The sequence below is a fragment of the Miscanthus floridulus genome, chromosome 10, assembly GCF_019320115.1.
Source record: "Miscanthus floridulus cultivar M001 chromosome 10, ASM1932011v1, whole genome shotgun sequence".
Classification (NCBI taxonomy): Eukaryota; Viridiplantae; Streptophyta; class Magnoliopsida; order Poales; family Poaceae; genus Miscanthus; species Miscanthus floridulus.
Window position 1 is genome coordinate 135,827,007 of NC_089589.1, and position 60,948 is coordinate 135,887,954.

Genomic DNA, 60,948 nt, shown 5'->3' on the forward strand with positions numbered 1-60,948 from the left:
AATAGAATCAACATATGAGCCATTAAGGATGATCGACATGATTAACACTCACTTGAAGTTATAGGGAAAGAGTATATCCTTCTTGTGGCGTTGGTTCACTAAGAAGTTCATGAGGTTACTCTCTGACTCAGACTTCCAATTAGTCTTTGGAGTAATTGGGTCTTTGAATACTATATGGGGATCAACAAAACCAATTTCATTGCAGCCTTCCTTTCTGAGCTCTGTCATTGTAAATCTGCATATATATAGTACTTGTTAGGATAATTTATATGCATATACACACATATGATGATTTTAATAATAGATCGAAAGAATTATTACTTACAGGCAATAGCAGCTAATGATAACTTTGTCCAGAGAGGTCAGGTGGCATAGTTGATGAAATTCTGCAAAGTCAACATACATAACATCATCGCCACGGAACCAATGTTCGTCTCTAATTCTGACACCAACGCAGAAGTCTCCACTGGTAGACGCCTGCATGTACCACTTGTTTAGCAGGTACATTTGCGTCCCCAGATCAGATAAGGCTTGAGGGTTGTATAGACTCTGGCCTAGTACAAATTTTTTCTTCCAAATATCAACCTCCGCCGCACTCTCAATGTTTCCATCACCAAACATCTGGTAAAGGTCGAGACCAGTCTCATCAAGAAATTCACCAAGGTGATCCAAATCGACATCCGGAGGTATGTTTGCCTGATGCATTAATCCTAAATTCGAACCATATTCATTACCAACAACTAGCGGGGGGATTGATTGGTGCGCTTGTTGTCCGAGTTGGGCAACTCCTTTCCCTGCCCGCTTCTTTTTCTGTGCCGCCTCAATTGACTTGGTGAGAGTACGGTCATAGTCCGATAACGTTGATTTGGACGGCTTACGAGATTCCCGCTGTTGTTGCTGGTAAGAAGTCACCTTTTTTCTTAGAATATCTGGAGCTACGAAGAAGTACGGTTTCTCCGGGTTTCTCCTTGCTTCTTGATTCATTTTAAGTTTGTCATAGAATCTAGACATGTCTTTTTTATATGCATCAGTTCCTTCTTCCTTCTCTTCAGATATTATTTTGGGAATAGCCCTTGGTTTCACGGTGGCTTTCTTTGCAGGCGGGGACTGGTTCTTTGTTTGAGGGGCTGGCCTCTTGCTAGGCTTCTTGGTAGGCGGGTGCGGGGGAGGCATTGGAGACCTCCTTGGAGGCGTTGGCAGCTGCGTTGGAGACCTCCTTGGAGGTGGCGGCTGCGGCGTTGGAGACCTCCTTGGAGATGGTGTGGATGCAGCCTCGCCTTCCAACACAATGTCATCGTACAGAGCACTATGATGATCTGGCGATTGAACGATTGGATTTAGGTTGGGGGAGGATCTGCTACAAAAAAGGAATGACATATTAGTATGAGCAGATTGTTAATTATTTAAGTCAATACAAATTAATGATGTAGTGTTTTCATCCGCACGTACCTATGGTGAGGTAGTTCAGGAGGAGGAGGAGCCGACATGCCTGGAATGATGATGTAGCGCTTGCGCCATAGAATGAATGTCTTCTCCGCTTCTCCTAGAGTCTTCTCGCCATCACCTCTAGGAATGTCAAGAGGCAAATCACTAAAACCTTTTTCAGCTTTATCTACCGAGATGGTAGCATATCCTTCTTGGATTATATTCCCATGAATCCTTGGTGTCTTGGTTCGGTCGATAGGATTAACAAGACCGATAGCCACCTTGATTGTGGAATTCTCCTTCGGAATGTGTAGCTCACACGTACAAGGTTCAGTGATGTCATCCACAGGGAAGCGCAGTCCCGTGTCCCCTTGATTTGGTATCTCCGTGGAAGCGCAGCTGCTTTTCAACTGAACAGATTGGCTAATGTTGATTCCTGGCTCTGATGCCTGCTTGCTTGCACTCACTGCTATTTGCACTTGCCTTCTGATTTTCTCCTCCATTCTCGCTTCAAGGTTTTTTTCCCGCTCCTGTGCTTCACGCACCGCTTCCTCCAACCTCTGGAGCCGCTGTGCCTCTTCTTCCTTCTTTCTCTGGCGACTTCTGTAGGAAGGTCTGTCCTGAGGGAATCCATGCTCCCACGAGACACTTCCTTTGCCTCTAGTTCGGCCACCATGTTCAATAGTCCCGATGGCGTATGTCAGCTCATCCTTCTCTCTGTTGGGCCTGAACGCACCACTAGCAGTAGCTCTCTGAGCATAAAACAATCTTTCTGCTGCTTCTTGCAGTCTTGCGCCATAAACGCACTTCCCTGTCTCCTGGTCTAGTGTTCCCCCATGACCGAAAAACCAATTCTTTGCACGTTCTCCCCACTCGAGTGATTCTGCACTGGTAGAGAACCGAGCTTTACTCCCGGTGGGGAACCCCCTCTATTCCCGGTTCCCCACCCGGGAGCAAGCATCCGGGACTAAAGGGGGGGTCCTTTAGTCCCGGGTCAGGAACCGGGACTAAAGGAGGACCTTTACTCCCGGTGGGTAACACCAACCGGGACTAAAGGTGTCTCCTGACATGCCACGATGGCCGGCACCTTTGGTCCCGGTTGGTAATACGAACTGGGACTAAAGGTTTTTTTTCTTTTTTCTTTTCTTTTCATTTTTTTGTTTTCTTTTCAAAATAGGTTTTCGAAGTCGTATTGTACGCTGCTAATTATACATTTATACGCGCATATAGTATGTTTCGGTTCAAGCACAATGAACGTATTAAATCACACAATTCAAGCATAGAAATATATATATATATATATATATATATATATATATATATATATATATATATATATATATATATATATATATATATATATATGCATGCATGCAACATATATATATTTACATGCATGCATGCATATGTGTATTTTACATTATATTATTTCATGTGCATATATTACAAAAGATTGTATTACAGTTGTTGTGACATAACAAGTTTCCTCTCATCCTCTAGCTTGGCTTCAATGGCAGTGTTGGGTCGAAGTAGAACTCGCCCTTGGAATCGATGATCTGCTCATTAAAAAATCCGGCTATAGACTCTTGAATTGCTTTGATTTGGTCTTGCCGTATGACCTTTTCCTCCAACCATCGAGTCTACAGGTTTGAATTAAAGGAAAATAAATTAATATATGTACATATATATATATATAAAGACATAGTAACACAATCAATAATAATAATTAAATGAATATATAGTGTATTTTTAACGTACTTTGAGTCTCTTTGTAGGAGTTTTTTGGGAGAGCACCTTGATAAACTTGCAAACATAGTAACCACAGTAGTTGTTCCCCTGTTCCTGCCTTAGACACCACTTTACGAGAAAAAGATTTGTCATCCAATCTGGTGATCCGGTGAAAGCTATATGTTTAATTAATAAAGATGATACGATTCAGGGGACTTACTTTCAAAGGGATTACATTCAGTGGCGCTTTGCATTTTTCCATGTGTTGCTTCTCAATAAAGGTTTTCCAAACACTGCCCAATAAAAAATTTGCCACGTCATCAGATATAGTTAATCATCACGTTTGTGTGTATATATAGTTGCTAGAGATCCCGAAATTACCTCTGGATAATATCTATCATATCTTGGTAGTCTTGTTGTGGTTTTCTCATCGAGTCATAGATTATCAAGTGACTTTTCACCAGATCGATGTCCATCAATATCCAGTGATTGCTACATGTGTTTATAGGATATAACGCATAATACTCATTAATGAACTAGAATCAACATATGAGCCATTAAGGATATGATCGACATGATTAACACTCACTTAAAGTTATAGGGAAAGAGTATATCCTTCTTGTGGCGTTGGTTCACTAAGAAGTTCATGAGGTTACTCTCTGACTCAGACTTCCAATTAGTCTTTGGAGTAATTGGGTCTTTGAATACTATATGGGGATCAACAAAACCAATTTCATTGCAGCCTTCCTTTCTGAGCTCTGTCATTGTAAATCTGCATATATATAGTACTTGTTAGGATAATTTATATGCATATACACACATATGATGAGTTTAATAATAGATCGAAAGAATTATTACTTACAGGCAATAACAGCTAATGATAACTTTGTCCAGAGAGGTCAGGTGGCATAGTTGATGAAATTCTGCAAAGTCAACATACATAACATCATCGCCACGGAACCAATGTTCGTCTCTAATTCTGACACCAACGCAGAAGTCTCCACTGGTAGACGCCTGCATGTACCACTTGTTTAGCAGGCACATTTGCGTCCCCAGATCAGATAAGGCTTGAGGGTTGTATAGACTCTGGCCTAGTACAAATTTTTTCTTCCAAATATCAACCTCCGCCGCACTCTCAATGTTTCCATCACCAAACATCTCGTAAAGGTCGAGACCAGTCTCATCAAGAAATTCACCAAGGTGATCCAAATCGACATCCGGAGGTATGTTTGCCTGATGCATTAATCCTAAATTAGAACCATATTCATTACCAACAACTAGCGGGGGGATTGATTGGTGCGCTTGTTGTCCGAGTTGGGCAATGCCTTTCCCTGCCCGCTTCTTTTTCTGTGCCACCTCAATTGACTTGGTGAGAGTGCGGTCATAGTCTGATAACGTTGATTTGGACGGCTTACGAGATTCCCGCTGTTGTTGCTGGTAAGAAGTCACCTTTTTTCTTAGAATATCTGGAGCTACGAAGAAGTACAGTTTCTCCGGGTTTCTCCTTGCTTCTTGATTCATTTTAAGTTTGTCATAGAATCTAGACATGTCTTTTTTATATGCATCAGTTCCTTCTTCCTTCTCTTCAGATATTATTTTGGGAATAGCCCTTGGTTTCACGGTGGCTTTCTTTGCAGGCGGGGACTGGTTCTTCGTTTGAGGGGCTGGCCTCTTGCTAGGCTTCTTGGTAGGCGGGGGGCGGGGGCGGGGGAGGCGTTGGAGACCTCCTTGGAGGTGTTGGCAGCGGCGTTGGAGACCTCCTTGGAGGTGTTGGCAGCGGCGTTGGAGACCTCCTTGGAGGTGGCGGCTGCGGCGTTGGAGACCTCCTTGGAGATGGTGTAGATGCAGCCTCGTCTTCCAACATAATGTCATCGTACAGAGCACTATGATGATCTGGCGATTGAACAATTGGATTTAGGTTGGGGGAGGATCTGCTACAAAAAAAGGAATGACATATTATTATGAGCAGATTGTTAATTATTTAAGCCAATACAAATTAATGATGTAGTGTTTTCATCCGCACATACCTATGGTGAGGTAGTTCAGGAGGAGGTGGAGCCGACATCCCTGGAATGATGATGTAGCACTTGCGCCATAGAATGAATGTCTTCTCCGCTTCTCCTAGAGTCTTCTCGCCATCACCTCCAGGAATGTCAAGAGGCAAATCACTAAAACCTTTTTCCGCTTTATCTACCGAGATGGTAGCATATCCTTCTTGGATTATATTCCCATGAATCCTTGGTGTCTTGGTTCGGTCGATAGGATTAACAAGACCGATAGCCACCTTGATTGTAGAATTCTCCTCCAGAATGTGTAGCTCACACGTTGTACAAGGTTCAGTGATGTCATCCACAGGGAAGCGCAGTCCTGTGTCCCCTTGATTTGGTATCTCCGTGGAAGCGCAGCTACTTTTCAACTGAACAGATTGGCTAATATTGATTCCTGGCTCTGATGCCTGCTTACTTGCACTCACTGCTATTTGCACTTGCCTTCTGATTTCCTCCTGCATTCTCGCTTCAAGGTTTTTTTCCCGCTCCTGTGCTTCACGCACCGCTTCCTCTAATCTCTGGAGCCGCTGTGCCTCTTCTTCCTTCTTTCTCTGGCGACTTCTGTAAGAAGGTCTGTCCTGAGGGAATCCATGCTCCCACGAGACACTTCCTTTGCCTCTAGTTCGGCCACCATGTTCAATAGTCCCGATGGCGTATGTCAGCTCATCCTTCTCTCTATTGGGCCTGAACGCACCACTAGCAGTAGCTCTCTGAGCATAAAATAATCTTTCTGCTGCTTCTTGCAGTCTTGCGCCATAAACGCACTTCCCTGTCTCCTGGTCTAGTGTTCCCCCATGACTGAAAAACCAATTCTTTGCACGTTCTCCCCACTCGAGTGATTCTGGTCTGATACCCTTGGCAAGAAGGTCTGCTTCCATTTTGTTCCACTTCTTAATGGCAGTCGGGTAGCCACCTGATCCCAAGGTATGGTGGTATGTCTTCTGTTGGGCATTACGTTGGTTCTTTATCACCCGACTCACACCCTCTTCCGAAGTCTTGTACTGTACAAACTCATCCCAATAGGGCCTCTACTTTGAGATCGGGCCTGGGACAGTAAAATCTGGCGCTATGTTCTTCTTGACATACGTCGTGTATAGGTGTTTCTTCCAAGTCTGAAACTGGGTGGCCATCTTCTTCATTGCCCAATCCCTAACTCGCTCCTTCAATTCATCACCATCTATTATATCATCATAACCATCTGTTTGGAGCGTGAAATGTACCAAGACATCATTCCAAATTAACGCCTTGTCACGATCGGAGACAAAACTGATATGAGGAGCATTGGTCTTCTTCTTCCATTCACGGGTACTAATTGGGAGCCGGTCCCGTACAAGGTAACCACAGTGGTGCACAAATTTCATTTTATTCGGCCCCCCCCAGTTCTCCTGTATCCACATTGAACTCCGAGATGATGAAGCGGCCCTCCAATGGCTTTTTGGGACCTCGAACATTTTTACTCTTCGTTGTAGTTGTTGATGTCGATCCAGAGGGCTACAAAACATAAACATTATTTTTAATGTCATGAGCACACATAAGACATATGATAATATATATAGCTAATAATAAAAATATATACTTGGCCAATCTGTTGTTGCTCATTTTGTTCAAGAGCTAAGTACTGACTCCCGTCATCTGCATCCTCTTGCACGTTATTTTTAGCACCATCATCGCCGGCAACTTGAGTGCCAGTGTTGATCAAATTCATCATCAACTCCTCCTCATCCATGTTTCTCGGGTCGGCCATCTAGCTTCAAAAAACAAAACCAATATATAGTACATCAACAGCGCGGTTCGCCCTGGTGTGATTGTTTAGCATTAACGATAACGATAATACGAATGTTGATCAACTAGGCCACGAGAAAGGGCGGTGTGTGACAAGAGTGGTGGTGCTCCACTCCGCCGTATATATGTCTGTACACATGGGTGAACGAGGGCGGCGGTGCTCCGCGACGTACATATACATGCATATGAATACAAATGACGTATATATATGTGTCGGCGTGGTGGCCGGTGTGCTGACGACGACGACGTGAGGCGGACCGGCGTGCTCACGACGACGACGACGTGAGGCGGGCCGGGGTGGTGTCGGTGCGTGATGTTGTGATCCTATGTACCATGTGAACCATGTAGTCATTCATCATATGAGAAAATTCTATGTTGATAATGTAAGTATAAGTCATTATGAAATGTAAGTATATGTGTCATTCATCATATTACTTTAGCAACATTAATATATTATATCTGTATATTCAAAGTTCACAAATGAAGAAACGTTGAAGTTTTCCTTCATTTGTCTGTAGCCATGCATGCAAGTCCAACCAAAACTGCTTACATCATCACATGTGATATTTTTTATAAACTAAAAAACGCTTAGTTTACAAACTGGGTATCAAAATTGAGTTCCTATTTGACCATTATATATCCTACAACAAATCCTTCAAAAAAAAAGACCCTACATGAATATATTTGGATAAAATTTCGTTAACAAACATTGATCTATGAAGATAGAAAAAATTCTTCTATTGAAACTGCATCTTGGAATAATGGCATATCATATAGTGATGAATATATGGTGGTTGATTGGCTAGATCATTTTCAGCTTTAGTGACAACGACAATGGTTTCCAAATAATATATAGCGTGTTTATTATACAAGCCATGGATTTACATCGATCTAATTAATTTCTAAAGTAATTTCATTGGTGGTCCTTAATTAAACTTGTCATGAGTTCAGGTCCCAGTGATCTTAAAATGTATTTTAGTACCATAAAATGCAGTTTTTGACACTCTAAACTTGCTAATTTATCTATATAATATCCAAATATTCAAAACTTGCGTTAAGATATGGTTTTGAGATGTGAGCTTGACAACTCCATCTTTCACTCTTTGGCCTCGCTCGCTGCATATATAGAGTTCCAAATATTCATTTTCAGTTCCTAGATTTTGTGATTCAAAATTTGGAATTTTCAATCGACCTCGAGCGTTGACATGGCTTCCACCAAAGTTGTAGTTTTTGACGTGATCTATAACTCGGCAGTGGAGGGCTCGGGCGAATGTACAAAGAGATCGACGAACATATCACCTCGAGCTCGGCAGTGGAGGGCCTCGGGCGCGGTGGGGCCACGGGCGCGGTGGAGGGGCCTCGGGCGCGGTGGAGGGCCACGGGTCGCGCGGACGAGGGGCACGGGCGCGCGCAGTGGAGGCCGCACGAGGAAGAAGAGGGCGGCGCCGGTGTCACGGAAGGCGAACGGACGTGGTGGAGGCGGCGCGAGGAAGAAGAGGCCGGCGGTGTTCGACGAGGAAGAAGACGAGCGGATCGATCTGCGCCAGGCGCTGGAGGTTATATATCAGAGAGAATTACTCCCGGTGCCAGCCACCAACCGGGAGTAAAAACCCTTTACTCCCGGTGCGTATTACCAACCGGGAGTAGAGTAAAGGTATACCTTTACTCCCGGTTGGTAACACGCACCGGGAGTAAAGGATATTTTTGGCGGGCCACGAAACTGCAGCCCACCTTTACTCCCGGGTGGGCTTCCCACCCGGGAGTAAAGGTGGCCTGCAGTTTCGTTTCCCGCCAGTTTTAAGCAATTGTCTTGTTAAATACAATAGAAATGCAATAGTTTTTTGTTAAATACATAGTAAATTAAATAAAAGGCATAAAATTATTTTGTTAAAAATATGAATTTTCTTTTTGTTTATTGCACATAGGAAAAATCTATAACCTAACTTTTTTTATTTTTTGTTAGAATTATAAAACATAATGTAACTAATATTTATTATTTCGTTAATGCAAAAATGTAGTGTTTAATTAAAATTATTAAAACTGTTGGTTTTGGACAGGAAATTTGTTTTCACATCATTTTAACGTTAATATTTTAATTTTTCATCACTCAGTATCCTAATTTACCTTTTTGAGAGAGAAATCCCACCAAATCAAACATTGATTTAATTTGAAACATGACATAATAAACATCTGAATTCACAATTATTACATAATATCTCAAACACACACTATATTAAATCACTATATCATCAAGTGGGCACAGCAGTGAACTTCTTCTTTACGTATGTCCCTTGGTTATGATCGCTTCGTAACCATGGAGTGTCCTCATCATTTACCAAGATGCTAGGGTCTTTGTTCACTTTGAAGGGCGGAATTCGGTCATCCTTTTCATATTCTTCTAACATGTCCGACTTGTCCTCAATTCCCACGATGACTCTTTTCCCTGAAAGAACTATGTGGCGCTTTGGCTCTTTGGTTGAGTCATTATCGTTTTTCCCTCTTTTTGGTTTGGTAGACATATCATTGACATAGAACACCTGATTCACATCCTTGGCAAGGACGAATGGTTCGTCTTTGTACCCAATATTACTAAGGTCTACTGTTGTCATTCCATACTCGTTGTCTACTGTTACCCCGCCTCCGGTCACCTTGACCCATTAGCACTTGAACAATGGGATCTTCAAAGTAGGTGCATATTCTAGTTCCCATATTTCATCTATGCGTCCATAATATGTCTGCTTATTCCCATTCGGGTCTGTGGCATCTATGCGGACACCACTGTTTTGGTTGGTACTCCTTTTATCTTGGGCTACTGTGTAGAATATGTTCCCATTTATCTCGTACCCTTTGTATGTGACGATATGCCATGATGGTTGCATAGCCAATAAATACAGTTGCTCATGGATGCTCTCATCACCTTGACATTTTTTTCGCAACCAACCGCCGAAAGTTTCCATGTGCTTACGCGTAATCCAAGCTTCAGTCTTCCCTAGAAACTCGGATCGTAAGAGATCCTTGTGTGTCTCAATATACGGATCTACCAAAGAGGAGTTCTGTAGAACTGTGTAGTGCGCTTTATTGAAATAATCATCATCCGTACCAATATATGTTTTCCTCCCTAGTGTCCCCTTTCCGCTTAGTCTCCCCTCATGTCTCGATTCAGGAACACCAATCGAGTCAAGGTCGGGAATAAAGTCAACACAGAACTCAATGACCTCTTCTGTTCCATAGCCCTTGGCGATGCTTCCTTCTGGGCGAGCACGGTTGTGAACATATTTCTTCAGGACTCCCATGAATCTCTCTAAGGGGAACATGTTGTGTAGGAACATAGGACCGAGAGTGAAAATCTCCTTGACTAGGTGAACTAGGAGGTGTGTCATAATATCAAAGAAGGAAGGAGGGAACACCAACTCAAAGCTGACGAGACATTGAACCACATCATTCTGTAGTTTAGCTAGATCAGTTGGATCAATTGCCTTCTGAGAAATTGCATTGAGGAATGCACATAGCTTCACAGTGGCTAGACGTATATTTGGAGGTAGAATTCCTCTTAATGCAACTGGAAGTAATTGCGTCATGAGAACGTGACAGTCATGGGACTTTAAGTTACAGAATTTCTTCTCTGGCACATTTATAATACCCTTTATATTCGAGGAGAATCCAGATGGTACCTTGATGTTGTTTAAGCATTCAAACATGATTTCCTTCTCCTCTTTGCTTAGAGTGTAGCTAGCAGGACGTAAGTAATGGCGTCCATCATCTGTCTTCTCTGGATGCAGGTTGTCTCTTTCTCTCAAACAACGCAGGTCCTGTCGTGCTTCAAATGTGTCCTTAGGCTTTCCATACAAACCCATAAAGCCTAGTAGGTTCACACAAAGATTCTTCGTCAGGTGCATCACGTCGATCAAGCTACGGACCTCTAGGACTTGCCAATAGGGTAGGTCCCAAAATATGGACTTCTTCTTCCACATGGGTGCGTGACCGTTAGCGTCTTTCGGAACAGGTTGGCTTCCATGTCCTTTTCCAAAGACGACTTTCACATCATTGACCATATCGAGTACATCCTCACCGGTTCGGTTGCAAGGCTTGGTCAGGTGGTCTGCCTTCCCTTTAAAATGCTTGCCTTTCTTTCTTACGGGGTGATTTGCAGGAAGAAATCGACGATGGCCAAGGTACACGACCTTTCGACATTTTTTCAAGAATGCACCTCTAATATCACCGAAGTAGTGTGTGCATGCATTATATCCCTTGTTTGACTGTCCTGAAAGATTACTTAGAGCAGGCCAATCATTGATTGTTACGAACAACAATGCTCACAGATCAAAGTGTTCCTGTTTGTACTCATCCCACACACGTACACCTTCTTTATTCCACAAAATGAGAAGTTCGTCAATAAGTGGTCTCAGGTACACATTGATGTCATTGCCAGGTTGCTTCGGGCCTTGGATGAGCACAGGCATCATAATGAACTTCCGCTTCATGCATAACCAAGGAGGAATGTTGTAGATACTTAGAGTAACAGGCCAAGTGCTATGACTACTGTTCTGCTCTCCAAAAGGATTGATACCATCTGTACTTAAAGCAAACCTTAAGTTTCTTGCGTCATTTGCAAACTCCGAGAATTCTTTGTCGATTGCTCTCCACTGGGACCCATCAGCAGGGTGTCTCAACATATTGTCTACCTTATGGTCTTCTTTGTGCCATCGTAACAATTTTGCATGTTCTTTGTTTCTGAACAGACGTTTCAAGCGTGGTATTATAGGAGCATACCACATAACCTTGGCAGGGATTTTCCTACACGGACGTTCGCCCTCAACATCACTAGGGTCATCTCGCCTGATCTTATACCACGACGCATGGCATACCGGGCATGCATCCAATTTCTTGTACTCTTTGCCACGGTATAGGATGCAGTCATTAGGACATGCATGTATCTTCTCTATTTCTAGCCCCATAGGACAGACAACTTGTTTTGCTTCGTAGGTATTGGCGGGCAATTCATTGTACTTTGGAAGCATCTTCTTTTGGATTTTTAGTAACTCTCCAAATCCCTTGTCAGATACACCATTCTTTGCCTTCCATTGCAGCAATTCTAGTGTGGTTCCCAACTTTTTCTGCCCTGCATCACAAGTTGGGTACAACAATTTCTTGTGATCTTCTAGCATCCGCTCGAACTTGATCTTCTCCTTTTCACTTTCACATTCTCTTTGTGCGTCACAAATGACCTGAGAAAGATCATCAGCCGGCTCATCTTCTGCGGCTACCTCTTCTTCAGCTTCTCCCATTGCAGTATCATTGAAGCACGAACCATCGGGAATAATATCATTGTCGTCCCATTGTTCTTCTTCACCTTCTTCCATTACAACACCGGTTTCTCCGTGCTTTGTCCAACAAATATAGTTTGGCATGAAACCCGACTTGAACAAGTGTGAATGAAGAGTCCTTGAGCAAGGATATTCCACCGTATTCTTACATATGGCACATGGGCAGCACATGAAACCGTCGCGTTTGTTTGCCTCGGCCGCACGTAACAAAGAATGCACGCCGTCAATAAACTCTTGGGAGCGGCGATCAGCATTATACATCCAATGACGGCTCATCTGCATTACATGACATAAATATCATATTAAAACCTAGATCATAATTAATTATTTATACAACATGCGTGCCACCACAAAAGATACAAATTTATGAAAGCATCGCTACAATGTAGACAATCCCAACTACCACTAAAAGAACTAAAGCTAAAATACATTTCAGGAGCACAAGGATTTTGCGACCAATCTCAACTAAAACAGACAGATCCCCCGATTGTGCAACATCTTTGGGCTTCTTCGGCTGGATCACTGCCTCATTAGCCGCCGTATCTGCCTGTTGTGTAAGATATTTTTGCACGAGTTCAACATACTCTTCCTCCCAGTAGAAGCCTGAACATCGTCCACTGCCATCCCACTGAAATTAAAACAAAAAATTAGAACTTTAATCACAACCATCATGAAAATAGGTATAAACTAACCATAATCATTAAATACGACAAAATAACTCACATTGCGATCCGGACACTTGTAGAAGATACGATCCTTGTTGGGACCCTCCTTCTTCACTCGGTACTCCATCACAATCTTAGTCTCATCACGACACTTGCCGCATGGAATGAGAGGGAGGCCCAGCCTAAGTCGCTTTGGAAACCCATGAGAGGCCGAGGACCCGGAAGCAGTTGCCATCTACTCTCTATACTCATTTTTTAATACACTATAAATTTCTCCTTTTATAAACAAATAAAATTAAGAAACTATAAAATTATCTAGATCTCTATACTCATTTTTTAATACATTATAGCTCAAAAACATGTTTTAATAAATAACCATCCGTACTAGTTGACCTTGCTTACGTGATTATCTCGGCGAGCATTTCTCCACCGGACGGCACCGTACTTGGTCAAGGAAGAGCTCCGATTCTACGAGGAAGGGAACACGGTCTTCCACGACCATTGTCGCTCTCCCTCGTAGAATCAAAGCTCCTCCTTGACATCCATTACCGCTCGGCAGAGAACATGATCGCCGAGATGAACACGGTCCGCAAGTTCAACTAGTACGGATTTTCTATAATTTTCTAACTATTTTCTAAGTTTATATTTATATATACTACGTTTAGGTACGGTGATTGATAGACTACTGCGATGATATCGGGACATGTGAATAAATAACCATCCGTACTAGTTGACCTTGCTTACGTGATCATCTCGGCGAGCATTTCTCCATCGGACGGCACCGTACTTGGTCAAGGAAGAGCTCCGATTCTACGAGGAAGGGAACACGGTCTTCCACGACCGTTGTCACTCCCTCGTAGAATCAAAGCTCCTCCTTGACGTCCGTTACCGCTCGGCAGAGAACATGATCGCCGAGATGAACACGGTCCGCAAGTTCAACTAGTACGGATTTTCTATAATTTTCTAACTATTTTCTAAGTTTATATTTATATATACTACGTTTAGGTACGGTGATTGACAGACTACTGCGACGATATCGGGACATGTGAATAAATAACCATCCGTACTAGTTGACCTTGCTTACGTGATCATCTCGGCGAGCATTTCTCCACCGGACGGCACCGTACTTGGTCAAGGAAGAGCTCCGATTCTACGAGGAAGGGAACACGGTCTTCCACGACTGTTGTCGCTCTCCCTCGTAGAATCAAAGCTCCTCCTTGACGTTCGTTACCGCTCGGCAGAGAACATGCTCGCCGAGCTGAACACGGTCCGCAAGTTCAACTAGTACGGATTTGCTATAATTTTCTAACTATTTTCTAAGTTTATATTTATATATACTTTAACCTTCTTTCATGTAAATATGCAAGCTTGAAGTGATTTTGAGCTCAAATTGCTTACAAATGAAAAAACCACAATAAAGAACCATATATATATAGTGAACAAAATGGCATAAGACAATGGTGAAAAATGAGAGTATGAGATTGGTAACCTTTACAGCTGAAGAATCGATGGAGGAATCGAAGAAATCGACGGAGGAATCGAAGAATGGATGGAGGAACAATGGAGGGAGGGAGGAAGCAAGAACACTAGTGCAGTGAGCTTCAAAATGTGCTGAGCTCGGGCTCGGGGAGGAAGAAGGAGACGGCCGATATATAAAGGGAGAACATTTAGTCCCGGTTGGTGGCTCCAACCGGGACTAAAGGTAACTTTCCAACCCCGGGCGCAGCCACGGCCCGGGAGTAGACCTTTACTCCCGGTTGGATCCACCAACCGGGAGTAAAAGTATACCTTTAGTCCCGGTTGGTGGCTCCAACCGAGACTAAAGGTCCCTGCCACCTTTGTCTGGCGCAGTAGCCGTTGGGCAGGGACCTTTAGTCCCGGTTGGAGCCACCAACCGGGACTAAAGGTATTTCTAGTCCCGGGGGAAAAAAAATTCCGGGACTAGAGCCCATTTTGGCCGAGGATCAAAGGTCTGTTCTCTACTAGTGTCCGGAGCTCCTCGACTGGGGATCCATTGAAGACGAGGATGGCGCCTTTGGCCAGCTGTCAACGGGCAAGATCCAAGATCCAGATCTGGCGGGCAAGGTCCAAGATCCAGATCAGGCAGGCTCAGAAGCTATACAGATGGGCGCGCGGCAAATCTTGGTTGCTGGAGAGCTGCGCGGCGATAAAGAAGGGCTGAGAGGAGATGCAGGGGGTTCTGGAGCAGTTACTACCGCCGCCCGCCTCGACATGGCCGGCGTCGGTGGCTCTGCTGCGGCTGACCACCTAGTCCCCATGGGCACTCTTCATGCAGCCCATCCGGCCTCCCTAGAGCTGCTGGAATCACCCATGCGGCAAGGCTACCTCAATAGCCGGCAGGCTAGGGCTGCCGGCGGATTGGGAGGGGGTGGAGAGCGCGCTGAATCTAGCAATATTCATGGCCCTGCCCCGAACTCTGCTGGCGTGGGGTGCAACACTGCGGACCACATCATCAATGGCCCCCAGCCGGCTAGCGCATCGACATCGATGCGTGCCTCAGACCAGGGGGCATAGCTGGCGCACGCGAAGGGAGCATGGTTGGACACCGTGGGCGATGCGGCGCGCTGCGGCGCTGCCAGGCATATTAACCCCTATGCTGCTGCGCCAGCGACAGAGGCACGCATGGATGGACACGGCAAGTGCGAGGTAATCGAGAAACTTTCACAAAATTGTGTTGTTGCGTCTGAGCTTCACTGTCCTGAGGCGCCGAACGATCCAATTCAGGGTGCGCCGAGGGGGAGACGGAGTTACTGCGACGCTGTGCGCTCGCGCCCACCACCCGCTCGGGTTAATGCCCAGCAGAGCCGAATGCATAGCAGAGTGAAGCCCCAATGGAGGCCGTTGCTCATGGCGGGGAAGTCTAGCCCGCCGGCGGGCTATAAAACCTCCTTCGCCGGTAGGTGCTTCCGATGCCTTGGACAAGACCATAAACTTGCAGATTGTCGGGACCCTCTCCGCTGTCGGGCTTGCCACCACAGCGGCCATATTGCCCGTCGCTGCCCTGCAAAGCGGGCGGGTTTCCATCGCCCCCTGATCCAATCCAGACTGAAGCCCCCTAGATCCTCCATCCATTCCCGCCATTTCTTCCCTAAGCATGTAGCGCCTAGCATCCAGAGCCGTTTGGTCTTCCCTCCGCTGACACAGGTGGAGAGCGAGCGGGAGGCAGGGAAGGGGCGCGAACAGGAAACTGTCAAGGAGCTGCCGACCCCGACGAAGGAGGAGCTAATGGCCTGGTACCCGGGAATGCCGGAGAACCGCCCTGCTTTGGGCAGTGCAGCAGTGATTACTTCGCTGGACATGACGGCGGAGGCCACCAGGATCCGCACCAAGGCTGTGCTCCTAGTGGCGCGGGCCAGGCCGCCACATGTCAACATCAACATTGGTGACGCGAGCAGAGTCGTGGCCGGCTGCGTTCACATGCCGCCCAACGAGATGCGCACGACGTGCCACCGCCCGGAGGACTTCATGATCATCTTTGAGGAGCCTCACCAGAGGACCCTGGCACTCCATGTTGGTGCTGTGCGGGTGAAGGGCGTTCTCTTTAGTGTCATTCCGTGGCGTGAGCATGCTCATGGTGGGGAGGTCACCGGGTGGTACCACGTCATGATGGCCATCGAGAGCCTACCTAGGCACGCCTGGAACCTCGCGGCACTCAAGGAGATGCTGGGCGAGGTCTGCCTCTTCGACAAGATTGACCGCGCCATGTTCCGCCAGTAGGATTCGGACACACTCTACTATTGGGCCTGGATGTGGTTCCCAGACCTGCCGCCGCACGCCAAGATGGTGACTTTCTTCGAGCACGATGCAGGCCAGGCGCCGCCGGTGGCCGGGATAGGGGAGCAGCCCAGGGAGGTGGCTCCACCTCCGCGTGGAATGAGCCACAACCTGCTCATCCACCTTGACTTGGTAGAAGACTGGAGCGCCACTAGGACCCGCACCCCCAGCTCGGGGCAGAGTGGGGCTCCCTCCTCTGTCTCTTCTGAGTCGGATGAGTACCCCAGGATCTACAACTTTGACGAATGGACTCCTAGCATGCTGGACGGCCTCCACGCGAGGCCAAGGGCAGATGCTTGCCGTCCACCTCCTACGGGCGCACCTGCCAGAGGACATGATGGCGACAACCAAGATGGTGATGAACAACGGCGCCACTCTCGGGGCTTCCTTGGCCGGGGCAAGCAGGCACTAAACCTACTGTGCCGTGCTGGAGACTCCACCAGCAATGGGGGTGGTAACAGACAGCACACACGCTCCCCACCACCGGCCAGGCAATGGATTGCTGATGTGGGCGATGAGGTATCGGAAGGAGGCGATCGTGGCAGGCAGCTGGTGCGTGACGGACACAACTCCCCGTGCACGCGTGAGCCGCTACGGCGAGAGGATGCCGACTGGGAGCGCCGCAGATCATGCTCCCCTATGGCCAGGTCTCAGCATGGGGAGGTGGCCAGGGTGACTGATGCGGAGATGGACTTTGGCAAGGGGGGCCTCGGCTCTACCCTACTCTTGGGGACACTTCCCATGGCGGTAGGAGCGCCCCCCCACCACCAAGGCACCTGGACCCAATGTTAGACTTCTACAAGGAGACATGCACTAGTGACATCTGGTCTGCCCTCAACCGCCCCCTAGGTGACTTTGACCCGATGATCGGGGAGGCGCTGGCGGTGTGTGAGGCTGCGATGACCAGGCCGCTATCTTTCTCCCCGCCTGGAAGCCCATCGCTGGAGGAGCAGCGATCTCCGGTGTATGTGGCCAACTGTGGAGCCAACTGGGACAAGCTTGTGGGGCTGAACAAGGAGGCGGCTGCCCTGGGATATGGCAATGTGATCCACTTTGGACCTAGGGTGCAGCAAGAAATTGAGGGCCAGGTGATCACCACTTGTATCACCGAGCAAGTTGGGGAGCTCATATTGGAGGGCCGCAGGAATGCCATTGTCGAGAGCATGTTTGTCCCCTGCGAGCAGCCTATCCTATGTCCTAGAGACGCCAGCTGCACCAAAGCAGAAGAGCAAGGCTGCTGACCGGACAAAGGTGCTGAAGGCTACAGTGGGGGCCTAAGGAGGAGCACCAAGCAGCTGGCAAAAAGCTGCTCTATGCCGGTACACAAGCGTGCAACTCACAGACTGATCAAGGCTTTCGAGACAGTGGGGCCAAATGAGCCGATTGGGGATGAGGCGCTGGCGGCCTTTGCCAAGCGCTTTGCCGCAGCACTATCCCCAGAACAGATTGCAGCAGTGCGGAAGCTTACTTCGCTGGACAGCGGGCCGGTGATTATAGCAGCAGCACAGTTGGCTACAGTTGAGGGAGCTGAGGCCATGGAGGATGGTGGAGCCTGAAGGGGTATGCGCTGGAGCCTATGCAAGGCAAGACTGTGTTATGTTAATTAGTAGAGTGTTATGTGTAAGGGGGTACTGTAGAACTGTGTCAGCAGGGATCATGTCCTGCCTTTTATTGGGTCAGTCTGTCAAGGGAGTAGCCCTGTGTGTTGTGTCCTGATTGGAAGAGAGCTATGGTCTGTTTGCAAGTTGCTGGCGCCCTTGAAATGATAGTGGAATGGGGCCAGGGGAGTATGTGTGTGTCGTTGTCTGTCAATTGTGTTTGCCATCAAGAGTTAATCCCAGTAGCCTCCTTGTTTGTTTATGGATAATAGTGACCTTAGTGTATTGATGTGGAATGTAAGAGGCCTAAATGATGCTGCTCACCAAGAGCTTGTCAGAGAAACTGTTAACTGCTCGCGGCCGATGATAGTGTGTTTGCAGGAAACCAAACTCAGCAGTTTCAATATTACCCTTGCCATGGAGACCTTCGGGCGATACCTGGACTCCTACCTAGAGCTAGGGGCCCAGGGGACTAGAGGTGGTATAATCTTGGCATGGAACAAGGATATGATCTCAATGACAAATGCAGTGAACAGAGTTTTCACCATCTCAGCTATGATCAAAGTGGCCTCTTCTGATACCCAGTTTCTAATGACTACATGTTATGGCCGAGCTGATGATGGCAGGAAAGAGGATTTCCTTAATGAACTGAATGCTATCAAGCCAGCTGCTGGGGTACACCAGTACAAAAACAAGTTGTACTCCCGGTTGGGAAACCCCTTCAGTCCCGGTTTCCCAACCGGGAGCACGAATCCGCGACTAAAGGGCCCCTCCTTTAGTCTCGGTTTCTCACCCACCTTTAGTCCCGGTTGGTAAAACCAACCGGGGCTAAAGAGGTCTCCCGGCCTGGTCACGTGGGCCGGCCCTTTAGTCCCAGTTAGTATTACCAACCAGGACTAAGGGTTTTCTTTTTTTTTCTTTTTTTTGTTTCTATTTTCAATTGATGATTCATTTTGGTTTTCCAATACGCATTCTACGCTGCTAATAATATATGTATTCTACACGCTTATAATGTTCGAACATTTTGTACAAACAAAAGTATGAAACTAACGTATATATTACATGTATATACATATATTGTACGTTATTTTATGTACATATAATATGTATATATATATTACAAATAAAGCTTGCATTGTATATTCTATCATATCCTTGGGATAACAAATTCACTCCATCGGGTTTGGCTTCCATGTTTTGTTCATGTCATTATAGAACTCGCCGACGGGGTTTAAGACCTGGTCATTAAGAAATCCTGCTATGGTCTCTTGAATTGCTTTCAGTTGGTCACGTCGTATGAATTTTTCCTTCAACCATAGAGTCTTCAATAAAAGTTAAAGGAAAAGTTTTAATATATATATATGTGTGTTGGTCACATGATTACTTATATATATGAGCAATAAAAGAAATTGTGAATATATGAATATATTTGTATAACGTACTTTGAGGATCTCTTCAGGAGTTCTTTTTGAGTACGTCATGATGAACTCGCAAACATAGTATCCGCAGTAGTTGGTCTCCTGTTCTTCCCTCAGAACCCACTTTAACGAGGAAAAAGATCCGGTGAATTAAAAGCATGCATGGTGTTAATTGAATTATATATTTATAAATGTAGCTAGTACTTACTTTGTGTGCGATTACATCCAGTAGCGCTTTGCAATGTTTCATGTGGTGTTCCTCAATGAAACTTTTTGAAACACTGTGCCCAATAAAATAAAAAATTAATTTGGCCTTTAATAATTGTTGCAGTTAAGATATCGGGGTATATATAGTTGCTAGAGAGACCAAATTACCCTTGGATAATATCTATCATGTCTTAGTACTCTGTTTGCTCTTTTCTTAACGAGTCTAAGATGCTCAACCGACTATTGGCCATATCGATGACCATCAATATCCGGTGATTGTTGCATATGTTTTTATACACAAATATGATCGATATTAACTCGAGTCAACATATATATATGGGAGATAGCTTAGCTAGTAAGCAAATAATTGAATAAATATCCATATGATCGACATTAATTATTTAACACTCACTTGAAGTTGTAGGGGAAGAGTATGTCCTTGTTTTGTTGGTTCACTAAGAACCTCATGAGATTTTTCTCGAGTTCAGCTTTCCATTCAGGCGGGGGATTAGGGTGTTTGAATAAGACATTTGGATCAACGAAACCAACATCATTATCCTTTCTCTTTCTGAGTTCTGTCATCAGATATCTGCATATATAAAAATATAGTGTGAGGATATATAATTTATATATATACATGTAGCTTTATATATATACACTTTAATAGTAGAAAATAATCACACTTACAGACAATAGCAGCTAATGAGACTTTTGTCGAGAGAGTCCAGGTGGCATAGTTGGTGTAATTATAAAACTCGACATATATAACGTCATCGCCACGGAAGTAATGTTGGTTTCTAACTCTAACAGAAACAAAGGTCTCTCCCCATTCACACGCCGCCATGTACCACTTGTTTAGCAGGTACATTTGCGTACCTAGTTCACCTAAGGCCTCAGGGTTGTATAGACTCTTTCCATGCTCAAATTTCTTCCAATGATCCACTTTCAGAGCAGATGGTCCTTCAGCGAGCACTTGGGCAAGGTCCAAACTAGTATCCTCGTAAAACTGAACCAGGTCCTTAAAATCGACGTCCAGTAAGTCTAAGTTTGAACCATATTCATTACGAATGACAAGAGGGGGGACTGATTGTTGCGATTGTTATCCGAGTTGTGCAACACCTTTCCCTGCTCTAGTCTTTTTCTACACCGCCTCAAATGACTTGGTGAGAGAGCGGTCGTAGTTTGATTTTGGCAGGGTCTTTTGAGATTCCCGCTTTTTCTGGTCCACCTTCTTTCTTAGAAGATATGGAGGTAGGTAGAAGTACGGTTTCTCCGGGCTCTCCCTCGTTTCTCGTTGCTTTCTTACTTTTTCGAAGAAAATGTTCACATCTTTTTGTACTGTAGCATTTAATTCATTTTCACTTTTCTTGTAAGATAGTTTTTGGAGAATAACTGGATTAGAGGAGGCTTTCTTCTTTGCCGGCTGGTGGGCCAACGGCTTTGTTTGCGGGGCGGACCTATTAGGAGCTGGCTGCTTCTTGGTCATCAAGGGAGGCGGGGTAGCCATTGGAGACCTCCTTGGAGGTGGCGGCGGTGGCGGCATTGCATAATCATTGCCCGGAGCACTATGATGATCTGGAGATTGAATAATTGGACTTAGGTTGATGGAGGCCCTGCTGTGTGATTACAAAAAAGAATAATTAGGTATAAGAAATTGTTATTATTAATCATGCATGTCAATAGAAAATTAGTGAAAAAATTGTTTCGTTCACTTTTGTCCGCACCTATTGTCTAGCAGTTGAGGAAGCGGCGGTGGACTAGAGAGCTCGAGAATAATGATGTAGCGCTTGCGCCATAGTATGAATGTCTTCTCTGCTTCTCCTAGAGTCTTCTCCCCATCACCTCCTGGAATGTCAAGAGCCAGATCACTAAAACCTTTGTTAACTCTATCCACTGAGATGCTAACATATCTAGGTGGTATTATTGTCCCATGGATTCTTGGTGTCTTAGTAGGATCTGGAGGAGAAAAAACACCGAGAGCCACCATGATTGTGGCATTCCCTTTTGGAATATGTAGCTCACATGATGTAAACGGTGCAGTGATGTCATCCACGGGGAAACGTGGCATTGCGTCATCTTGATTTGGCAACTCCGTGGAAGCGCAGCTGTTTTTCAACTGATCAGGGGGGCTAATATTAATGTTGATTCCTGGATCTGACGCCTGCCTTTGGGCACTCATTGCTATTTGCACTTACTTTTATGATTTCCTCCTGCATTCTAGCTTGCATGTCTTTTTCGCGCTCCTGTGCTTGAAGCAACACCTCCCGCGACTCACGAACATATTCCTCCAACCAGCTGATCCACGCTGCTTCCTCATCCTTCATTCTCTGCCGGCTTCTGTAGGTATCTCTATCGTTAGGGAAACCATGCTCCTAAGAAATGTTTCGTCCTAAACCTCTCGTTCGGCCACTATGTTCAGCTGTCCCGATGGCATACGTCAGTTCATCCTTTTCTCTATTAGGCCTGAACGCACCAATAGCTTTAGCTTGTAGAGCATAAGAAAATCTTTGTGTTGCTCTTTTGAGTTTTGGGTCATGAACCAGCTTCCCAGTCTCTAGGTCCAGTCTTCCCCCATGAGCGAAAAACCAATTCTTCACGCGTTTGGACCAATTGAGTGATTCTGGTGTGATACCCTTGGTAAGAATGTCCGTTTCCATTTTTTCCCACTTGGGAATGGCAGTCGCGTAGCCACCTGATCCCATGCCATGGTGGTATACCTTCTGTCGGGCATTCTCTTGGTTCCTTCTTACCCGTTCCTCACCCTCTTCCGATGTCTTGTACTGTACAAAATTATTCCAGTAGGGCCTCAACTTCGCGAGCGGGCCCCTAGTATTGAAATTGGGCGTTAGGTTCTTCTTGACGTATTTCGTTTATAGGAATTTCTTCCAAGTCTAGAATTGTGTGGCCATCTTCTTCATAGCCCACTTTCGAACTAGCTCCTTCAATTCATCATCGTTGATATCATCATAATCATCCACTTGCAACGTGAAATGTTGAAGGATATCATCCCAAATTAAATTCTTATCAAGATCAGAGACAAAACTAACATGAGGCTCGTTGATCTTTTGCTTCCATTCACGGGCACTGATCAGAAGTCTGTCCCTTACAAGGTACCCACAGTGTTGCACGAATTTCCTTGCATGTGGACCAAGTGGTTCGCCTGTCTCGATATTGAATTCTGATATTATGTAGCACCCCTCCAATGGCTTTTTCGGGCCTCGAATATTTTTGCTTTTCGTCGTTGTGGTCATCGATCCAGAGGGCTATGTATAAAAAAAGAATAAATAAATATCATGTGTACACATAATAGATGATAGATATTCAAATATAAATATATATATAATATTCAAATATATATATATATAACTCGCCAGTATTTTCTTGCATAATATTTTCAAGAGCCAGATATTGACTCCCGTCATCTACATCCTACTGGTCACCATCGGCAAATTGAGTGCTGGTGTTGATAGTATCCATCATTTCTTCATCCACGTTGTCTCTCGGGGCAGCCATCTAGCTTTTACACCACTAGATATATCTATAAAAAATAAAAACCATATATCTATAAAATGGATCGAGTCATGTACTTAAAATTAATTAAATAACTACACTCGAAATTCAAGTCTCCAAAGCATAACTTTGATTTCTTATTTTCTAGAAATATTTATTGGCAAGTGATATATATAACAAATTTATATATATAACAATATAAATTTAAAACTCTCTAATACGTATAACAAATATACATATATAACAATACAAATTTATAACTCTCTAATATGTATGTATAACAAATTTATATATATAACAATATAAATTTATAACTCTAATATATATGTATAACAAATTTAGCTATATAACAATATAAATTTATAACTCTGTAATATAGATGTATAACAAATTTATATATATAAAAATACAAATTTATAACTCTCTAGTATATATATATATATATATATATATATATATATATATATATATATATACTAGAGAGTTATAAATTTATATTTATATATATGTATAACAAATTTATATAGATGCATCTCACCGGTGAATGTGAGCATGTGAGCGCGGGCGGACCGCCGCCGCCGCGGCATGTGGGCGCAGGTGGGCACACGTGCGAGCCCCTGCCGCCGCCGCCACGTGGGCGAGCAGGCGCTGCCAGCTGCGGGACCCGTCGCTGGACGTGGCTTGAGGCGCTGTTCGCGCACGTGTGGAAGCTGCTCGACGCGCACTGCTGCATGGATGCGGCTTGCCGATGCCGTTCTCAATTCGGCGAGCGCAGCGCGGCTCGGGTTCGTGTTTGCCTACTGACATGTGGTACTTGCCGGTGAATGGGGCCGTGTCGCCCTGGAGACGGGGACTGGATGGGGCTGCGCCGTGCCGGAGAGGGAGGGACCGCTGCGGAGAAGCTGCTCCCCGAAGAGGGAGGGGTCACCGCCGGGGAAGTTTCTCGCCGGAGAGGGAGAGGGGCAACCGCCGGAGATCGAGAGGGAGGAGTGGCGCGCCGCCCAGATGTGGGTCTGGCGGTGACGAGGGCGGCGACGACGGCAATGGCAGTGGCGATGGGCGACGAAGATGAAGAGTGAGGAGGAAGAAGAAACGACCGCCTTATATAGCGGAGGGACCTTTAGTCCTGGCTCCTGTAAACGCCCGGGACTAAAAGACCTTTAGTCCTGGCTGGTAATACGAGCCGGGACTAAGGGTGTATTTTGGCGGGCCGCAAAAAATGCAGCCCACCTTTAGTCCCGGGTGGTAGATCTACCCGGGACTAAAGTTGGGCTGCAGTTTCACTTTCCGCCCATTTCAAGCTCCATTTGTTTTTTATATATTTCTTTCTATAAAATGTTAAAGTCTTGTTAATTGCACAGTAAATTAAATACAAGGCATAAAATTGTTTTAAAAGAATATGGATTTACTTTTGCTTTATTGCACACAGGAAAATTGTGTGACCTAAAGTTTTTTGTTTTTTCTTATAAATATTGAAACATAATGTCATTAATAATTACTATTTCGTTAATGCAAAAATGTAGTGTTTAATTTAAATCATTAAAACTTTTGTTTTCGATTGGAAATTTGTTTTCACATCATTTTAACGTAAATCTTTTCAGTTTTTTCATCACTCATTGTCCAAAAGCGACATGGAAATCCCACCATCAAACACAAATTTAATCTAAACATAGAAAAAAATAAAACACCAAATAAACATCTCTGAATTCACAATTATTACATAATACCTCTAATACATACTATTAAACATCACTACATATATCAAGCGGGCACAGTAGTGAACTCCTTCTTAACGTATATCCCTTGGTTATGATCGCGCCGTAACCATGGAGTGTCCTCATCATTTAGCTGGATGCTTGGGTCTTTGTTCACTGTGAAGGGTGGAATTCGGTCATCCTTTTTATAATCTTCTGATATGTCTGACTTGTCTTCAATTCCGACGATGTTTCTTTTCCCTGAAAGAACTATGTGGCACTTTGGCTCATTGATTGGGTCGTTGTTGTTTTTCTCTCTCTTCGGTTTTGTAGACATGTCCTTGACATAGAACACCTGATTCACATCCTTGGCAAGGACGAATGGTTCGTCTTTGTACTCAATATTGTTGACGTCCACAGTTATCATTCCATACTGGTTGTCGACTGCTACCCCACCTTCAGTCGCCTTTACCCATTGGCACTTGAACAAAGGTACCTTAAAAGTAGGTGCATAGTTTAGTTCCCATATCTCCTCTATGCGGCCATAATATGTTTGCTTATTTCCATTAGGGTCGGTGGCATCTATGCGGACACCACTGTTTTGGTTGGTGCTCCTTTTATCTTGGGCTACTGTGTAAAATGTATTCCCATTTATCTCGTACCCTTTGTATGTGAGGATATGCCACGATGGCTGCCTAGCCAACAAATACAGTTGCTCATCAATACTCTCATCACCCTGACATTATTTTCGCAACCAGTCGCTGAAAGTTTCCATGTGCTGACGCGTAATCCAAGCTTCAGACTTCCCTAGCAACTCGGATCGGAGCAACTCTTTATGTGTCTCGATATACGGATCCACCAAGGAGGAGTTTTGCAGAACTATGTAGTGTGCTTTATTAAAATAATTGTCCTACATACCAATATATGGTTTCTTCCCTAGTGTCCCCTTTCCACTTAGTCTCCCCTTGTGTCGCGATTCAGGAACACCAATCGGGTCAAGGTCAGGAATAAAGTCAACACAAAACTCAATGACCTCCTCTGTTCCATAGCCCTTGGCGATGCTTCCTTCTAGGCGAGCACGGTTGTGAACATATTTCTTTAGGACTCCCATGAACCTATCAAAGGGGAACATATTGTGCAGGAACACAGGACCGAGAATGCTAATCTCCTTGACTAGGTGAACTAGGAGGTGTGTCATGATATTAAAGAAGGAAGGAGGGAACACCAACTCAAAGCTGACAAGACATTGAACCACATCATTCTGTAGTTTAGCTAGATCCATTGGATCAATTGCCTTCTGAGAAATTGCATTGAGGAATGCACATAGCTTCACGGTGGCTAGACGTACATTTGGAGGTAGAATTCCTCTTAATGCAACTGGAAGTAATTACGTCATGAGCATGTGGCAGTCATGGGACTTTAAGTTTAGGAATTTCTTCTCTGGCACATTTATTATACCCTTTACATTCGAGGAGAATCTAGATGGTACCTTGATGCTTGCTAGGCATTCAAACATGCTTTCCTTCTCTTCTTAGCTAAGAGTGTAGTTGGCAGAACTTAAGTAATGACGTCCATCGTCTGTCTTCTCTAGATGCAGGTTGTCTCGTTCTTTCAAACACTACAGGTCCTGTTGTGCTTCAAGTGTGTCCTTAGGCTTCCCATACACATCCATGAAGCCTAGCAGGTTCACACAAAGATTCTTCGTCAGGTGCATCATGTCGATCGCGCTACGGACCTCTAGGACTTGCCAATAGGGTAGCTCCTAAAATATGGACTTCTTCTTCCACATGGGTGCATGACTACTGACGTCGTTTGGAATAGGTTCACTGCCATATGCCTTTCCAAATACTACTTTCACATCCTTGACCATATTGAGTACATCCTGACCAGTTCGGTTGCCTGGCTTGGTCTGGTGGTCTGCCTTACCTTTAAAATGCTTGCCTTTCTTTCTTAGGGGGTGATTCACGGGAAGAAATCAACGATGGCCAAGGTACATGACCTTTTGACATTTTTTCAAGAATATACCTTTAATGTCATCAAAACAGTGCGTGCATGCATTATATCCCTTGTTTGATTATCCTGAAAGATTACTTAGAGCAGGCCAATCATTGATTGTTATGAACAACAATGCTCGCAGGTCAAAGTGCTCCTGTTTGTGCTCATCCCACACACGTACACCTGGTCTGTTCCACAAAAGTAGAAGTTCTTCAACTAGTGGCCTTAGGTACACATCGATGTCGTTGCCAAGTTGCCTTGGGCCTTGGATGAGCACTGGCATCACAATAAACTTATGCTTCATGCATAACCAGGGAGGAAGGTTCTAGATACATAGAGTAACAGGCCAAGTGCTATGACTACTTCTCTGCTCCCTGAAAGGATTCATACCATCTGTACTTAAAGCAAACCTTAAGTTTCTTGCGTCATTTGCAAACTCTGGGAATTCTCTATCGATTGCTCTCCACTGGGACCCATCAGCAGGGTGTCTCAACATATTGTCTACCTTACGGTCTTCTTTGTGCCATCGCAACAACTTTGCATGGTCTTTATTTCTGAATAGACGTTTCAAGCGTGGTATTATAGGAGCATACCACAATCTTAGCATGGATTTTCTTCGTGGGACGTTCGCCCTCAACATCACCAGGGTCATCTCGCCTGATCTTATACCGCGATGCATGACATACCGGGCATGCATCTAACTTCTCGTACTCCTCACCACGGTAGAGGATGCAGTCATTAGGACATGCATGTATCTTCTGGATTTCTAATCCCAAAGGGCAGACTACCTGTTTTGCTTCATACGTAGTGGCGGGCAATTCGTTATCCTTCGGAAGCATCTTCTTTTGGATTTTCAGTAACTCCCCAAATCCCTTGTCAGATACACCATTCTTTGCCTTCCATTGCAGCAATTCCAGTGTGGTACCCAACTTTTTCTACCCCGCATCACAAGTTGGGTATAACAATTTCTTGTGATCCTCTAGCATGCGCTTGAACTTGATCTTCTCCTTTTCACTTTTGCATTCTCTTTGTGTGTCACGAATGGCCTGACCAAGATCATCAGCGGGCTCATCTTCTGCCCCTACCTCTTCTTCAGCTTCCCCCATTGCAGTATCATTGAAGGCACCATATTCAGCAATAATGTCATCATCGTCCCATTGTTCTTCTTCACCTTCTTTCATTACAACCCCGGTTTCTCCGTGCTTCGTCCAACAAATATAGTTTGGCATGAAACCCGACTTCAACAAGTGTGAATGAAGACTCCTTGAGCTAGCATATTCCTTCAAATTCTTACATATGGCACATGGGCAGCACATGAAACCATCACGTTTGTTTGCCTCGGCCACACGTAAGAAAGAATGCACGCCCTCAATGAACTCTTGGGAGCGGCGATCAGCATTATACATCCAATGCTGGCTCATCTGCATTACATGACATACATACCATATTAAAACCTAGAACATAATTAGTTAAGTATACGACATGCGTGCCACCACACAAGGTATTAATTTATGAAAGTCTCGCTACAATGTAGACAATCCCAACTACCACTAAAAAAACTAAACCTAAAATGCACTTCAGCAGCATAAGGATTTTGTGACCAATCCCAACTAAAACAGACAGATCATGCGTTTGTTCAACATCTATGGGCTTCTTCCGCAGGATCACTGCCTCATCAGCCGCCGTAGCCGCCTGTGCAAGAGAGTTTTGCACGTGTTCAACATACTCTTCCTCCCAGTACCAACCTGAACATCCAGTGTCATCCCACTAAAATTAAAACAAAAAATTAGAACTTTAATCACAATCATCATGAAAATAAGTATAAATTAACCATAATCATCAAATGCGACAAAATAACTCACATTGCGATCCGGACACTTGTAGAAGATACAGCCCTTGTTGGGACACTCCTTCCTCACCCTGTACTCCATCACAATCTTCTCCTCACACTTGCCGCATGCAATGAGAGGGAGGTCCAGCCTCAGTCGCTTTGGAACCCGATGAGAGGCCGAGGACCTGGAAGCAGTTGCCATCTACTCTCTATACTCATTTTTAATAAAATATAAATTTCTCATTTTATAAACAAATAAAATTAAAAAAACTCTAAAATTCTCTATGTGTCTAAATCATGAAGTGTGCTATGCATGCTAGAAATGAAAGTTGAATACTAGTTTTGAATAACTACTTTAACCATCCTTCATCCAAATATGCAAACTTTAAAGTGATTTTGAGCTTAAATGGCTTACAAATAAAAAGAAATCCACCATAAAAAACCACATATATCTAGTCCACAAAATGAGATATGCAACTGATGAAACATGAGAGTATAAAGTTGGTAACCTTTATAACCAAAGAATCGATGGAGGAATCGAAGAAATCTTGTGATTACCGGCGATGAGGAACAAGAGAGGCCGGCGATGAAGCAAGAATACTGAGCTCAAAGTGGCTCGGGCTCAGGGAGGAAGAAGGGGTATATAGGAGGGGACCTTTAGTCCCGGTTGGAGACAGAAACCGGGACTAAAGTTCCCTTTCTAGTCCCGGACGGAGCCTCCAGCCGGGAGTAGACTTTTACTCCCGGTTGGAGGGACCAACCGGGAGTAAAAGTTAACCTTTAGTCCCGGTTGGTAGCTCCAACCAGGACTAAAGGTCCCCTGCAGCAAAAGCCTGCCGCAGTAGCCGTTGAGCAGGGACCTTTAGTCCCGGTTGGAGCTACCAACTAGGACTAAAGGTTTCTCTAGTCCCGGGCACGAAAAATACCGGGACTAAAGCCAAATTTCGAAGTGGATCAAAAGTCGTTTCTCTACTAGTGGTACCATGGATCATCCTAGGAGATTTTAACCTCATCTACCAAGCCAGTGACAAAAACAACCTGAACCTTAACAGAAGACTGATGGGAAAGTTCCGAAGAGCATTAGATGAATGCGAACTCATGGAGATTGCACTACAGAATAGGAAGTACACATGGTCAAATGAAAGGGAGAACCCTACCTTGGTGCGTTTAGACAGGGTGTTTTGCCACCCTAACTAGGAGGCAGCCTTCCCAAATTTCGCCTCAAATGCTCTGGCAATGGGAGCCTCAGACCACTATCCATTATTTCTCACCCGCCAGGATCGAGTGGTCAGAAAAGCGGTGTTCAGATTTGAAAACCATTGGCTGAAGGTGGATGGCTTCCGAGATGTGGTCATGAATGCATGTAACAAACCGCAAGCGGGCTCAGCGCAGACTGTACTGAGCAAGAAGCTAGTAGAGACGGCGCGGGCGCTGCGAAGCTGGAGCAAACTACTTTTCAGTAATGCACACCTTCAGCTTTACATTGCAAATGAGGTCATCTTCAGGTTAGATGTTGCCCAAGAAAGTAGACGGCTATCAGAAGAGGAGAGTATTCTACGACAGGACCTCAAAATCAGGATTTTGGGCCTAGCAGCGGTTGAGAGGAGTAGGAGAAGACAGGCTTCTATAATAAACTTCATCAAGGCAGGAGACGCATGTACAAGATTCTTCCACCTGAAGATGGCAGCCAGGAAGAGAAGACAGTACATATCATCACTCAAAAATAGGATGGCTCCTTGGTTTGGGCTCACGATGACAAACAATGAGTCCTGCAAGACTACTTCCAAGATCTAATTGGAAACAAGATACGCAGGCTATAGACCTTCCAGTGGACACAACTACAGCTAAACGCCCTGGGGCAGCTGCCTGACCTTAAACTTGACAGGCCCTTCACAGAACATGAGATTCAGCAAGCAATAAAAGATCTTCCCAGTGAGAAGGCGCCTGGACTGGACGGTTTTACAAGTGATTTTTACAAACTCTGTTGGGAAATCATCAAGCCGGATGTTCTCGCTGCTTTCCATGCTTTCTACATACATCACAACAGGGCTCTGGAACATTTAAACCGAGCACATGTGGTGCTGATTCCCAAGACGAACATTGCGACGGAGCTAAAGGATTTCAGACCGATAAGTCTGATCCACTCCTTTGCAAAGTTATTGACAAAGGTGATGGCGAACAGATTTGCGATATATATAGATAAGCTAGTCTCCAGCTCTCAGAGTGCTTTCATTAAAAGGAGATGCATACAGGAAAACTTCTTGTATGTTAGGGGGCTCACGCGGCACTACCACCACACAAAAACACCTGCCTGCCTCATCAAACTTGACATAACCAAAGCATTTGACTCGGTATCTTGGGAATACCTTCTTGAGCTGCTTGCCAGAAGAGGATTTCCGATAAGATGGCTTGACTGGCTGGCAGCGATCCTCAGAACATCGTCCTCGGCAATACTGGTCAATGGTTGTCCAGGTGACAACATCATGCACCATAGAGGCCTCAGGCAGGGTGACCCATTGTCACCTACCTATTCATATTGGCAATCGATGTACTTAATAACATCTTTGACATTGCCACGTAGCAATGCTTCCTATCAAAACTAAAAGGTAGACATGCAAGCCTCCGAATATCAATGTATGTTGATGACGCTGTAATCTTCAGCAACCCAAGGCGACAAGACATTACCTGCATCATGGAGATTTTGAATGTTTTTGGTGTAGCCACGGGATTATAGACAAATATGCAAAAGAGCACTGTGGCCCTGATCAGATGTGTGGGCCTTGATATGGAACAGATACTACAAGATTTCCCTAGACCAAGAGTAACCTTTCCAATGCAATACTTAGGACTGCCTCTCACACTTGGAAGGTTAAGAATGGTGCACCTGCAGTACATCCAAGATAGAGCTAAAGGGAGGGTGGCTGGCTGGCAAGGGCGCCTGCTGAATGTTGCTGGCCGCAGGGAGCTGGTGCGCTCTGTACTTAGCTCCCTCTCGGTATACCTGCTGACGGTCGTGAAGGTACCCAAAAACTTCTTGAAAGAACTAGACAAACTGCGTAGAAGATTCTTGTGGGCTGGCGACAAGGAGCTTACTGGAGGGAAATGCAAGGTTGCATGGAACAAAGTATGTACGCCAACATGCAACGGTGGACTAGGCATCATCGAACTTGAGAAGTTCAGTCATGCACTATGGCTGTGTCGACGAAATATGGTCGGCAGTCCACCGAGGGGGGTGCCCGTGGTGGTAGATTATCGGTAGACGGTGCGTGTAATCAGGAACCAGATGGTGACACAAGGCGCAGAGACAGCGATTTAGACAGGTTCGGGCCGTCTGGTCGATGTAATACCCTACGTCCTGTATCTTTGGTGTATTGTATTGAGATGTATATAGATTAACCTGTCCTCTAGGGGACCCTTGTCTCTCCTTATATACTCCGAAGAGACAAGGTTACAAGTAAAGTATCCAATTTAGTACTATTACAATATCTAGTACAACTTGTAATCTTGATGTGCACGTCTTGATCTTACGGGCCGGGCCACCTCGGATGGTGCGGCCCATGTACCATCTTGTGGTACCCGGGGGTATATCCCCCACAGCTAGTCCCCGAGCGCCATGTATTCTGATGCGACACGCCATTTCAACCTTCTCCGAACAGTGAGGCTTGAGTTCTTGACATCTCCGACCACCGTTGTCGCCGGAGAAGTAGGTTGTCCGAAGAATGTATGGTGCTCTTAAGAAGAAAGAAAAAGATTTCCGTCCTAGGAAGTGTGCCCACTTGTATTTCTGAAAAGAAATGTAAGTGTGTCTTGAAGCGTAGCATCCTTGATCATCAGAGGTGTAGGGGTCGAAAAACAAACACATTCACCGCAAGGTGAAGTGTGCCCACTTAGTCCCCGAGCCTGGTAGTAGGTGACGTAGGCACGTGGTGCCAGGGTCTAAAAAGAATTCCCAGTTAAGTTGAGAACCCAATCGTTGTACAGGCGATACGAGATGCACCGGCAGGTGCATCGTACCGATGTAGTCCCCGAGCTTGCTGGAAGGCGAGGTATGAGCCTTGTAGCAAGGTCTAAGTGAGAAAAAATATCCCAACTGTATGCGAGTTGCCTGTCACATGTAGTCGAGACGCAGAGTCCCCGAGCCGTGGTCGGAGAGTGGTCGAGGCAGTCCCAGAGGGGGTCGAGGAGCGAGCGACGAAGTCCCCGAGCCATGGTCGGAGAGTGATCGAGGTAGTCCCCGAGCACAGGTCGAGGAGCGAGCGACGAAGTCCCCGAGCCGTGGTCGGAGAGTGATCGAGGCAGTCCCCGAGCACAGGTCGAGGAGCGAGCGACGAAGTCCCTGAGCGTAGGTCAAGAAGCGGGCGATGAAGTCCTCGAGCCGTGGTCGAAGAGTGATCGAGGCAGTCCCCGAGCACAGGTCGAGGAGCGAGCGACGAAGTCCCCGAGCATAGCTCGAAATTACTGCAATATAAATATGTAGAATGGTAGTACCTGATGTACAAAATAATAAATTATGGAGAAAAAAATCAGCGGTGAAGAAATAGCGTATGATGCTCAGCAGTCATTTGCAAATGAGCATGATGTGATAAAGCAGTTGGTGCTTTGTAAACATCAGTGTTAATATGAAGTTTGTGTTTATACTTAATATATATCGTCCGACCAATTAGTATGTAGCTGAGCCTCCAGCCCTAGCTAGCCCGTTAACCATAACGCGGGGCGCGGAGCTCCTGCACGTGTAGGAAGAACAAAGTGTCATTAAGGAGCCGCTGCCGACTACCCATAATGCAGAGGGCAGACGCTCGTGCATGTGTTGGGAGGAGCCGGAGACAGGGCCTTTTCTGGAAACATCGAGCGTCAACATTACTGGTCTAGGATTTGCATTAAGTATAGCTGTATGTTATATTTAAGATTGTATACATGGACAAACGTTATTTGAAGAATAATAATCATGACGAGGACGTTTGTGGAGAAACGTCGTAATGAAAATTATATTGAGTACAAATATTAGAAGTGTACTTATCTTTGGATAGAAATCTGGTCGGCGGTGATGAAGTTGTCCGGTCCTCGAGCTTTCCGACCTGTCGTGATGGTGGCCACGGTTGTCATAGCGTCGTTATTCGTAGCGATCATCATTGCGACGTGGTCTGGTGGTCGGAGCTCGGCGGAGCCGCTCGGGACGTGGTCTGGTGGTCTGGTGGTCTGAGCTCGGCGGAGCTGCTCAGGACGTGGTCTGGTGGTCGGAGCTCAGCGGAGGCTGAACGCCGGGATCGATCTTGACTGGGACAGATCACTGCGGCAGCTAGCGTCGCCACGGGTGGTGTTGATAAAGAGGATCCCATCTGATTCGCCAGAAGATCAGCACGCACAACCCCTAAAAGGGGACCCCTACCTGGCGCGCCACTGTCGACGAAATATGGTCGGCAGTCCACCGAGGGGGGTGCCCGTGGTGGTAGATTATCGATAGACGGTGCGTGTAATCAGGAACCAGATGGTGACACAAGGCGCAGAGACAGCGATTTAGATAGGTTCGGGCCGTCTGGTCGACGTAATACCCTACGTCCTGTATCTTTGGTGTATTGTATTGAGATGTATATAGATTAATCTGTCCTCTAGGGGACCCTTGTCTCTCCTTATATACTCTGAAGAGACAAGGTTACAAGTAAAGTATCCAATTTGGTACTATTACAATATCTAGTACAACTTGTAATCTTGATGTGCACGTCTTGATCTTACGGGCCGGGGCACCTCGGATGGTGCGGCCCATGTACCATCTTGTGGTACCCGGGGGTATATCCCCCACAGGCTGCGGTGGCTCTGGTTTTTGTGGGATGACACAGACAGACCCTGGAAAGGAATGGAGCTATCCGTTGACCACAGTGACATTGCACTCTTCAATGCTGCTATAAGTGTGGTCTTAGGAAATGGGAACAAGGCAAAGTTCTGGTACTCTCGCTGGCTGGATGGTCAAGCACCTGCAACCTTATACCCGGCCTTGTTCAAACATAGCTAGAGGAAGAACAGAACAGTTTGTGATGCCCTGACTGATGATAAGTGGATCACAGATGTCGATTATAGCATGACGGAGCGGGTGGTTGAGGAATTTATATCACTTTGGACTTGCTTACAAGGAATCACTGTCCAGCCGACAAATGAGGATAGGATCACCTGGCTCCACACAGCGGATGGCCAATACACGGCAAGGTCGGCATATAGAATACAATTCCTTGGAATGGCCTCATCCATGACAGCTGAAATCACATGGAAAACAAAAGCGCCGCCAAAATGTTGCTTCTTCACTTGGCTGATGCTGCAGAACCGCATTTGGACAGCTGCGAGGCTAATGCTTAGGCAATGGCCAAACGACTACTTCTGTCAACTCTGTGTAAGGAACCTGGAAATGGTCTCACATCTTTTTCAGGAATGCGGATACTCTAGGAATGTCTGGGATAAGGTGGGCTCTCAGATCTCGGCGGCTGCTCTAAGGCCAACACACTGGACAGCGACGGTAGATCTAGGGCAATGGTACGCTGACATGGGCAACAGTGGGACAAGAGATGTAAGAGACGGGGTACGATCGATGATCATGCTGACAACCTGGGAACTATGGTGGGAGAGGAACAATCGAGTTTTTCACAGAGCCTCGAGAACGCCGGAGCACGTCTTCAGAGCCATACAGGAGGAAGCAAGAACGTGGATACGGGCCTGAAATAGAGGACTAGAAGGAGTGTTGCCTACACTGGAGCAGCCTATTGTAGATGCTATAAATCCTATGTAAGATTGAACTTTAAAACGTGGGGGTGGCATGACAATCACTAGGATGTGAAAGACATGCAAAATGGGCGATCCTTGTGCCAAACCTTTTAAATATTATGCTCTTCCCTTATCAATGAAAGCCGGTAATGGATCTTTCAAAAAAAAAAGAATTATTTATTTACGTATGCTAAGACCAAACAAATGTCTGGCCTACTCAGCGCGTCTCATGGATGGGTGATTATTGAATACAAACATTATGTAAAAGTTGTACATCTCTAAGAGATCCACAACTTTGAAGTTGACAATTTTTCATTTCAAATCATTTGAATCCTGCAAATTCTGTTTGAAGTTCTCACATTTTTCAATTCATTTTTTTTGAATATTCTGGATGATCTTGGATGGAGAAATGATCGAGATCGAAGTTATAGTTCTCCACAAGATCTAAAAAATTTTATTTGACAACTTTTTTATTTAAAATAATCTATGGTCTCAAATTTTAGTTTGAAGTCCTCATATATTGAAGTTCAAAATTTTCAAACATCCTGAGACTGAGAAATGACAAAAACCAAAGTTGTAGATCTCGAATAGCTACACAATACTCTAGTTGATAACTTTTTCATTTGAAATCATTTCGCCTAGGAAAATTATGTTTGGATTTCTCACATTTTGAAACCAAAGTTGTAGTACTCGATAAAAAAAATGTTGGAAAAATATGTTTGGATTTCTCACATTTTCACAAAAAAAGTTGTAGTACTCGATAATATGTACAACTTTTATGTTGAAAACTTTTTCATTTAAATTGGTTTAAGTTCTCAAATATTCATTTTAAAATCTAGCAAAGTGAATACATAAGGAATGTATCTAGCCTTTGGTCACTGTTGACTTTGCGGCAAAATGGTTAGGTAGCTAGTGGGATTAAAAAAACTACTATTTTTTTAGTCGATTTATGATTTCTAGAAGTCGATTGGTAGGGGCGGCTGGATCGCAGAGATAAATTCTGTGTAGTAAAAAGAACGCAATTGGGACTAGCACCAACCATGGGTAGGAGAAAGACTGCCGCGACATTGGTAGTGGAAGACGGGGGTACAACTGAGGCCGAGCTATAGTCAAGTTAGGATTAGGAAGTCGTGTAGCATCACAGCCAAATGGTGCCTGCAAGGAGCATCCCCAGGTGCACAATGTTGGATGGGATGGGCGCACTACCAGAATCCAAATTTACGGTCAAAATTTGTCTTGAGGGCCAAAATAAAACCGCCAAAGAAACTGTCGTTTTCTTGGCTGTGATTGTGAACCTTTAAGGAAATATGTATTCCTTTACGGTTGGAATAAACCGTCAACGAATATGGACATTTTCTTGGCGGTTTCAAAGCAGCTTCAAGAAAATTACACTTTTCCATGAGTGTACAAGTAATCAGTCAAGGATAATGGTTATTTCCTTCTGTGTTATTTCAATCTGTCAAGGAAAATTACCATTTTCGTAGGTGTTATTCTAAACCATTAAGTAATTGATCATTTTCTTTGGGAACACTGAATTTTCTTGGAGGTCGGCAGCCAATGAAATGCTTCTAAGTACTTGACATGATTCTAAAATACAAATCCTAATAACTATAGTTTACATGATTCCTATGCACCCCGTCACAATTTTGACATGAACTAGACAACCTAAGTAGTGATGTCTAGGACTTTCCAGGATGTCCAAATTGATTTGCTATTTTTAAGGTACAAATGATTTTCTACGTGGTTTTAGAAAAGTAACACGAACTTGAACTACATGTGATAGCAAGCATCGTGTGTATATATATATATATATATATATATATATATATATATATATATATATATATATATATATATATATATATATATATATATATATTGACTGCGCTAGTTAGTACCCAGGGTACTGATTATTATTCAGTACCCGACCCCTTCCACGCACGCAGCGCGCTCCCGCAGCTCACCTTCCTTTTTTCCCGACGCAAGCGCTACACGACTGTCCGCCCGCACCATTTAAAAAAAACCATACTAGTCGCCAGGCAGGTTTTGTCGACCGATTTTTTCGGTTTTTTTTGCCGCTCGTTAGAGTCGCCAGGCAGGTTTCCAAACTGATTTTTTTTGTCGACACAGATTTTTTTTTTTGCCCGTGACACTCGCATGGGAGGTTTCTGAACTTTTTTTTTGTAAAGTGACCACGTTACTAACAGATATTGATTGGTTTTATTATTGTACAAATAATCTATACGTCTTAGATTTGCTTGGCATGAAAATCGACTATCAATGCCCATTCGATTGGCACAAATTTGTCATAATCTGAACTTTGAAATCAAATAGAGCACAATTATTTTCCACCACAAACAGACCGAATTTCATTTTTCATTACTAGGACACATACCCACCAAGTGATATAAAAAGTCACGGCTGGTCTATAAACATGCACCCAAACCTATTTACATTTACATTACTAGAAACAGCAAGTTGGGAGGGCACGGCTACTTCAAGGTACAGCTCTAATCAAGGCTGTGGTCCTAGTAGGCAACATCTATGATCTGTCTGTCAGAGCCAGCTCCACAAGGCAAAGTTCAAGGCTTCTCTCTCAGTCAACCTTCGTCCTGTTTAAGCCACAAGGAAAATATGAGTGGTTTGCAGTTTAATTTGAAAAGCACCACAAAATAGCTCAATTTGCATGGAAGATATGATATACCAAGGTAGCCTGAAAACAAATGTTCGATCAAAAAGTACTAGCATAATTTACTCTTTTGTGTACTATTTTCATGTAATCATATGTTTCAAGAAATTCTATATGGAAGTCTTTAGAGTTCAAGTTTAGCAGGTCTAAGACAGGAATCATGTTTGATTACTGATTAGATTCCCACATTGATGAATGATTGCATTGAAAAAAATGAAGAGATACATATGTTAGCTATACACTGAGATGCCATGTAAAACAGGGGAAGAATATTCAAAAAGAAATGATAGTATTAAACCACACTAGTTGGCAATACCCTGATTTTTGTACATGCATGTATGTACACATCAGGCCAATATATTAATGGATCCATACCAGATGCAAGCATATGCAAATAGGGATGCAATCTAAGCTATGTTTCCAATCTCATTAATTTACTCTGTTTTTTATCTTACAAGTCTAGTTTTTTTTTAAGTTGCCTGATTAATCATCATACAATACGACCATCGCAGTATCACATCAAAAACCCCGAATTACTAATACTGCAGGTCGCCTATGTAGTTCTACTAGCAAAAAAAATAATCTAGGCACCCATTCTGAACTGTTGGACCAAATATGATTGAAACCATGCACTTGTCACTTGTCTATATAAAGGTGCTGATCAAAATGCCCTTCTAGGGAACTTGTGTTTCTCTCTTATGGATTACAGTTTGTATTATTTGAATACTTATGCAGCAAAGGCAAAACAAGTAATACTATTTCTAGTATTACTATCAGTTCTAGTTTCTTATCCTTCAGCCATTGTTTGCAAAAAAAAAAAAATTGAAATAATGTTTGTCTGATTTCTCACATAAAACTCATTTGCTAACAACTCCAAAACAAATCAATTTGTGCATCTTCCCATACCTGAAGTCTAGTTGGAAAGGAAGAAATATAAAACAAAAGAACTTCCCCAAATGCAGTGAAGTGCTAGTTGAGCTGCATGTATGAATCATCCTAGCAACAAATTTGGAGAGGGCAGGAATACACGACGGATTGGAGGGCATGAATACACAATGGATTTTAGTGGCATACAATAATCAAGACAATGCAATTGCAGAATTGTAATGTTGTAGCTGAAACTTGTAAGATACAATAAGCAAGAGCAAAACAATATTCACTATTAATTCATTGGCCGAGAAGAATAGGAAAATGGGGCATACGCCACTCCCCCCATCTCCCTGTCTCATTTGCATTACCTCATAATGAATATATATTTCTTTAAATGGATTTATCTCTTACAAAACCGAAACCAGCATAGCACAGTCAAAAAAGGTAAAGAAATCTAAGTTTACTACAGCACAGAGGAAGACAGAGTCAATGAGGGCAAGACTCGAAGACAAAATTACCTGGAGCGCACCAACATGGAAAAACGGATGTCTCACTTGGCCATCAGCCCATCTCGCCTGCTTATTCAGCACCTGAACTTCATGGCCATAGCTCCATGACTACCAAAAACCCACTATGACAAGAGTCAGTTTGGTTGACAAATCAGAAAAGATAAAAGTTCATTAAGTGAAGTCTCCGACGCATAACTACATGGATAGCTGGATCTTCAATCGAAATTGACCGAACTCTAGCTGCAGTGATGATCAAGTTGAAGTTTTAATTTGCCATGCTTATGCATTGAGCAAAAAAGGAGCTGCTAACTAGTAAAAAATAGTTACTATATCACAGCAGTCACTTATAATGTAAAAAAATTAATCATAGTACTAACTCTTGTGTCTCGGAATCAGTAGTCCACTAAATAAGTGAATCCACTCAATTATAATTTTATTAATGAATCATACTGTGGAATGTGTTTCTAAATAATACTTTTTATTGTCGCGTAGCAGGCTACGATTCCTATGACCAACTGTTTTCTGGAACAAACCTAATATTTGTTTCTAGAAATGAATATTTATGGTGATAGCTAATTGCTTAACCATCAAATGTTTATCGGACCACACTTGAGAACCAAAATAGAAGAGATAGCCTGATAGTCTTCTACAATAAATTAAAATGGCTTCCCAGAGAGACCACAAAATACTCAACTTTGGAGCCATGAAGTTATCAAGGGACACTAGTTTCATACTCTGGTACTGCTATCTTTCTGCTTGTTCCTGGCTGCATAAACAGGATAAGGTTGAGACCAACATCATCTGAAAATCCTCAGACTACAATGTTCAGTCAGACAAAACAATTTTAGCATAGGTGGGCAGGGCAGGTTCAGATCCTGGTCTATTAAGATTCAAAAGAGCTGCTGCCAAAACGCCAGTGACTGGCATCTACCACCGGCCTATTAAGATTGAACCATATCTGTGGTTTGACAAATGAATTTTTATGGTTAAGGACAAATTTGGTAATAAGTACTTGTGGGCCAAAGACAAGAACCAATATGTGGTTTAAAAAATGATTTGTTATGACTAAGAATAAATTCAGACATAAGTCTGTTTATCTGACAAATGAGGAACATGTGTTCTTCATATAATCAATTTTAATGGCAAAAGAAGATTAGGTCCAAGTACATAACACCATGTTCTTTACTAATGTGATTAAGTCTACCAAAATAGCAGTTTGAATCTCCTTTTTAAGCCTGTGAACTGAAGAGTCTAGTCTAGAACTGGAAGGGAAAGTACACAAATTATTTACCTAAATAATCTAGGACAGACATGGAAAGAAAATTGTTATATCTCTATATAACTGAAAACAGAAGCCATTAGATCAACCTTGCCCCAGATTAATAGGACTGAACTCAATATACACAATTTATGAAGAGATGTTGTCAGGATGCAAGAAAACTAACCAAACATGAACTGAGATGATTTTATTGGAATTACATATATTACCATGTACCATTTTCATGAATGAAAACAACTCATAACTGCAGTAATAAAGAAAACAGGCACATTAACAGAAGGCTTATCCTGAGGCAAAGAAAGAAGCAGTCACAAAGCATAAGGTGATGAAGATGTGGCATAGCTGCCAGATGCCGTTGGGTGTGGCCTATGGCCTTCGGCGATCTCGCCATGCCACACAACACTCACCCTGACACCCTGTAGATGAGGGGGGTCTTCAACTAACATGGTTGAACTAGGGGGTGCTGGATGTACCCTCACTGGATCATGCACAACATCCAGCCATGGACCTGGTTGGGGAGTAAGTTCAGTTGACGGTGTGGTTTACTCAAAAGAAAAAGAAGGCGCATATGCATAGTATTATCAGCTGTAGATTGCATGATACAACAAGCCCATGAAAAAAGCTATTTGATTTAGAATCAAGAAAAAAAAGAATTGACACATTAATTTTAGAGCTGCATTACACACAGACCTCTATAGTGAAAAACACCCAAGTATGAAATCGCTTAATTAACGTGGAGCTAGCCAGCATTGCCACATCCATGATCATTTAATTTACAAAACATTGTAATAGAAAGAGATTGATTAATCAACTGAACTAATAGTGTAATACTGTAAGTAGATATCTTTTGCTCACAACACCTTGCATCGTCCGCAAAAATAAATCGAGAAAGAGAACAGTGAGAAAGAGATTGATCATACATATTTGGTGCTTCTGTTCTAACTGCCATCAGGATGAGCTAGTTGTGCTCCTGCTTGTCGGTTCTTTCCTACACCTGCACAAAAAATCATCAGATCTATGAGCAAAATATAACAAAATATTTGGGATTCAGATATTGCTAATTAATGGGCACCTTGCACATCAATACTCAATGGGGAGTTCATCAGAAGGATCAAACCAAGGAAGATCGGAGAGGAAGTCCGTGCAGCCACGCTTTCGATGCTCCAACCAGACCAGGGACCTGCTGGATCTGCCCTCTGCCCTGGCTTACCTGCACCGTGCGCAACATCATATGGAACAATTTAGAATAAGGAGAGTATGCACAAAGGCTTATGTGAAGCTCACAATTTCGTCCTCGTGGTTGTGTTTACTGAAGAAATCCATGACACTAATACAGAACAGAACATGAAACAATCAAAATAAGAAAAGCGAATTACACTGTACAAATATGGAAGTATTTCATGTTTTCGCAAGGCTGTTCACCTTGAGCAGCTGCTTGACGTCCTTCTGCTCACCCCTCAGGTGCACTGATGTGTCATACACCACTGCTGAGCTAAGCTCAATGGACGCCGCCCAAGCTCCTGCACTGCAGGGGAAGTGAAGAAGACAAGACATGCAGAAATCAAGGCCAGTGCGACAACAAGGGCAAGAAGAGGAGCCATCGGTACCTGGGAGGCGAGGTATAGGCTGCGGAGAGGGTAGAGCGTGAAGCCGTCGGAGACCAGGCGGCAAAGGAGGCTGTCTGACGTCGCCGTCGCCGAAGGACGGGAGGGGAGGTGCGACATGGCCGGATCTGCTTTGGAGGGGCACGCCAGCGCCGCCACCGGTGGGGGAGAGGACGTCGTCGCAGCTGTGGGTCGGGGAAGCGGCAGGGCCGCACCGCCGTGGATCGGGAAAGCGGAGGGGCCGCGCCGCCGCGGATCGGAGAAAGGGCGGGGGCCACGCCGTCGGGGAAGGGACGGGCCGCGCTGCCGCTGGTGATGGAAGAGACGGGCCGCCGTCGGTGCCTACGCCTCCCCTGCGCGAGGCCGAATGGCACACTGGGGAAAGGCGGCCGAGAACGCCCGGCCAGGCGGCGCATGCGGACGCACGGCGTTGTGCGGGCGGCACGGTGGAGGCAGCGGCGAAACAGCGGTGGTATGGAGAGGGGTCGGACGGGCGGTGCCGGCGGAGAGAGGGAAAGAGGAGACCGAGCGGATTGTGTGGGGGAATAGAAACCGCAAGTCCGCAAAAAAAAGAATCGTGCGTGGGTGGGGAGCGTCGGAGCAGCATACCAGCTCGAGCTCGTGGGTGAACCGGCGCGGGGAGCGCCCGTGGTCGGCCCGGTCCGAGGTGGGAGCGGGGGAATCCGCGCGGGAAACGCCCGACGCTCGGGGTCGGTGATTCGGACTCGGGTACTGAATATTAATCAGTACCCAGGGTAATATATATCATAACTATATATATATATATATATATATATATATATATATATATATATATATATATATATATATATATATATATATATATAACTACCCTATAGCGGGCTACAAAATAACTTATTCTGTAGTCACTTTGACTTACGATAATTACTATGTTAATTTACGAGATTATAGTAACTCCTTAGTAAGTAGTTTACTATAACGTTATGGTAAATATCCCCATGTATTATAGTAACCCAACTATCGTAAATATGACATTATCGTAAATTAGTATATAAAATTATCGTAAATGGAGGTGGCTACAGAATAACTTATTTTGTAGCTGCCTACTGAATACTCTCTCTCTCTCTCTATATATATATATATATCAAAAATATTGTGCTACCACCTGTGTTTTCTATCACCCACGGGTGATAGCTACCACCACCAAAAATCGACCAGACCCTGGCTGAAGTGGATCAGACTTACTACATTTGCCCCGGCCAAACAAAAAAAAGCAGAGCCAAAGCATTCACGGAGCTGGGCATCCGTTTGTCCCATAGTGCTTGTCCTCTGTTTTTCTACCATCAACGCCTGCCCCCTTATGCTTTTCATACCAAGCTTTTAATCAGTGAGCGTATGCTAGCGTCGCGCGAGACGCACACAGACGAACGTGGAGTGTTTCAGTTTCAAGCACGTGGGGAGAAGTGAGTCACATTTTCACGCATCTGATCCAGCCAGGAACATATATTTGAGCTCACATCCTGAAAAACTATAGAAAATGAAGCGTTTTATTAGGGATTACTCGAACATATATTGGTGACTCCCACTGAAAAAAGCAACAATGTCTTATAGGTGTCTGGAAATGCCAAAATTTCGCATGGGTGCCACTTGTCAGTCGTGGATACAGTTCACGGATATAGTGTTCATGAATTTGAGAGCTGAAAAGTGTTCACGGGTGAAATGAGCATTGTGAAGGTTCGTATTGACGCCAACTCCACGCGGGAGGCTGGACGAAGCATTGATTTGCACTAGTCGCTGCTGCTCTCCCGCGCGCCGGCCACGCGCAGCACCATAGTCTCCACAGAGATCCCCGGCCCAATCGCCAGCATGACACCCAGCTCCACCGCCGGCCTCCTCCTGAGCTCATCCAGCACGAAGATCATCGACGCGCCGGACATGTACCCGTACTCTCTCAGCACGCGGCGGCTGGCAGCTAGCTTGTCCGCCTCTAGCGCGAGCTCGGCCACGACAGCGTCCAGGATCGCGCGCCCGCTGGGCTGCACCGCCCAGAAGAGGTCGTTCCATCGGCCGCCGCCGCCGTCACCAAGGCCAAGCAGCCGCAGCGCGTCGGCCACGCACCGTTCGATGTTCTGCCGCACCAGCGCCGGGATGCCTCTGGATGGCTGGAAGACCAGTCCAGCTTCGTTCAGTACCCCGGCGGCGCGGCCGTCGGACGTCTCTGGTATCAAGAACTGCGAGGCAGAGACCATCTCGTAAATCGGGAGCTCAACGGGTTCCTCTGCTCGGGCGCCCACGACCGCAGCGCTCGCGCCGTCGGCGAACATGGACTGCATGACGAGCGTTCCCGGGCACGCGTCGTCGGGCGCGCGGAACATGAAGAGGGTTAGTTCGGCGCAGGCCACGAGGACGCGCGCGCCGGGGTTGTTCTCGGCGATGTCCTTGGCAACGCGCAGGACTGCGCCGCCAGCGGTGCAGCGCTGGAGGTAGAGCACGGTGCGGCGCACGGAGGGACGGAGGCCGAGGAGGGACGCCAGGCGGAGGTCGGCGCCGGGCATGTGTGCGCCCGAGTAGGTGCTGACCACGAGGTCGGTGATGTCAGTCGCCGGCCGGCCCCACTCCGCGATGGCGTCCTCCGCGGCGGCGGCAGCGAGTACAGGCACAGCGGACGCCAGCTCGTCCTGGCGTGCGTCCAGCGACGGCTGCCCGCGGCCGAGCAGGATGGGATGCTCGCGGATCGTACTCTCGCTGTGATGGAAGTAGCGCCTGTGGATGCTGGACTTGTCGCCTGATCATCAGATCAGATCAATGAAATATATAAACATGCGACAAGTGACCGGCCGGCCGGCCACCATCGGAAAGCAGTTAAATGCATGGGATGGCACGGAGCAGTTACACATTCTCTTCATCTTGGTCTTGAGGTGTGTGAGGTGCTCGCTCCCAGTGACATTGAAGTACCAGTCGGCGTACTCATCCTGGCGCACGCAGTTGGCCGGATTCGCCGTGCCGATGCCGAGCAGGGCTGCCCACTGCCGGTGCCGGGTTTCGTCGCCGATGTCAGCTGGTCGGCGGCTCGCCGAGGATGTAAATATGTCAGTTACTCAAGGGCAAAACAATAAGCAGGTGCACATACATACAACTAAACAAAAATCAAGTGATGGAGGAATTAAATCCACATCATGCAGAAGCTGCCTTGCTTGCCTTGTTATCCTGCGGAAGGTGGCGTGGTGATAGCATGGGAGATGGATGTCGCCGCCGGATGGTAGTGACGGGCACCACCATGTGTAGCATTGCACCGGTGACATGATAAAATCGATCAGACGTTGAAAACTTAGGAAGGAAAGGGATCTGTTGGATCGACCGCAACACTCAGTCGTCCTCCGTCCTAGCGTACGTGATAGCGTGGTTATATTAGTACCAAAGCTTACTAAACTATTTAGCATCTTCATATTAGTACTAAAGTCACTGTAGATGTTGATGTTCTTGTATCTTTTGTACCTCTTTTAAATTAGGGTGCGCCTACACTCCACAGGCATCTTTGCACTGTACATAACCCTAGCATCCGACCATAATTCCTGGCAGATGCCATGGTTGTGTTTTGTTTGATTAATTTCTTTTTTGGTTGCTTTTGTGTTTTCTGTACTAGGAACTTCAGGTAAAAAAAGACAGCAACAACCTTGCTCAAGAGGGGTTGGCATGGCAGCCCGCTGCACTACGTAAAAAACGCTTTTTAGCGACGGAATAAATTTTTTTTAGGGGCGGTTGGTGATGGAGCCGCCCCTACAGTGGCGTGCTCGGGAGCTACTAGACCAGCCGCCCCTACAAATGACACAGTAGGGGCGGCTAATAATACGAGCCGCCCCTACAAATAGGATCGATTTATAGGGGCGGCTCACTCACCAGCCGCCCCTGGTGTTACGATTTGTAGGGGCGGCTCAATCACCAGCCGCCCCTACAGATCACTTGTACAACAAATATCTCCCACCTCTCCCCCTATTCATCGGAAAAAAAAACTCTCCCATCCGCTCCCTCTCTCGCTCCGTCCGTCTCTGCTTTCACCTTCCCCTCTCTCTCGCGGCGCGGCGCACCGGCCGGCGAACGGCGCGGGCGGGACGGCGGCGCACGGGCGCCAGCGAGCCCCCGCAGGTGGCCGTTGCCGAGGCTGCCACCCCCGACGCGGCTTCCTCCCACCGGTTCGCGTGCGCTCCTGGGCTCGACGAAACATCAAAACCCTAGGTGCGTCTGCGCGCGCGTGGCCTCTTCCTCCTGGCGGCCGGCACATCTGCGTCGGCCTCCCGGCCGCCGCCAGCCGTCCATGGCCCTGCTCCATCCTCTGGCGTCGCTGCTTGCCGGACCTCGCACGCGAGGCACATCCGTCTCTGCCTTAGGTGTCCGGACGCAATCGACTTGCTTCTCCATGATGCGTTCGATTCAGGTTGCTCCTTTTTCCTTTTTTCTAGGATTTTTTTCTTCCTTCTCCAATAATCCTGCCGTCCGGCCGTCCGCTCGTCCCGGACGTAGCAGGCGGCCACACACGCGTCCAGATCCGGGCCTTCCACCTTCCTATCCCGGCTGCCCAGCTTCCACATTCTTCGAGTTGCAGGCGCCGCCGTGTTGGCCGATGGAGTCGGAATTGGATTCTAATCAAATCGAGAAATCAAATCCATGGTAAGTTACGAACTCCACGTCCGACTCGAATTCGATCTGGTTTTTTTCGTACTTATATAATGCTGGTGCCTTTGGGATAACCTCGACAAGCACAACAAGTACCTGATCTCGCCGAGCAAAGAAGCGCCTCGCCGAGCATAACCTGATCTCGCTGAGCGCCTGATCTTGCTGTAGACACCGAGCACCTGATCTTGCTGTAGACACGTCAACTTCGAATTCTTATCTCGACGAGCTGAGCAATGGTCTCGCCAGACACATGTTTGACAAGGTTAGCTTCCTTAATGGTTTGGTTATTGCTGGCCAATACGTGATTTCATTGTAATATGTGAAATTTGTTTTTTTTTTCTGGTTTGGTTATTGCTGCAAACATATTTGACTTAAATATTTTGTTTATTGCTGTTTTTTTAGATAATGGATCATATTGATGAATCAAGTGCTGTTGAGGATTTTGATAATCGACCCTCAAAGAAAATTAAATGTTCTGAACCAGAATTTTTGGATTCAGATAGAAAGTTGAATAGTGATCCAATACCTTCACCTGCATCTCCAAGCATCCAGAAATTATCTCCAATTATTGAATTGGAAGATAAGCAAGCGTGTGAAATAGATGATGATCAGCAATTACAAGATGACAAACAGATCAAAGTTGATACATATGACTATGTCCCACAAGGTAAATTTGTCATCTATATGTACTTTTGTGTCATCTATCCTTTTCATTGTAATACTGATTCATGTATCCCTAATTTCTTAAATTGTTTCTTAAATTGTAGATAAGCAGATGGCTGAATTAATAGATGATGAAAAACAGTTAGAGGACTATAAACAGAACAAAGTTTCTACATATGACTATCTCCCACAAGTTTTTTTCATTTATTATTTACATTTACACTGTCTATAGTTATTCAATTTATATGACAAGTTTCTACATATAATAAGGCATTATGATATTCAGCCAAACTGTCTATAGTTATTCAATTTATATGGCAATTATTTCTGGACATATGTGCTCAAATAATGATTGAAACATCTTTTGTATCTTGTAAGCATGCCATGTCAGAAATACAGATTGAACTTTTTTTTACACAAAATACAGATTGAACTTGAGCTAATAAGAAGAATTGATTCTTCCACCTTAACTGAACCGAGCCTGGTCCAAAAGCGCTTGAAAGAACTCATGCCATCTTGTATGATTCAGCAGAATGGGGATTTGGGTTTTCTACAAACATAGAGCAGCTAGCCACCCAGCTCGATGTAACTCCATCCAGGTTTCTTGACTAATCCTAGCTTGCTTATTAACGTCCTGTAACTTCTGGCCTTCTTCCACTGCCCTAAACAACTAAGCATATTAGAAATTAGGACACAATGACCAGACTCTTGGGAGTCTAGGTTCAGTACTCCCTCTGATAAGAACTCTATGGATGAATCAGCGCCATGAACTCTGTGTGCACTAATTAGAGGAGCCGGTGTCACTGCTCCTATTACCGGGGTTGGGGTGCTTCCAAACTTGTATAATTTGGCTGCTGGACAGGTAATCCATGTGTTTCCTTTTTGGGTTTTTTAATTTGAGTTTCAACCATGAATGGTCATTCTGTCATGATCTGGCATCCAAATTTGATAATCAACTGTCCTTGTTTCTTGGACACACTTGTATCTTGTATTATTTGATCATGTTTGTTGCTTTCTAATTTTGCTTGCCTTGCATCAGTTCAACCCCCTTGTTATTCAGCCACAAGCCATGACACAACAGGCTACGCGACATGCTCGGAGTGTCTATGTGGGTGGACTTCCTCCAACTGCTAATGAGCAGGTAATTACTTGGATAGCTTAATTTTTTTTCACTTGTTCCTATTTGATCTTCTATATCCTTACCATATTACTTTGTAGGTGGTCTACCATATTACTTCACTGAGGCCCAAGTGCGGGAGTTGCTCGAGTCCTTTGGACCTCTGCGTGGATTTGATCTTGTGAAGGATAGAGAAACCGGTAATTCGAAGGGATATGCCTTCTGTGTGTACCAGAATCTTAATGTTATTGACATTGCCTGTGCTGCTCTTAATGGCATCAAGATGGGAGACAAGACTCTTACTGTTAGGCGGGCAAGCCAAGGAGCGTCTCAGCCTAGGCCAGAGCAAGAAAGCATCCTGTTGCAGGCACAGCAGCAGGTGCAAATGCAGGTACAAGCAAGCACTTTTAGACTGATTTTAGTAGAATAATGACAATGTCTATATTATTATTGTTTCAATTCTGACTTGAATTTTTGTGAACAGAAACTCGTATACCAAGTTGGAGGTGCCCTGCCAACAAAAGTTGTATGCCTGACACAGGTAGTGAGCAGATGAACTGAGAGATGATGAGGAATATGATGACATTGTTGACTGGTAAAGCAATAATGTTCTTCTTGCAGTACCTGCTTTTCTCTATGCTATCAACAACTATTTGAACTTGGTGTACTCAGTAATTTCTATACATTCCTATAGTGGTTTAAGGCAAAGATGATGCAATCTGCCTTACTTTGTATTTCTATTTTTTTTCTTAGTCTGAGTTCTTTGTGTGCGGCTATGGTATGTTTGACGAAATTATGAAAATTCCCTTTCCATATAAAAATGGTTTGCTCCATATGTAAATATATCTGACATAGTTTAAGGCAGAACCAGGTTGGTTAGTTTACTTGTTTATCTTTAATGCTAATTGAAAAATATATATTCTGGTCGAATTTGAATTGTAAATTTAATTTTTTTTTGACGGAAAAATCATTTGTAGGGGCGGTTGGTACTGTAGCCGCCCCTACAAATCGATTTGTAGGGGCGGCTGGTGTTCCCAGACCGCCCCTATAAATCGATTTGTAGGGGCGGCTACAGTACCAACCGCCCCTACAATTCGATTTGTAGGGGCGGCTGGTAACAGCAGCCGCCCCTACAAATGCATGATTTGTAGAGACCCTTGCATAGGGGCGGTTGGCCGAACCGCCCCTACAAATGCACTGTAGCCGCCCCTGGAAATGATATTTGACGTAGTGCTGTGCTGTGTTTGCCAAAACCAAAAATGGTTAATCATATACTCTTGGAGTGTGTTTTTGCCCAATACAGTTGGTGTTGCATAAGAGATGCCTTTGGCATAGAGGGCTTTCCGCTGTCGATACAGGAGGCGGTCGCTGGCTGCCAAGGGGGCTGGGAATCCCTAAGCGCGTATGTTTCTCTTTTTGTTTTGCAGGTTTGGCTTGGGCCATCTGGATGAATATGAACAAAATGGCTATTAAGAAGAACTTAATTTCCAACTAGACCAGATATGCCGTTATTCATGCCACTACCAATTCATGCCGATCTAGACAATTGCACAAGGGAGGCCGACAAGGTCAAGATGAGGGGGCTGGTGCAGTGCTTAACTAGTTGGATGGGAAGAAAAGAGTCGCTGATAGGCCCATGTTTACATATTATGGTGATGTAATAGATGGGTCTATGTTCAGTGTGTTGATCTTTAGAACTCTTTCGTTTGGGATGTTTGCTCTCCATGAGTTGGAGCTTTTGGGTCTTTTCAGTTTGAACGGGTATCCCCGGTATGTATGACCTCTGTTGTTGGCTTTCTTAAAAGCTGAGTAAATCTCTTCTTTTTTTAAATAAAAGAGGAACTTCAGATAAGACAATTATCGCCTCGCCCAGCACCAGCTATACTCCCAATAACACGAAAATTCGTCATGGCTAAAAATCATGTGGAATGACAAAAAAAAACATAGACAACTAGTCCGAGGCTCCACTTTTTTAAAAACACAAATCTCAAAGCAGCCTACCTAACACTACTGGACACGGGTTCTTTGCCGAGTGCCCAAAACGCTCGGCAAACCCAAGTTTGCACTCGGCAAAGAGTTTGCCGAGTGTTACACTCGACAAAGACCCGCCGGCATAGCTTTTGTCGGCAAAGGGTTCTTTGCCGAGTGCAATATATCGGGCACTCGGCAAAGCCTTTGCCGAGTGCCATGTCAGCACTCGGCAAAGAAAAGTTGACCTAACGGAGACCGCCCGTCTGACGTCCCCTTTGCCGAGTGGTGACATGTCGGGCACTCGGCAAAATATTTTTTTATTTTTTTCCAAAAAATTCTTTGCCGAGTGCCATAGCGTCGGCACTCGGCAAAGTGCCCAGTTTTGCCGAGTGCTTTGGACCAGGCACTCGGCAAAGTGCCCAGTTTTGCCGAGTGCCATGACCATAGCACTCGGCAAATCTGGGACCTGAGCCGGTTTTGCACAGTTTTGCCCAGTTTTGCCGAGTGCTGTTGTCATGGCACTCGGCAAAGGCCCCTTTGCCGAGTGTTACACTCGGCAAAGCTGGGAATTATTCTTTTTTTTGTTTTTTGCTTCCCATCTTTACAGACAAATAAATCACATATTCACAACCATCACATGCCCAGAATCACAATATATATCACATAAATGCCTCGTCCATAGCAATATCCATCACATACACGATATAGATCACAATGTATATCACATCCACATCCATCACAATATCCACATCCAACACAACCATCACAATATCCATCACAGGATCCAACACAAGTCTAAGTCCATGAAACATAAGAAAAGAGACCAATCCAAGGTACCTACTGTCACCCTTGCCACCCGGAGTGTGAAGAAGGGCCACCTGGCCCCCCGGGCTGTGGAGGAGGGCCAGCTGGCCACCCGGACTGTGGAGAAGGGCCAGGTTCACTTGGATGCCTCGAGTGGTGCCCTTGAGGAGTCGGGTTCGAACCCGCGGACGGTGGCTGCGCAAAGGAAAAGCGAATTCATGAGTTTCTGCAGGAGGGTCGCACAAGCTAAAGCAATAAACAACCATACTCACCGGACTAGGATCAGGAGTACGAACCACTGGAGCGAGGAGTGAAGTGGCACAGCTATACCCGTCGTGGCCTGAAGGTTTGCCATGAACGCGTAAAGGTCCTGTAGCCTCTTCTCCTCGGCCTCCCTCCTTCGCTCTTGCTCCGCCTGCGAGGCCGAGTGCCTGGCCTCCAGCCTCTGCACCTGGGCCTGCAAAATTTCACCCGTAATGTTTCAACAATGCAAAGGGAAGATATATGTAAAAGCAATGAACCACGAATAAAACAGGACTAACCTGGAGTTCCGCCACCTGCTGCTGTGCACTCTGCTGCCGAGGTCGTATAGGGAGGGAGGAGCTCGTGCTCCTTGCTCGAATCTAGGAGAGGGTGGGAGTAGAGGCCGTGTCAACTTGGCTGTCCGCCATCCAGTACCGGCCGTTCTGCTTCCCTCCTCCAAGCCTCATCACGAGGTCCGCATCCAGGGGCTGGGAGGCTGGATCGAAGTCCTCCCCATGGCGCGTGCAAGCCGCCGAGGAGTACTCGCTGAGCTTGCTGTGGACGCTCGTGTTGGTGTACGCCTCGGGCGGGTCCTCGGGGTTGTAGGTGAGGTCCGGGGTTGTCGCCTTGCCCTTGTGTGCCAGGGCGTACGCCATGAACTCGTTGCACTCCTGGCCACCATGCAACTGGGACTGCGAGGAAAACACCAAGTTGATTACAAGTAATGAGAATTGAGCGTTCGAATGAATAAAGAAATAAATATAAAGAGCGTTACCCATGTCTGGGCGTACGCGCCGAGGTGGCGGTTGCCTTGGTGGTGTGGCACACCACCCATCTGCAGGCGGCAGTCCCGACGGATGTTGTGCTTTTCCATCCACTCATTCGAGCACCACCTGTCGACAATGGCCGCCCAGCAGGCTCGGTCCTTGGCGCACCAATCAGGACACATCTGTAGACCATTAAGTATATAACATGTCAAAACATAAAATGAAGCCTACCTATTCTTCATGGAAGGAATCAGTATTAATGTTTCGTACTAACCTGGAGGTACTGCTCCTTGGTGAGCGTCATGGTCCTGGCCGCCTGCTTCCTCACCACCTCACCAAGGACATTCCCATTGTAGTTGATGATGCACTGGAGCCGCGTCTCGTGGTACAGGTCTCAGAGTCGGTTCCTGCAGACCTTGTCCTGCACTTGCTCCGCCCGGCCCTCGTACCCCGGGGCGCACCTAAAGAAGTCCTGCATACATGCATCATGTATCATTTTATTATTTTAAGAACGACCAATGAATACAATAAATTGACCAATGTAGTGCGATGAAGACTTACCCAGTGCTCCTGCTTAATCCGTGCCGCCTTGGTGCCTGCGACGTTGTCCGTGGCGAGGGCAAAGTGGTCCCACGTCCAGGGCGGCATAGTCACGTTGCCGTTGGTGCCTGCGACAGTGACCATGCCAGGGTAGTGCTCCCGAATCAGAAGGCTCAGGATGCCATTGATACGTGTGGACGGTCACATGTGGAGATGTCCTGGTTTGTAAGCATGGTACGTGACAACGTGCTCAAAACTTTCTCAAATTTTTACCACAACCTACGCATATGATAACACGGCATCTCCACAAGTTTCATGTTTTTTCGATTTCGTTTGCATTTTATGGAATTAAAAAACAACTCGCACGCAATTTGGTGGCGTTGCCCCGTGAGCAAGTTGATAGAAATTTCAGGTCAGTTCCTGGATTTGGCCTAAACTTACACTCACAAACATGAATGTCATTTTTCGAATCATTCAAATCCAATATTCGATGCACCTGCAGTTCAAACTCGTATTTTCCGAAAAAATCAACAAAATGGAATAAACTAATGAAATATAGAAAAAATCAGTCAAAATGTGCAAAATTTGAATATGTGGTTCCTGGTACTGTTGTAGGGCTACCAAAAAAAATTGGTGGCCAGAATAAAAAAAAATTGCCGAGTGTCAATCCGTGGCACTCGGCAAACTTAATTATTTGCCGAGTGCCTAACGCCTGGCACTCGGCAAAGTTGCCAGCGTTGGGTCCGTTATGCCTCTGACAATATTTGCTGAGTGCTCTAGTTTGCCGAGGGCCTGACACTCGGCATATTTTGCCGAGTACTAGGCACTCGGCAAAATAGCCTTTGCCGAGTGTTTTATTTTGCCGACGGCTACACTCGGCAAACTGAGTCTTTGCCGAGTGCCCGATATTTGGTACTCGGCAAAGTATTCGACACTCGGTAAATTATCAGTTTCCCGTAGTGTAATTAATTCTTTTTTCTTATTTATTTGCCTTTTAGGAGCCGCATGGGCCTGGCCTGTCCAACCTAGCCTGATTCCAGCCCTGACCTGAGCTCTTGAGATCCTCTTTGTTTGGTTCCAGTCCATTTACTTGTTCAACCAGATGGCACCACCCATCCGCTAGGACCATTAGAGAGCGGGAGAGAAGCCCAGAACATGTGAATCTTTCTGCTCCACTACAAGCCAGGGAAGAATATCAGAATTCGGATCGGTTATGGTCAGAGCTATGGATCAGCAGGTTATTGGAGGCATTCATTCTTAATTCATCACATGCCGCGGTGATCCAGCCACCCGTGGTAGGGACGATGTATTTGCCAAGATAGATTTTGGTTCTTTATCTCATGATGTACATAATAATCACATGAGGCATGCATTTTACAAGTGACAAGGATTCCCTGAGATGTGATAATAGAAAAAAAATCTAAGGCTGCTAGTGCTAGGTGCTAATTGGTCAGTTTTCCCTGGCAAATTGACCAATCTTGTTGTTTAGTCAGGTTTGCCTAGCAGCATGGTTATATTTTTCCACATCCTAGTTTTTTTGTCTGTTGTTATTTTTGCCATTTAAAAATTTAGCACATAAGTCGTAATCCACGATCCTTAGCAGCCAAATAAAATAAATCTTATTGAATAGTCAACCATTTGGCCAAGACATCACGTCATTCATAGGATGCATCAACCAGTAAGCATTAATGTGTCATAATCATTTGGCCAAGGCATCACGTCATTCACAGAATTACATCATTCATACCTCTAATTCGCTAAATTTAATTAGCTGTCAAAAATCATTAATGTATCATAATCATTTTTACTAATCAGTTCAATAGCAGCCATGATTAACTAATTTAGTCGGCTTGATTAGATGCATGAACTAGTGAGCATGCACAAATGACTTCAGCTATTTTATTTGTAATTTAAACTAATCAGACATCAACAGTTCGTGATCGAGTTACCTGATTAATTATTCAAACAAAATGATTCTACTGTAACTATATCATTGTGCGAAGTACGTTTGGCTTTCAACACAATGTATGCAGTAACTCAAAGTTGTGAATACTGGATTGTTATGGTTAAGTAAAAAGGAAAAATACATGAGCGGTTCTTGAACTTAGTTTGAGACTACGTAAGTGACTTTCTTCCCAACATCCAATGGTCAACCAAATTTTTCCATGACGGCAAAAGTAGTCAATGAAAGTACCCAAAACCATCATGGATGGTCTTCCCTGATGGTAACTGTCAGAGATAAGACAGATAGACTGACCGGGAAAGCCGATGTTTGCTGATCGATGGCTAACTTTCAGGCATCGATCCGTGTAGGGATACTACCATCAGGGACGGTCTTCCATGTTAGTTTGCCCATCTCCCATCAGAAAATTTCCCAGACAGTTATCCATTGGCAGGAGAAAACCAAACCTCCCCCATGGGACATGAGCCGTCTGAAAGAATCTAAACCTTTCCCATCTGTCATCCACCGTCATGGAAAGGTACATCAGATATCCACCTTTCCCATCTGGATCCACTTCTGGACGCTGCTGCAAAAATAAGAGGACAGACCCCGAATAAATTGGGGGTGCCGTGTGCTTGAGATGACAGTGATGAACCTTTTTGCTTATCATGGCTAGAGTTTTAGTGGCAGACTTCCTTTTATCTGACTTTACCCTTCGGGGAGTTCTGAACTTTGTGCTTTTTTTATATGTGGCGGTTTGTGTTGTACATAATAATAATCACATAAGGCCATGCATTTTACAAGTCACAAGGATTCGCTGGCATGTGACAAAATGGAAACAGAATCTTAGGCTGCTAGTGCTAGGTGCGCTGGTAGGTTTTCCTGATTGAATAATCTTGTGGTTCAGTCAGCTTCGCTTAGTGCCCGTTGTTTTAAGCATTAACTAGTTCACCAATAATGTCATTATGTAGCATTCCTACTGTTGTAATTATAAATATACGTTTCAAATACAAAAATCAGCTGGTTTTCTATGGCTAAATTTTACTCATCAAAGGGAAAAAGTATAGCATTGAATATCCAAATTATAATTTTTTCTATGGTTAAATTTGTGCACATTGATTAACACAGACTCAGTCTAATATTTTAGGGTTGGTCATTGGATTTGGCATAAGGACTGCACTTTGGTTCCGGCATTCCAGGAAAGCCATTGGAGAAGAAGAAAATGGAAGAATCTAGATAGAATATTATGTATTTTTTTTATTTCAGATTTTTTTTCCTATGTAATTTAGGGATATACTGTGACAAGATATAATATAGGTCCCCCTTTCCTTCACAAAAAAAAAGAGATTAACAGAGACCTCTTCACAAGCAGGCTGCCTCTAGAAAGGATTTTTGCACGTCTATGGAAAACATTTTTGTAGTAGTGCAACTGCATGCCATTAAAGTCGAGGACTTAAAGTCAAGCAGCAAAATACCATACACTATGGTATCCCAGCCATCACAATGCTATTATTACAATATTTTCATGGTACATTCCTTCTAAACCACAAAAGAATATGCATGGAACGCTACTTCTTCCTACAGTTTTTGCATTGGTTGTCAGATGGAACCATCCGTTTCCTCGTGGTGTTTGGCTATATAAAGGCAGGAAACCCTGTGCTGGACAAACTTACAGAGTTCACCTGAGAGCTATCTGCTGTACTACCAGTTGCCCTCCATGTCAAACGCCACTTCTCTAGTGCTATCATGGTGCTTTCTGATGCCCACCACCTCCTCCTCTCCCAACACGGCTAGGCAGTGGAGCTTTGGCCGCGGCAATATTCGACTCGACACCACAACAGTGATCCCGTCCCGCCATTTTGATGCTCCAGGCCACTGCATTAACAGGTTTAATTTGGAGCAAAATTTATTGAATGAAAATACATGTTGAGAAATGGGTTCTAAATAGTATTTAGCTACGACTCTCTTATTCCTTAAGTTGTCTAGCTGGAGATTATATATTGTTTCGTGTGCATGCATTCATTCTACGTTTTCACATATCAATTGCTGTGCTGCTATTGGCTCTCAGCATGCGCTGCTCAGCAACCCAGGCACCAATCCCTCTGCCTATTGCCACCGTTGACGCCAAGGGTCGGCTGGCGCATGGTGCAGCCGTGCTCGCCATTGGCACGGCTAACCCAACTAGCTGCGTGCCACAGGAAGAGTATGCCGATTGGTACTTCCGCGTCACCAAATCCGAGCACCTCAGCAAGCTCAAGGCGAAGATGGAGAGGATATGTGAGAGTTTGATGTGCTGGTTTCCTTTTAGTTCCCCTGCTTCGATCTCCTTGTGGCTTCTCTCTTGGGTTAAAAACTAAATTGGCAAATTGTTGGCTGAGTTTTATGGTTGTACAAGCATGTGTAGGTCAAAAATCTGGAATAAAGAAGCGCTACTTCCACGACATGGAGGACACATTGCTCAAACACCCAGAATTGGTGGACCGCGCGCTGCCGTCGCTGGACGCCCGGCAGAGCATACTGGCCTCCACCGTGCCAGAGCTCGCCGCGGCCGCGGCTGCGCAGGCCATTGCAGAGTGGGGCCGCCCAGCTGCCGACATCACCCACCTGGTCTTCCCGACCAGCTCAGGTGCGCACATGCCGGATGCTGACCTCCGGCTTGCGTCACTCCTGGGTCTCCGCCCAACGGTGCAGCGTACGATGATGTACATGAATGGCTGCTCTGCGGCCTCCGCCGCGCTCCGTGTCGCCAAGGACATTGCTGAGAACAACCATGGCGCCCGCGTGCTAGTGGCTGCTGCCGATCACACGCTCATCAACTTCCGCGCGCCGCATGAGGACCATCCCGAGACCCTCATCATGCAAGCCTTGTTCGGCGACGGCGCGGCCGCTGTCATCGTTGGTTCTGTCAGCAGCGGCACCGGTGGGCATGCCAATGGCCACCAGATGTCAGGCGTTGAGCACCCGCTCTTCGAGATGGTGTCCGCTTCCCAGACTGTGGTGCCCAACAGCGAGGACGCCGCAGCGGGGAAACTCACCGAAGACGGCCTCGTGTTCTGCCCATCCCCTAAGATGCCGGCACTGCTGCGGCAGCATGTAGAAGAGTGCCTGGTCGACGCCGTCATCGGCACTCTCGGATCAGGTGGTAGCTTGAACTGGAATGACCTCTTCTGGGCGGTGCACCCCGGTGGGCCAGCTATCCTTGACAGCGTTGAAGCGGCGCTGGCGCTGGCGCCAGGGAAGCTGGCGGCGAGCAGGCACGTGTTGAGCGAGTACGGCAACTTGGCGGGCGCCTCTGTGATCTTCGTGCTGGATGAGCTCCGGCGCCAGCATGACGAGCTGGAACTGGCAGGAGGCATTGGGGTCATGCTAGGGCTTGGTCCAGGGATCACCGTTGAGACAATGGTACTCCGAGCTGCAAGTTGTTTATTTTAACAAAAAGTGTTAGCTTGAACGCAACTGGCCATATAATAACTTATTCTATAGCCACCTTGATTTACGATAATATTTATACCAATTTACGATAACATGAATATGCATTTACGATACTCGTGTTACTACAACTCACGGTTAGTAAATCACTTAGTAAGGAGTTACTGTAATCTCGTAAATTAGCATGGTAATTATCGTAACTCAAAGTGGCCACAGAATAAGTTATTCTATGGCCAGCTGCAGAACAGTAGTTCTATATATATATATATAAAGATCCAAACAGTCATCTTCTTGCTTTGATCGTCAATTGCCTGTTGAAGATTGAAAAACATTGTGAAGGGAAAAAACGACACTGATGTGGTTTCCAGGAAATCATAAAAATGGACTGAAAAATAGGGAAAAAAATTTATATCGGGGGAGATAACCCCACCGGACAGCCACTCAATCGCGCGTCGCATGTGTAAGTCACGCGATTTTTCACGCGAAAAATGCGCGCTTCATGGACACCAGCGCTCAAACCTCTGACCTCTTGCTTCGCGTCTTCGGCCCCTAACCACTCCACCTGTGAGATGCTTGTGTAAAAATGAGATATTTGTTCTAGTCATTTTATGTTCATCTGATTTCAAAATGAGTATTTGGGAACCTAAACGATTTCAAATGAAAAAGTTATCAAGTACAAAGTTTTATAGCTCTTCAAGATCTACAACTTTGTGTCGACACAAAATCTCGTTCCGTGCCGAGGACACACGCAGCAAGCCGGAAGGGTCCGCTCGATTGAGCAGATCCGCCTAGCTTCAGCGTAGGGATGGTCGATCCTGCGCAAATCCTCCCAAGGCGTGCCAGTCAATTTGACCCTGTAATTGACAAGGAGAGAAAGTTCATCAGTAATTAAGGGCGGAACTTGCTGGTGTTGCCAGACAGTCCCGAATGTGCGGCGATGAGAGCCGATATGCGAGGAGATCGGCTAAATAGCCGATTCCAGTATATTCATGAAGATGAATCGATTGAAGCTCGTGGGGTCCAAGATATACATCATTAATTGAACAAGCATTAATCAATGGCAACAAAATGTTAAAGATGAACAGTTCAGGACGAGCCAATGATTGTGAGTAACCAAACTCCTTTTATGTAAAGAAACAATTCAACACCATTTAACCATTTGATAAAGATAAATCTAATGAACATGTTAGATCTCATCTATCGCTATGAGCAGTGGGGCATGAGGCAGAATCATGCAGGCCGTAGAAATAACAATAGACTCAATGACCCTAACTCATTACTAATATCAGTGGGGCATGAGGCAGAATCATGCACGTCGTAATACAATAATAAGATCATGGGGCTAACATATCTTTCAACTTATCTCTACTTCAACGATCTCATAATGCGAACTACTCGTGAAAGCACACGATATCGGCTAAACAGCCGATTCAGGCATAATGCACAGTTAAGGTCATGTCTTCTCAGGAACAGATCTGCCAGTTAGCGATCCCCACTCCACGGTGTTAATGGTGTCAATGGATCTCTACATTGATGGATCTAAAAAGGCCATCATCTCTAATGGTTCTAGCTTTGCCATCTTGACTGAACCAGCCACACCGAAAAAGTACGACCGTTCGAATGCATTCCAAACTGGAGTTGTAGCTCAACTCAACTATCTCTCTGAGCTGACCATAAAATTTTGTCGCCAATCCATTATGTGTTCCATCCACCAGCACACCATTGTTTTGTGTCTGCCTTTGTCTTTCACGGTCGACAGTGTTGTATCGAACACCATTGACACTGCATGATGCCCATAAGTTCACTCTTAGGTCAGGAGGACATGATATTGCATATAGCCCTTCACTAACTTCTTCTCGATTATCCTTCCACTTAGTCTTGATCTAAAAAGACAACAAAATAAGTCAAAGCAACTATGATTACCAGCACACATAATTGAGTGAAACTTGCTGCAATATGAATCTTGCTGCAATATGAATCTTAAACCAAGCAAGTCAAAAATAAATCTGGAACCACTTACATGACTCCTAAACCAAGCAGGGAATTCCTTTTCCAACCTCTTCTCAACATCATGGCCACCTTCTTTGTCTAACTCTCCTCT

At 45.2% G+C, this 60,948-nt stretch overlaps 3 protein-coding genes and 2 long non-coding RNA genes across 18 annotated transcripts; 2 read left to right on the top strand and 3 right to left on the bottom strand.

Annotated features, from left to right (window-relative positions):
- Positions 1-12,606: 12,606 nt before the first annotated feature.
- LOC136486570 (uncharacterized) lies at positions 12,607-13,163 on the bottom strand. The gene is made up of 2 exons (XR_010766870.1): positions 13,031-13,163; positions 12,607-12,935 (listed from the first exon to the last, which is right to left on the bottom strand). It is a non-coding gene; the product is annotated as an uncharacterized lncRNA (long non-coding RNA).
- A 24,902-nt stretch (positions 13,164-38,065) lies between these two features.
- Positions 38,066-43,415, bottom strand: LOC136487322 (uncharacterized). 8 transcript variants are annotated; one of them, XR_010767218.1, is made up of 8 exons: positions 42,722-43,380; positions 42,537-42,639; positions 42,187-42,324; positions 42,035-42,108; positions 41,522-41,622; positions 40,530-40,601; positions 39,845-39,957; positions 38,066-38,379 (listed from the first exon to the last, which is right to left on the bottom strand). It is a non-coding gene; the product is annotated as an uncharacterized lncRNA (long non-coding RNA). The 8 variants fall into 8 exon arrangements; XR_010767216.1 differs by having other exon boundaries at positions 39,845-39,943; positions 42,722-43,377; XR_010767220.1 differs by having other exon boundaries at positions 39,845-39,943; positions 40,530-41,622; positions 42,491-42,639; positions 42,722-43,415.
- A 907-nt stretch (positions 43,416-44,322) lies between these two features.
- LOC136489746 (bisdemethoxycurcumin synthase-like) lies at positions 44,323-47,286 on the bottom strand. The gene is made up of 3 exons (XM_066486299.1): positions 46,938-47,286; positions 45,594-45,797; positions 44,323-45,485 (listed from the first exon to the last, which is right to left on the bottom strand). The coding sequence occupies exons 1-3, from the start codon at positions 47,284-47,286 to the stop codon at positions 44,488-44,490; spliced, it is 1,551 nt and encodes a 516-aa protein (XP_066342396.1). The 3' UTR covers positions 44,323-44,487.
- Positions 46,414-49,972, top strand: LOC136487323 (uncharacterized). Of its 7 annotated transcripts, XM_066484483.1 has the most exons (9): positions 46,425-47,365; positions 47,456-47,633; positions 47,774-48,038; positions 48,139-48,633; positions 48,796-48,896; positions 49,074-49,175; positions 49,253-49,351; positions 49,435-49,542; positions 49,636-49,972. In XM_066484483.1, exons 2-4 carry the CDS (start codon positions 47,622-47,624, stop codon positions 48,264-48,266), a joined length of 405 nt encoding a protein of 134 aa, XP_066340580.1. In that variant the 5' UTR covers positions 46,425-47,365; positions 47,456-47,621; the 3' UTR covers positions 48,267-48,633; positions 48,796-48,896; positions 49,074-49,175; positions 49,253-49,351; positions 49,435-49,542; positions 49,636-49,972. The 7 variants fall into 7 exon arrangements, with proteins under 7 accessions (XP_066340582.1, XP_066340580.1, XP_066340576.1 ...); XM_066484479.1 differs by having other exon boundaries at positions 48,139-48,896; XM_066484482.1 differs by having other exon boundaries at positions 48,796-49,175.
- Positions 49,973-57,295: 7,323 nt separating this feature from the next.
- Positions 57,296-58,850, top strand: LOC136489747 (bisdemethoxycurcumin synthase-like). Its single transcript, XM_066486300.1, has 2 exons — positions 57,296-57,695; positions 57,823-58,850. The coding sequence occupies exons 1-2, from the start codon at positions 57,488-57,490 to the stop codon at positions 58,848-58,850; spliced, it is 1,236 nt and encodes a 411-aa protein (XP_066342397.1). The 5' UTR covers positions 57,296-57,487.
- The last annotated feature ends 2,098 nt before the right edge of the window (positions 58,851-60,948 follow it).

Bases quoted from the DNA above. Each gene is read 5' to 3' on its own strand.
- LOC136489746 (XM_066486299.1), bottom strand. From the start codon at position 47,286: ATGTGGAAGCTGGGCAGCCGGGATAGGAAGGTGGAAGGCCCGGATCTG. The intron at 45,798-46,937 runs GCACCTAGGGTT...TTTGCCCTTGAG, and splicing joins GAGGCCACGCGCGCGCAGAC to TAACTGACATATTTACATCC. The intron at 45,486-45,593 runs GTAACTGCTCCG...TCTGATGATCAG, and splicing joins GACCAAGATGAAGAGAATGT to GCGACAAGTCCAGCATCCAC.
- LOC136487323 (XM_066484479.1), top strand. The intron at 48,039-48,138 runs GTAAATTTGTCA...CTTAAATTGTAG, and splicing joins ATATGACTATGTCCCACAAG to ATAAGCAGATGGCTGAATTA.
- LOC136489747 (XM_066486300.1), top strand. From the start codon at position 57,488: ATGCGCTGCTCAGCAACCCAGGCACCAATCCCTCTGCCTATTGCCACC. The intron at 57,696-57,822 runs GTGAGAGTTTGA...AAGCATGTGTAG, and splicing joins GGCGAAGATGGAGAGGATAT to GTCAAAAATCTGGAATAAAG.